The sequence below is a fragment of the Lynx canadensis genome, chromosome A3 (assembly GCF_007474595.2).
Source record: "Lynx canadensis isolate LIC74 chromosome A3, mLynCan4.pri.v2, whole genome shotgun sequence".
Classification (NCBI taxonomy): Eukaryota; Metazoa; Chordata; class Mammalia; order Carnivora; family Felidae; genus Lynx; species Lynx canadensis.
In genome coordinates this window covers 46,844-116,420 of record NC_044305.1, presented here as the reverse complement: position 1 = coordinate 116,420, position 69,577 = coordinate 46,844, and the positions used below count along the sequence as shown (strand labels likewise).

General features: G+C 54.2%; 1 protein-coding gene across 1 annotated transcript; it reads left to right on the top strand.

Annotated features, from left to right (window-relative positions):
* Positions 1-16,944: 16,944 nt before the first annotated feature.
* On the top strand, positions 16,945-66,274 carry MYT1 (myelin transcription factor 1). The gene is made up of 22 exons (XM_032592539.1): positions 16,945-17,037; positions 25,493-25,547; positions 26,537-26,567; positions 32,741-32,803; positions 33,491-33,738; positions 35,053-35,985; positions 37,710-37,844; positions 38,399-38,489; positions 39,524-39,637; positions 42,487-42,701; positions 44,088-44,275; positions 44,802-45,071; positions 47,968-48,122; positions 49,152-49,214; positions 49,326-49,394; positions 54,077-54,139; positions 54,506-54,589; positions 59,646-59,867; positions 60,921-61,012; positions 61,648-61,751; positions 63,853-63,996; positions 64,354-66,274. Exons 2-22 carry the CDS (start codon positions 25,493-25,495, stop codon positions 64,492-64,494), a joined length of 3,480 nt encoding a protein of 1,159 aa, XP_032448430.1. The 5' UTR covers positions 16,945-17,037; the 3' UTR covers positions 64,495-66,274.
* Positions 66,275-69,577: the final 3,303 nt, after the last annotated feature.

The following is a 69,577-nucleotide window of genomic DNA, read 5'->3' as shown; positions in this document are numbered from 1 at the left end:
GAGGCTGGTGGCTGAGCGAACAAAAGGCAGGAACAGTGGTGGGACAAACCTCGAGGAGGTGAGCCTCAGTCTTGGCGAGCGGCTATGCTCGGACTCTGACTCTTGAGATGCTGGCAGAGCCCGCCCTGCCCTCACTCCAGCCCCGTGTGTGTGTGGGGGGTGTCCTTGCCTGGGGCTGGGTGGAAGCCGGGGAGAGGCCCAGGATCCTCACCACCAGGGCTTCCTTCCCATTGGTCCTTGGCTGTGATTATCACCTCCTTCCATATGGCCCTGTTAATTAATGGTAAACAAAATAGTAGGAGAGCAGAGATTGGAGTTTTGTGGTGCCAGCAGGGAGGGTGTCACCAACAGGGCAGGACTCTGCCTGTCTCCCCAGAGTTGTTCACTGTGCAGAGGAGGCTGATCGGGGTTTAGAGAGCAGTTTGTTTGCAAAGACGAGGTGGCAGTTTCATGACCCGTTGTGTTCCTGGACCTGGAGACTGGAGGCCCCTATAAGTTCCCTCTCCACCCCCGGCACCACCTGATCTCACCGGATGTTTAAGGATCCAGGGACCTGAGCAGGGGCCGTGGAGAGCTTGACGTGTGTGAGAATTTGACGTGAAGGCCTTTCCATCCTGGAACCACCTGGGCTCTAACTTCCTTGGACCACAGGGCCCAGATGTGGGCCTGGGAGCTCTCCAGGGCAGGGGAGCTGCTTCTGTGTAAAGTGTAACCCAGGGGGCCTGTGTGACCCTCAGGCATTGTCCGCAGGTCTGGAGGCAGCCCCAAATATTCAGAGCCAATGCTCTGGGCGCTCCTGGAAGATTCTGGTAAAGGCAGCTGTCACCCATTGCCCTGAGTCCTCCTGGTGCCAGAGGGGGAGAATCTGTGGGCAGAGCCTTTGGTGCTACAAAGTTGCTCTGTCCTGGAGCTGGGGCAGGGGTCTCAGCAGCTTTTACTGGAAAGCCCCGTCAATGCCCAGAGGCATCAGGGAGAGGCTGGCAGAGAGTGTTGCCATGGGAGCCCTCACTGGGCACTCAGACGCGCCCCAGGCAGCTGACCTATCCCCTGGCCCTGGCTGTGGGGGGCAGTCTTCCTTGGTGCCGCCCAGAGCCCAGCCCCTCCTCTCTGGGCCCTCTTGTCCTCCTCTGGCCTGGGGTCACCAAATGCGTCCATGAGGACTTGGGTGGCTCTGAGTGAGCATGTGGGGTGGGGCAGGGAGGGTCTGTGCTAACTCTGGTTGGTGGAGTTGGGAGCGTGTGCGGCTCAGAGCTGGGCCGATAGCTGTCCTGGGGGCACCCACCCTTGGGCAAAAGTTTGTGCGGACCAGCACTGGGCAGAGACAGCAGGACAAGCTTCCTGCAGACTGAAAATGTACCAGACAAGTACCCCTGGGCCTCCCACAGCCACCCTGATGGCAGCGGGCAGGCTGGTGGGGCCGAGCTCCTCCCTGATGGACTCCACTCAAGAGGCGTGTCTTCTGGGTGAAGAGTGAGCAGGTCATGGTGCTGCTTAACCCTGCCTGGGCTGGGGATGGTGAGAGCAGAGTCGACCAGAACACCTTGGTCAGCTCTTGTCCTGGAGCAGACCGGGAGGCAGGAAGCTGGCCTGGCCGGCAGGACCGAGGTGTGTCTGTTGGGCAGGAGGGGACAGCCAGTAGTCACCTGATCCTGGGGCAGACAGGGCACTGGGCAGCCAGACTTGCACATTACTCAGGCATATTGGAAAGATAAACCCTGTGCCTGTCCTGGCCCTGGAAGACCCATTCCAGATCTCCCTTTTGTTGGCTTTCATCTTGTAGAGTACTGGACAGGAGAACCCAGAGGGGGCCTGGCTGGGGGTGCCCTCCCTCTACTCCCCTCAGCTTCTAGATTCTCCCCCTCTGCTCTTTCCTTGTAAACTCACTCAGGAATAAGCCAGAATTTAGTTGTCTACAGACGTAATTTTAATGGGAATTTTGTGGTGTGACTTTTACACAAAAATGGTCTTCGGGAGCCAGCAACATTTCGAGATTATCAGCCCCCAAAATGCTGTGTTTCCCAGAAGGAATGAGAACAGCTGCCACTGGTGGTGCCCCCAGGGTGGCTCTATGCTACTTGAAGACCACTCCCCTCCCCCAGGATGGCTCTGTGCTCCCTGAAGACCCCCCCACCCAGGATGGCTCTATGCTCCTTGAAGACCCACCCCCCCAGGATGGCTCTGTGCTCCCTGAATACCACCCCCCCAGGGTGGCTCTGTGCTCCCTGAAGACTGCCCCCCCTGCCCAGCTCTGTGCTCCCTCAAGACCCCAGGACCTGTTCTTTCTTAGAAGCCCCTCTATAGGGATAGCCTGCTACCCAGCCTAGAGTGCTTGCTGGAGTGGAATGTCTTGAGGTTCTCCACATATTTTCTGTCTTTTATGAACAGCTGAATTTCCCCAAATGTCGCCTAAAGAAAATCCTCAAAACAAAACAGGATAGACGTTTTTCACCTGACTTGAAATGCTTTTGCTCTCAGACTTCCATCAAGCTTGCTTCACAGAAGATAGATTACTGAATACTTACAATTGGTGTCCTCTCTATCTTCAGCATTACTGAAGCCGACCCCGTGTTGGTTTCGCACGTTTCCCCTTGCTTGGCTTATGCGGTTAGGAGCAAAGATGCTTTACTTATGAGAATAGGGGCTTTACCCATTGTTTCTTCCTTCCTGCCTTTTACAATGTGTACTTAAAAAACGCAATGTTATTTCAATCAAATGACGTGCAAGTAACTCAGAGGACAGTTCCAATGTGCCCCAGCCAAGCTGTGAATATACCTGCCTCTGTGGGGATTAGTCCAGCGGTTGGAGAGGTTGTCAAGCACTGACGAGCGTCCAGGGCCTTGTGGCCACCTTCCGGCCAGCCCTGGGGACCGGAAGGGGCGGTTTGCCCCGGGATCGCTCGGATTCGGTACACCAGGGGGTTGTGGCCTGCACGGAGGGTGCGTGTGGCAGGTCCTTGAAGGACGGGCTGGCTCGGTCTCCCTGCATTGCTCAGGGTGGTGGGCAAGGTGCGAGTGAGCGTGTGTGATTTGGATGTTGTGAGGAAAAGCGGACGCGCCATATGGTCTGAGTTGCTGACAGATTAGCCTGCCGGGCTTCCACCTCTCACCCTCACGCCTGGCTTCACACCTTGATCGTGCTCGACATCAGTCTGAGGGTGCCGGCAAAAGCCATCTGGGTCCTCTCCCTTTTCCCCACTTTGTTGCCTAAAAACGACACGTGAGAGGAGTAGCACAAGGGAGAGGGTCCCTGGAGCCCCAGGGCTGCTCTGCCTCTGCCCTGGAGGGAGAGGGTCTTAGGTTCTCTCTGCTGGGCAGGACCTTAGCGCCCACCAGGCTCTGGTGCCTGTTTTAGAAGGTCCTAGAGGGACTGTGGCGCTCCCAGACCTCAAACTGACAGCAGCAAATGCCTCGGGAGTGATGCCCTGGGTCGCAGTGCACCAGACCTGTAGTTCTGAGGGTCCCTGAGGCGCATCGCTGATTTCGAAGCCCTTCAGTCTTTACGGGACTTGTTGAATCCTGACATGAATCGGCATCAGCAGCCAACCTGTGTACATCCGAGTGGTTCCTAACTGGAAGGGCAGGCTGTTCTCCGAAAGGCCTTTCATAGACTCAGAGCTTCTCCTGGGATGTGAATAAGGAGCCTAGGGACAGGGGTCTTCTCAGTGCCGGTTTTTCTGGGGCAGTGACCGTCCTAGGGTCCCCTAGACTAGGTGGTTCAAAGCAGCCTGCTCAGTCACAGGACTGCTAACTGAACAATTAATTGGTTTGTTGATCACTGTTTTGCACGTGGAACTGTGCAAAGTCAGAGTCTGGCATCCAAAGTAGAGAGTGCCTCTTGTTAGCACTTTTTAATGGTCTGACTTTGTTTTGGAGAGATGGTTTAGATTTTTGTGTGATCTGTTTTATTTCCACAAAGCCGAGGCCCCAATCCCAGGAGCCCGATCCCAGCTGCGAGTGCTTCTTGAGGCCTCATTTTGCACCAAAGCAGATTAGCTGGGAGGGTTCTCCTCCCTGCAACACACACAAGCCAGCAGTTTCCACCATCTGTGAAGGGCCTAAAGCCTTCTCTCATCTAGTGGTTCTGATGCTTCCTAGAGAGGCCACTGAAGCAGTCAGAAAAGCCCACAGAGGCCCTGAAGTACTGAAGTTGGGGGTCTGAGTCCTCGGTGCATCAGCCCACAGGGAGAAGAAAGGTGGATTTGTTATTAGAACTTCATCCGGCGAAGCTTTGTAGCCCCCTGGAAGGCCGGAGCAGGTCATGAGGGATCAGCTGTCGGCTGCTGGGCCCTGGCTTTGCTTGTCTGGCTGCCAAACACACACGTTCGGCTTCTAAGTTCTGAACCTGTAGCTGGGTGTGGAGCTCCCTTCATGCCCCAGCATCTGGGCTCTCTGGCTCAGCTTGCGGGCTGCATCTCTGGCATCTAGAGGCCCAAATGGACTCTGGTAATGAGTTAGAGCCCATTCTTGGGATGCAGGATGCGCTCCTAGAGAGAGCACTCTGATGAGCACGTGTGTTAACACAGGGTGGGAGGTTCTCCCAGCCCTGTCCTGCTTTGCACCCTCCCAGTGAGGGCCCCCTTCCTGCCCAGAGTCACTCCCAGGCCAGTGGCTTATGGTCTGTGTGAAGTGTTTTTGTTTTCTCCAATTTCTATTGAGTGCTGGTTCTCTGGGTGCTGAGCACTGAACACTCAGATTGGGAAATTAGCATGTGCACTCCCCAATATTTCTAAGCCTAAAAGGCAGCCAGGTGGGCTGTTGCTGGGCAGTGCTAGGAGGATGACAGGTGGGTCCCCCCCCCGCCTGAAAATTGGGGGTGACTCTCAGCCCTGGAGCTGAGGCTACAATTAAACTCACCAGGGAAGAGCTGCATCATGTCAGCCGCCTGGGGGCTCACCCTTCTCTCCCGAAACAGGAATGCTTCCATGTCCTGCAGTTAGAGGGACCGGGGGTGGGAGAAGGAAAAGGGCACAGTTGTCGAAACTGCCTCCCCCACCCCCGGGGCTTTGAGGCCCCCCCCCCCCCCCCCCCCCAGCTGCCTGTGCCTGCCTACAGAATGCTCTTCCTGCCTGGATTTTCAGGTCAGCCGCCTGAGAGCCTTCTGACTGAGGGGGACACAAGCCAGGGTGCAGACAGACCCTAAAGGAAGCTTCAAGCAGCTTACTTTTACTGCTTGTACGAGAGAGAGAGAGAGAGAGAGAGAGAGAGCCCATTCTAGTCGGGTCACCTTCAAACCCTAAATAAAGTGTGTTTTCAATGAGGACGGAAGCGACCATCCTTCCTCTCCCTGGGCTGGACAGTTCTGATTAAGAAAGGCGTTTCTGGGACTCATGGACAGGAGGCACAGGAGCAGAATTCCAGAGAAGGCCTCTCCTGACCCCGGGAGGCCAGTGTGTGCTCTGAAGACCCCAGAGACCTACAGGAAGGGTGCCCAGAAACTAGCCCTCTTGGTTCTCAACCTGGTGGATGAGGCCAGAGCCGTCCTGTTCCCTTCTCACAGCCTTTGTTTCCCCGTGTGCTCTCTAGGATTGAGGCAGGTCACTCTAGAGGTAGCCGGTGTCTCTGATCTCGGCTCAGTGAGGCGGGCCCAGGTGTCAGCCTAGCCTTCCACACCCTCCTTTCTGAGCACCTGGCACGTCCCATGCTCTGGGCCTTGGAGAGCAGCAGCCACGGACACAGCAACGGGTGGTGGGGTCCTGGAGGCTGTGAGTGGGTGTCAGTGATAAAGTGGACCCCTTCCCTAGCTCCTCCTCTGGCTTGCAGCCAGGCTTGGTCAGTGGGGTTGGTCAGGAGGAGTGGGACGGAGGTCCCCACCCCAACGCCTTCGCAGACACACTAGCTGCATCCATTTCCCTTGGGCTCCTTCCTTGCTTCTCCTAGCCTCCTGTTCTCTGTTTTTCCTGTTGGCCTGGAGGGGTCTGGGATGTGGGAATGCAAGGGCTTTTGGAAGCCACCTGGCTCCTCATGTGGGGGCAGAGCGCATGTGAGTTTGCTGGCTGACTCACCAGCCCGGGTGGAGGTGGCGACTGGGGTCACCATTGAACCCCACTTGGGGTGGAGAGGTTCTTGAAATTCCTGTGGACCTGCATGGAGGACCCAGTTGTGCTGACTGGTCTGCTGCTGTTGCCGTCATTCCTGGCACCTGCCTGGGTGTTGGAGGCCTGGCCCAGGTGACTCTGAGGTAGAAGCAGGTCGCCACTGTTGCGCCCCTCCTGGGACACTTGGGCACCCTGGGGCTGAGCACTCTCCCCTCGATCCTGAGACCCTCCCTCCTCTGCTGGCGGGCTCACTGACAGGCCTCCTGGAGAGCTGTCCTGTGATTTCTTTTGGAAAGTCATTATTATGCCGAGCAGTTTAGCTGTTGTTTTTACAGCACTGGTAAGGTTAAAAGCAATAATAATAATAATATAGGAAAGACTCAGCCACAGTAACTGCCTGCAACATGCTATTTGCATTTTTAAGGAAACACTTCTTTGAGACAGCTTGGGTGAAAGGTCACTATTTGCATATAAATGGAAAAGAAAGTGTATGAAGCTGGAAGTTACATCTGTATTATTTTCCCAGCAGTGAGCTGCTGTTGGAGAGATTAAGGGACATGGCTTGGATTTGGCTTTTATAGAATAGAGAAAGTACCAGCGAGGCTGATTTAGAAGCAAAATAATGAGAGAAATGTGCAAAGCTATAGAACTGCCAACTCCCCTGCCCCCACCTCTCTCTTCCCTCATTTTCACCTAAACTCAGCAAAAGCAGGTCTGCTTTGCTCCACTCAGCAAGTCTCCATTTTACTTCTCTCTGAATTCCAGCTTAAAAAAAAAAAAAAAAAAAAAAAGAGCAAACCTTGCCCTCATTTTCCCCTTGGCCCTGATTGTGTTTCCTGCCAAAAGGTGGTCTAGTGGGTGGGATGCCAACACAGCCTCAAGACCTCCCAGACTCAGGACAGAGACCCCACTGCAGCAGAGCTGGCCCTTCCAGGGCCTGGAGCAGAGAAGGACCCCTGAGAAGTGGGGGCTGAGGACAGGTTGCTCAGGTCTGGGAGCTTCTGGGGGCTGCAGGAATATCTGGGGGGAGGGAATGAATGAGGGGTCTCGAGGGTGCCCCACCTTTCCTTCAGCCCCTACCTGAAATGTTCAGGGCACAAGGTGCCCCTTCCTTTAGGGTTTCCAGGGTTGTTAGACTCTCCCGAGGGCCTGCCCCGCCCTGCCCCACTGTCCCTGGGCTCTCTAGAGGGAAGTGGGCAGGCTGAGACAGTTGGAGCTGTTCTTGGCCCAGGACGTTTTGGCCATTGTAGGCTTTAAGGAGCAGTACTGGAGACCAGAAGGTGGAGACATGAAGCTAGAGGGGTCTGAGGGCCCCTGTCCCGAGCTCTGGCTTCAACCCCTCCTCAAAGAGGCCTCCCCTGACCACCTGTTGGTGAAATCACACCCCACACCCCACATTTTAAAAATATATTTTGAAACAAGCTCAAGCTCATGGAAACGTTTCAAATGCAGGACAAAACCCGTTTTTCCTGAGGCACTTGAGAGTATATTTGCCAAGTCTATGTCCATGACCCACTTGTTTGGGTGTTTCCAACAAAGAAGAATTTCTCCTGCAGAATCACGGTCACCTGTATGGGCATCTGGTCCTCAGACAGTGTCCAAACTCCTCCAGATGCCTCGAAGGATGGGCTGAGAATCATGCTATGTGTTCAGTCTTCGTCATGACTTTTACCCTTCGGAAGAATGCTTGTCAGTTTTTTGTAGAATGCCTCTCAATTTGGGTTTATTGGCTGCTCCCATGACTGGACTTGGCTCATGTGGAAACACCCAGGTGTGAGGCTCTTCTCCATGCACCTTGATGCTGCTACTTTGGTCACCGGGTTAGATGGCACCATTCCACCCTTTGCTGCTGCAATGACACTTTTTTCCCTTTACAATTCCTAGGTATTTGGGAAGGTACTTGGAAACTATGGAAATACCTCACTCATCATCAAACTACCAATTTACTTATTTTTATTGATCCCTGTATTGACTCATTACTTATTTTATCCAATGGGCTATAATTGTTATTTCGATGCTTCTCCTTGTGGGCCAGTGAGACCACCCAAAGTGGCTTCAAGTCCTGATGCTTCCCCATCGCTTTCTGAATGCATCTTTGCTCACCCCGGGCTTCTGCTGTGCTTTCCTGTCCACAGCTTGGAACCCACCCCACAGCACGTTTTCGGGGGAGGGCTTGGTGCTGGGTGTGCTCCCAGCCTTTCAGTGGACATGTGTGTGCACGTACACACAGTTACACACGTGCATACTTGCACCTACATCTGGACTTACTTCTCTATTTTCTCTATATGTCAAAAAGCACAAGTTCACACTGATGCCCTCCAGTATGAATTCCCCCACAGGGTATATTCTAGGTTTCTGCCTTTCTGTGTAACTTCTTGCCCCAACAGCAAGAAACCTGGTTTCCATTGTCCTTTTTTTTTAAATGAATATAATTTATTGTAAAATTGGCTTACATATAACACCCAGTGCTCATCCCAACGAGTGCCCTCCTCAATGCTCATCACCCACTTTCCCCTCTCCCCCACCCCATCAACCCTCAGGTTGTTCTCTGTATTTAAGAGTCTCTTGTGGTTTGCCTCCCTCCCTCTCTGTATCTACTTTCCCCACCCCCCCTTCCCTTCTCCCATGGTCTTCTGTTAAGTTTATCAAGTTCCACATATGAGTGAAAACATATGCTCTTTCCTTTTCTGACTGACTTATTTCACTCATCACAATATCCCCCAGTTCCATCCATGTTGCTGCAAATGGCAGGATTTCATTCTTTCTCACTGCCAAGTAGTATTCCATTGTATATACAAACCACATCTTCTTTATCCATTAGTCAGTTGATGGACATTTGGGACTTGGCTGTTTCCATTGTCCTGAATATATATACTTATTTGATCAACACCCCTTCCCTCCTCTCGGGTGCTGCCCACTATGCCAAAGCCCCCTCCTCATCCACAGTTCATGGGACAGCCCTGTACTCCACTTCAGGCCAGACCTTCTAGGGGATGCTTTCTCCTCCTGCTTGGAGTCTGACACTAGGGGGACTCAAGGGCCTAGTCTGCCCAGGACTGTGGGTTCATGGGCTGTGCTGCAGGAGAAACCCAGTGTAATGCATATATAGCTTCAGGGCTGGATTCTTCTGCTACCTTCCCTTCGAGCAACTTTCTTACATTGAGCAGCATCTTTTTTTTTTATCCATTTATTTTCACTGTTGGGCCAAGTAATATATACCAGGATTATTTCTCATACAAGTTTTTGTTTTTCTTTTTCTTGTAGATAATCATCCCCACCCCTCTCCCCCTGGCTTACTTAGTGTCCAGTGGGTGGCATGCTTTGGGGACTTATGTGTCTCTGGAAGTATTTTTATTCTACTATTTCCCTTGATTGATATATTGTCTGGGCATAGACAGCATATGGGTTGATTTTCAACCTTACAGTTTTGAAGTTCTTGCTTCCTCACTGAGAAACCTGATACCATTTTGACAATATCTTTCGTCTGTGACCTTTCCCCTGTGGAAGCTTGTAGGGCCCTCTCGGTACTCCTGGTAGTTCAGAATTTTACTGTGGCTCAGCTTGGTTGGAGCAGGTGTGTGTTCACTAACTGCTGGGTACTTAATGGGTCTTCCAATCTAAAAATATAATTTCCTTTAGTTCTGGGAAATTATTTTTTATTACTTAGTTCATACTTTTCTCTCCCATTTTTTTGGTTCTCTTTTTTCTGGACCTCTGGAGTCGGGTGGGAGGTCTCACCTAGTTTCCCTCCTTATTCCTGTCTCCTTATTTACTTTTCTAGTATACATCTTCACTTCTACCTGCTAGGTCTTGAAGTGGATTCTTCATGTTGGGTTTACATTTTATTTCCAAATTGGGAAAGACAGACATGGTGCTGGGGAGCCTTCCCAAATAACTCCCATACCAGTCTCCAGCTTCTGCCACTGGCTGGGCCAGGCCACGTCTACTCTGTCCAGCTGTCCTGGACTCTGTTCTAGTTCCTGCTCTGCTGTCCATGCTGTGGAGGAGGGAGCCTTCTAAGACATGGGCCTGTTCATCCAGCACAGGTTCCTAGATGCACTGCACCCACCAAGGTTCTGGCCCATAGATGTGGGAAAGGTCCTAGGAACAAGGGTCTGGGATTGGGGTCTTAATTTGAACTTGGAGAGGTGCTAGATTGCCTTTTGCAGCCACTGGGAGCTGTGTGACAGGGGCCTTTGTGCCCTTTAAGGGCCTTGCCTTCCTGCCTCCGGAGGCATGGTTTGGACCTCAGGGCTTTGGGTTCAGAGATTCTCTGGGTCTAGAGAGAGGAATTCTGGGCTGTGCTCCCCCCAAATGTCTACAGTGACATGTGGTCAGTTTTGTGTGGGCCTTAAGTTATTTCTACAATTTTATCCTCACCTTTTTCTCCCTGCCTTTCTGGGCTTTGCCTTGTGTCTGAGTGACAGGCAAGGAGGCCTTGGAGCTGAGGGGATGGATGAAGATTGAGATGAAAAACAGAAAAGAATGTTTAAATGGCAAGATTTGTTTACACTCAATTCCAGGGCCCAGGTTTTCAATGGATATATTCAGTTCATGTCTTTGAAGTGATGTGAGGTAGAGGGGAGGAGGAATGCACACTGCCAAAGTTTCACCCTGCATAAGAAGCCAGGAAGGCTGAGGGGGCCTGCCCTGTCCAGGGCAGCAGCACCCCAGGCAGGGGCAGCTGGAGCATGCCCAGCAAGCACAGGCACGGGCAGGACAGGGGTCCCTGTGTTTGTTTAGTTACAGGCTGGGGTGGGTGAGAGATTGGCTGAGCGATAAAGCTGCCGACACATTCTGATGGCAGAGGGGTGTCTGTGCTGCACTCATGCTGACCTGGCTCATGATGCCTCCTGGTTGTCAGTGTTCACTAAGCTGCTGGGGTGGGGTCTCTGATGCATCCCCCTGCTCTCCATGGTCTCCAAGATAGGGAGTGGGTGGGGGGAGTCCAGGCCAGACCAGAACATGGGCTCGCAGAACCCAGGCTGGGAGAACCAAAGGCAACTCCCTCAGACCCCTGCCCTTTGCAAGAGTCTCTAGAGGTGGCTCCAGTGACCAGCCATATGCCTCCCGGCCAGGGGTCACACATCATAGCGGGAGGCAATCTATCTCTTGTAAGGTAGCGCTTGTTGTCTTATTGTTGTGAACATCCACTTGGTGGTCCTCCTAAAGCTACGCGGAACACACTGAATCCTTTGTGGATGGCCCCTGATGTGTGAGGCAGCCCTCACTCACCCCGCACCCAGTTTCTTCTGTGACCTGGTGTTCTGCAGGAGGACTTGCTCTCCCTTGACGTCCTCAAGATTCACTCCCCTGGGCTAAGCAGGACATTGCAGAGGCCATCTGACATGTGCGGGCCTCTCCCCTCCTTAGAGCTGGTCGTTCTAGTCCCGCTGGTGAGCTCTGGTGAGTGAGAGCTCCAGTGTGTCACGAGATTCACACTTAGGCTCCTTCCTGTGTGTGTATGCCAGGAACTGTTAAAAAAACAGCACTCTTGCAATATAATTTACATGTCATATAATTCACTCATTAGAAGAATATGGTTCAGTGGTCTTAGCATAGTGATAGCCATGCCTCTGTCCACATTTAATTTCAGAACACTTTTGTCAGCCCAGAATGAAACCCTGTTCCCATTAACAGCCGCTCCCCATTTGTACCCTTGGAAAGGTACAATCTCCTAATCTCCTGACCTGCTTTCTGTCTCTGTGGACTTCCCATTACTGGGAATTCTGCAGATTTTGTTCCATAAATATGGGACTGCACAACATGTGGTCTTTGTGTCTGATTTTGAGGTTCACCACATTGTACCACAGAGGAACACCTTAACCCTTTTTGTTGCCAAATACTAATAAGGGGCATTCTGTTCAGCAGTTGATGGACACACTCGGGTTGTTTCCATTTTTGGGTTAGTATGAATAAAGCTGTGATCAATAGTTGTGTACAAAACTTTGTGTGGATGTATGTTTTCATTTCTCCTGGATCTGTTTCTTGGAGTGGAATTGTTAGGTCATATGGTAACTCCGGTTAATATTTTGAAGATTTGTCAGACTGTTTTCCAAAGTAATTGTGCCATTTTGTGTTTCCATTGGCAATGTATGAGGATTTCAGTTTCTCCATATTATCTCCAGTACTTGTTATGGTCTTTTTTTTTTTTTTTTAATTATAGCCATTTTAGTGGGTGTGAAGTGGTATCTCATTGTGGGTTTGATTAGCATTTCTCTAATGAGTAGCTACTGAGGATCTTTTCATGTGCATATTGGCCATTTATAAGTTGTTTTTGGAAAAATGTCTATTCAGATAATTTGCCCATTTTTAAAGTGTGTTATTTGTCTTATTATGAAAATTTAAGAGCTCTTTATGTATTCTGAATGAAGTCTCTTATCAGATATATGATTATAGAGTCTATGGGTTGTCTTCTCACCTTATTGATGGTATTGTTTGACATGCAAAAGTTTAAACTTTGATGAAGTATGACTTACCCATCTTTTCTTTTATTGCATGCTTTTGTGTTGCATCTGAGAAGCCACTGCCGAACCCAAAGTCAGGAAGATTTACTATAATGTTAGGCAAGAGTTTTAGCTTTTACATTTAGATCTAGATCTGTGACTCATTGTGTGTTAATTTTTGTGTATGGTGTGAGAGGGGTTCAATTTCATTGTTTTGGTTATTCTATGTTCCTTGAATTGCCATATGAATTTTCAATCAGTTTGTCAGTATTTGCCACCAAAACAAAACAGCTGGAGAGGTGAAAAATGGTCAGATTCTGGCAAGATTCAGTAAATAGCAGTGGCAGGATTTGGGACCCAGGATGATCCCCAGTGATTGTGCTCAAGGAGCTGATTACTGAGACTGGGGAAGGAAAAGCTTGAGTCCTGTGAGAAGGTGTTATGAGCAGGGATGGAGTTGGAAGAGGAGTCCATGGCATGGCAGATGGGCCAGTGAGTGGAGCAGCAAGAACCTTTACGGTGATGGAATAAAAGCTTGGGATATAGGGCGAAGTGGGGATCACTCATGGGTCAAGGAGGGAGGGATGTGCAGAACAATGGGGATGTGGCATAGACATTAGTGGTGACCCTCCACTTGCTGTAGGTGGAGGACAATTGGAGTGGAGAGTGGGGAATAAAGTCAGCAAATTTGAGTTCCTTAAGAAACGTGGTTGTGAAGGGGGTGGGGATGCAGAGGTAGTGGGGCTGGGGTGTGGAGTCCAGACAGATTATGTTCTTTAAACATGGATGCCTCAAGCTTCTGAAAGGTTGAAAAGGCCCAGGAAGGGTCCAGGTTAGAGGGAGTGATCAAATATTCAAGAGGAATATGGGACATGGTTGATACTCTAGGGACCCTTTAATCAGTAGTGGGAAGGAGAGGATATCAAGCCCAGATGGAGAGATTGGCTCAGCTGGGATGCAAGGCCTCCCTTCCTATGTTGGGGATGGAGAGGGGACAGAGAAGGGCTGTCGTGAGGGGCTGACATGTCCCACTAAACAGTGAGAATCTCTGATGAGTTTGTGTCCGTGGGGGTGGGGGGACATGGGAGAGGCCAGATGTGGGTTGTCTCCATGTGAAGACACTTCCCTCTTTACATGCTGGGTGAGGGGCAGGTAGGAACAGCTTCTGGCTCCAAAGGCTGCCTGTGGTTTACCAGACACAAAACCTAATGTGAACACTCTGAACACATCTAGGCTTTTTGCAATTACCACTTGACCCTTTGCTCAGGCTTCTTGTCATCTGTTCTTATTTTGGGGTGGGTGAGGGAGGGTTTGAACTGAGGAAGGTGTCAGGCTGTCAGTGGTTTGGCAGGGCTAGAGGGAGAGTAGTCCAGGAAGCCTCTAGGAGGACATATCCTCCCTCCAGGAGTCTGTGGGGTTGGAAGTGGGCACAGAACACCAGCGTCTGGAAGGCGAAGTGGATGCCATCTGTGGGTTCCTAGATGGGCCACCTGGGGGTGTCCCCAGCTGTGGGAAGGAGAATGTGCTCTGGCTCTAAGGTTTCCTGCTGCCTTTTCAGGGGCTTGGCTGGGTTGGCTGCAGGTCTACAGTGTTCTCAGTTGGGGTGAGTGGGTGTCGTTAGTAGAGGGATAGACCTGGCTGTCGCCTGGGTCATGGCTCTAGCCTAGTAGAAGGAGAGGACAACTGATGGGTCAAGAGATTTTCTTCCCTGAGGACCCAGATGTATCTGCTAACAGGCCGTGTTAGTTTCCTGAGCTTATCTGTCTGCCAGAGTCCCATAAAAGTGAGTTTGGGGACTCTGTAGAGATAGATGTTGGGGCAATACAGAGCGGGCAGGGAGCACAGTGCCAGGTCCCAAAGATGGGTCCTGGCCAGTGACACTGTCCTTGCCACCTGCTCCTAATCGGCTTGTTTGACATCTGTGTCTATGAGTAAGGTTTCAGAAGACCTCATTAGAGACCCAAGAACCCAAAGAAAGCACCCGTCTTGAGGAGAATGTCTTCCTCACTTGCAGTTCCTGGTAATAAAGGAGGTGATATTCTCATGCATTCACTACGTGCCAGATGCCGAGGGGCCACTTTCTGCATGTGCTCTAATTCCCCTAACGCTTCTTCCCTCTGCTTCATGTGCAGGTGAAGAAGGTGGCTTGCAGGTCAGGTGTGGAGCAGGTCCCCGTCCATCCCCGCTGCCTTCTGAGTGTCCACTGGCAGCATGACTTCTAGAAGGGGCATCCTGATGGGACCCCTGTGTCTCTGTGCAGGGCCTTCCTCTGGCTTGGAGACTCTGCAGTTGTCTCGTGTGGGGGTTCCATGTGCTGCTTCTGTGCAAGCTGGAGAGCTGGTTGTTCAGTGTGTCCAGACAGGAGGGGTCTTGTCTGTGGTAGGGCCCAACTACACACAGCCCCCAGCAGGGGGCAAAGGGGACAAAGAGGGCCTGTGGCCGTTGCCCAGCAAAGGAGAAGCACTGCCATACTTTACGGGGCTTCTAATAGTGACAATAGTTTGCTGCCAAAAATTCCCCAGGAAAAGGAAGGAATTGCGTCAAGGTAAAGGTGGGTCCTGGTAAATGAAGTTCTGACCTTGGGGTGTGTACGTCTTGCTTTACTTGGCTCTGTGTCCTGTGGGTGTGGGCTAAATGCATCACTAGGATGCTGTTTGGCTCTCTTGCCCAGAGGAGGCAGGAGTGGATGTTTAGAGGTGGTGATGCTGGAGCAGATGTTCTGAAGACCCCTAGTACTTTGCCTGAGCTGATGCGTGGCTGCAGAGAATTCCATGGGTCTCTACTTCCAGACCCCCAGGGGCAGTGAGAGTATCACAGAGAAAACTAGAGGCCCCTTCACAGAGACTTGCAGTTCATCTTGGCTGGGCTTCCCTGGGAAGCAGGAGAGACCTAGGGCAGAAAGAGCTTGGCCCTGCTCAGCTTCTCAGGTACCCTGCTGGGATATGGGGAGCAGAGAACAATCCTGCTTCTGCCAAGATCTTAGGATCTTATGTCCTTTCCTCCAGCTGTCAGTGAGACGTGCCCCAGTTACCTCATATTTTTACATATGTTATCGTGACAAGAAATGCCACTTGAGCCTTGCAGATCAGCCCTGTGTGCAGGGTTCTGCAGTGTCTTCTCTCCTGGGAGGTATGTGTATAAAGTGAACCCCACCTACTTTGCGACGTGGGGTCTTCCAGCTTCCACTGCCACCAGAGATGCAACTAAAGTGTGACAGGTGATTCTTGATTGCCTCCTAAATTTCCTCTCTTCCACCCCCTGGGGATGCTTCCTCCTCCACCCTCACCTGTTTGTTTGCGGCATCCTCTTTGTGAGTTCAGGGCAATCCCCCACACTCCCAGCATAGGTTTGGGAATGTGAATACCCCGCGGGTGGCCTGGCCCCACTTCAGAGTGTGCTCATGACTGCTGGGCACCCTCCTGGCCCCAGGAAGAGCCTTACTGCTCACACTTCCCTGGTCAAGGCCAGTCCTCGCAGGGTCCCCTGCAGGTGACCCAAAGCTTAGTGAGGGGCAGGCACACAGTAGGTGCACACAGTAGGGGTCAAATCCTGGTGGTTTTACTCATTCCTTTGAAGACCTTGCATTAGGCTGTCTCCTTGACAACCAATCTGCTTCCCTCTGTGTCTGTGCTCCTTGAGGTCACAGGAGGCCCTTTAATGGGATGGAGACATTTTCAGACAAGAGGATGCTCTGGCTGGAGCCACAGGGCTGTCTGGGGCAGGAGTGGTGGAATTTTAGAAAAACAGCATTTGGAGTGCGCTCGTGAGGGGAGAAAAGATAACGGGCATGACAGCACTGTGCTGACCTACCTTCAGCAGAATCCAAACTTACTTCTAGAGAGAAGCAGAGAGCAGAATGCAGAAATACTCATTTCCTGTTTTTATTGTTGGTTACTTAATGACCTTCCTTTGAAAAGCTGCAGTTGTAGAAAGCTAGTTGTCATGGAAACAGGGAGTGCCATGCAGGGAATAGGCATTTCTTTGTCATGTCCAGCTGATGCCTTCAGCCTCTGCTTAGACACATGAATTTATGTGAGAAATTAAATGTCGACTGGAGACATTGCCCTGGAGAGAGGCAGAAAGGAGAGGAAAGATGGCGAGGACCAGGGCAGAGGGAAGGCAAAGCAGGCAAAGTGTTGGACTTGCACCAGCCCCCTGGTTGGAGTGGCTGCTCATGGAAACCACACCCACTGGAGGCAGGTTCCAGGAAGATGGTGCAGGAATGTAGGGTGCTAGGAGCCTCTGAGCATCCCAATCATAGACCAGTTTTCTTCAGAGAGCTCCTGTCCCTTGTCCCTGGAACAGCCACGGGGCCGTGACATTGTGTGTCTTTCTGATGGATTCCAGAAAAGAAGGTTTACATTAATGCTTTGGAAAAGAGTAGTCCAGGTTTTCCCTTGTCTCCCCTTGAGCCGGCACAGCTGTCTTCATTAGGTTTTCTTTTTCTGACCCTCAGAAAATGAGTTCCGGGGTGAGCTGCTGAGTCAGAGGTGGACACAAGGAGACAAAGCCAGCAACTGCAAGAACTCGAGGCTCCTCCTGGGCAGACGCAGCAAGGTGAGACACCTGGAGGGCAGCCCCTGCCCTGCCACACCTCCCCCCCCCCCCACCCCCAGGTCTGGGCAGGGGTCCTTCTCATTTCCAGGCATGGGCATGGAAGTGACTTTCAGTCTGGTCACATCAGTCTAGAGAGAGGGTAAGTGGGGGCTAGGACCATCAGTGATCTTGTCACTGTAAAATTAAAGGAAGAAAAACGACTCTGAACAGAGTAAAACTAAAATATGACAACAGACTGTCACCTCTGGCCAGGTCCCTGCTCTGGATCTGGTCATACCTGGGCTGTGTCCATAGCTGTTGCCCAGGTAGGCTGAGAATACTTGGTAGACTTTCTCCTTGGTATGTTGATCATGTTTATTTCCATCTTCCCAAGTGGAGGTAGATGGTACATGCCCTTCTCATACCTGCCACCACTAGAACTCAGTGATGGAGGTGACTCAGGGTCCCTGCCTCCCCAGGGATGCTCCCAACCCAGGGTATCCCATATGCCTACAGCCACACCAAGCCTCCAATTCCAGAACTTCCCATGACATACTCTGGATGAAGCTGGATTTCCAAGATCTGGTGACCCTCAGAGATGGAAGTAAAAGTGACAACAGGCTTGTGGGCATTCCTTCCCAGGCCTCAGATTCTGGTCTCTCATTTTCCTGACATGGAGATGGTCCCCAACAAAGATCCAAGCCATGATGCAGGCCATGGCCACCCAGATGTGATGGCCCAGGGAGTAGTCTGGAAGGGCTACAAAGTTTTAGGTGGCTACTTCACTTGAGGGTGCTTGTAGTTTGCTCTTAAAACCCAACACTTTTCCTTTGAATGTGGTGACTAGAATATATGTTCTAATGGGTCTCTTGTAGCACCCTGTTAAGTACTTCCACTCCCACTATTATTCCTGTAGGGTTATCACTGCTATGCTGAGCCATGTTGGAGCCTGAGGCAAAAGGAAAAGTCAGTAAATGCTGATCCTATCTTTCTTTACATTTTTAGTATTTTGTACATCATGTATTTTGATGTTTTGATGTTTTGAAGTATCGCATTAAACTGTTATTTATCTTGTTTTTTTTTTTCCACCTTAAATTTGCCTTCTTCATTTGCCCCTTTCCAGCGCTGAGCATTCAAACAGAGATATTGTGACTGACAAAGTTATTTGATGTGAGGCCAGGGGCTCTGGATAACATGTATCTACAATTGTGGGATCTGTGTAAGGGACAGATAGGAAGGTTGCTGTCCCCCTGTGGCTCCAGCTGACAAGCGCAGAGGGTGTTAGGACCTGCTGTGAGCAGCCTGGTGGCCCCTGCTCAGGCTTTCCTGGCAACACTGGCTGTTTCACAACTGCCCCATTAGAGAGTCTTACTTCTAGTTTGGGCCTGAGTTACTGTTCTGAGCAGAGAAGCTAAGATGCCGGACAAGGAGGGAGGATGTTCCTTCGACAGAGCGGATTTCCAGAAGGACTGTAGGGTGGTATGTGCTGACTGAGGAGGCTGGGGAGGCCAAAGCATGGGAGCAGTGGAGGCCATGGGAGAGCAGAGTGCCACACAGCAAGTGGGGACTGGCTTTACATGGCTTTACATGGTGGGGGTGGGGTGGTGGAGCCTCAGTTCCTGGAGGGTGGTGGGAGCAGAGGAGTCCCGTGTGAGTGGGTGGGTACTCATGGCTTGGTTTGCTGTGTGCCTCTGGCTTCAGCACCAGGCATGTGGACAGCTCAGAGATGGGCTGTGAAGGGGCTGTTAGAAAAGATTAGGTGGTTGTGGGTTTGGGGAAGGTGCTGGGCGTTGAGCTCTTTATTTTTATTTTTTAACTTAAGGAGAAAAAGAATAGGTGTTGATGGTAGGTACTTAAACTTCCTCCTGACCTTCAAGAATGAAACATTTGGGCCCCAATCACATAATATTGAATGGAGGACTCCAGGTATGAATCCAGGAGAAGGTTGATTGCATGGACGCTTAGCAGCCCTTCCTCCTGACAAGGGAGGGAGGTGCCACTGGGCATGGCCTTTCTGGCCTGCTTCACTGGATGTTACTAGATTCCTACACTTGGGTAGGTAGATATTCCATTTATGTTGGAGCTTTTTCTTTTTTTTAATGTTTACTTATTTATATTTGAGAGAGAGAAAGAGCAAGAGAGCACAAGCAGGGGTGGGGCAAAGAGAGGGAGACAGAGAATCCAAAGCAGGCTCCGAGCTCTGAGCTGTCAGCACAGACTCCAACACAGGGCTCGAACCCACAAACTGTGAGATCACGACCTGAGCAGAAATTGGACGCTTAACCAGCTGAGCCACCTAGAGGCCCCTATGTTGGAGTTTTAAACAGATGGACCCAGACATGGCTGCTTTATCAGAGTGTCTACTATATAACTATAATTTTCTAAAAATTTATTTATTTAGTTATTTTTAATTTCCAGTACAGTTAACATACAGTGTTATATTTAAGGTGTACAATGCAGTGATTCAACAATTCTATGTGGTACTCAGTGCTCATCACGATAAGTGTGCTTTTAATCTTCTTCACCTATTTCACCCATTCTCCCCCCTCCCCCCAATGCACCTCCCCTTTGGTAACTAGCAGTTTGTTCTCCATAGTTAAGAGTCTATTTTCTGTTTCTTTGTCTGCATATAATTAAAAAATTTTTAAATGCTTATTTATTTTTGAGAGACAGAGAGAGACAGAGTACAAGTGGGGGAGGGGCAGAGAGAGAGGAGGACTCAGAATCTGAAGCAGGGTTCAGGCTCCGAGCTGTCAGCACAGATCCCGACAAGGGGCTTGAACTCATGAACCATGAGATCATGACCTGAGTTGAAGTAGGATGCTTAACCAAGTGAACCACTCAGGCACCCCTGTTTGCATACAATTTTTAATTTGGGGTTGGAGTGAGCCACAATTCCCTGCCCAGAGATGTTAGGAGAACCCCTCCCAAGACATGTGCTAGATAATGCTCCATGGGTTATCCTTTCTACAAACCAAGGCAAAGTCTGCTCTATTCAGCTGCCAGTAGGTCGAACAATGGGTGGGTGTCAGGAGAATTTCAGACATGCATTTGGACACCCCCAAAGAGGCGACAGAACTATAATTTCAAGGAACCAAGGGTGCTGTGGTAGCCATGGTGGGGAGCAGGGGTGTGGGCATGTGATTTAGCCTCACATATCAGAGAATGGAAAGCAGAATGTGTGCAGAGGGTTCCTGAGGTAGTAGAACCTGTACACATTTGAAGAAGAAAGCTGCTCTTTGGGCTGACTCTTGATCTGTCATACAGGTATGTGCTCGAAAGAACAGGAAGCCAGGAAGATTGTGCAGGTAGGCAGCAGCATATGGGACTGGCACTGGGGGTTCTGGAGGATTCTATTGGAAAGCTTGATGGGGAGAAGGAACAAAGAAGACACTTTAATGCTGCTCCCAAATCCTTCAGTGAAGCTTCATCTCAGTGTTAGGTACATGGATCTGCTGGAAGGGCTTCACAGTGGTGATGTGTGAGTTGGGTTGGCATTGCCCTTGGCTGTGCACAATTGAGAGAATAAAACAGCCCATATTGCCCCCCCTTCCTTCCCCTGGAGAAAGGGGACACTGGCAGATGCTGTTGGAGCCAATATGGTAGGTGACAGCCAGTTCCCTGCCACACCCCTGTTATGTCCCTCCGCCCTCCGCATCCCATGTCACCCCTTCCTTCCAGGCAGGTTTGCCTGTGGTCTCCTGGGAGTCAGTGAGTGCTCCCCTCTCTTTGTCTAGGTCTTCCAGCAGGGAAAACACCAAAATCCTCCCACAGAGACGCTATAATCCATATAATCTTGTGGATTTAAAAAATTGTCCCAAGTCCAGTCTAATTTTCCAGCTTTGCTAGCTGTTGGAACACATTCTAAACAAAATGAACACTAACCTGTCTCTCCCTCCAGGCCAGGGGTGGGATGAATGTCCCCAGTGGTCTCAGGGGGTCTGGACCCCACCCAGCTTCAGGGTCTGGTCCCTATTCAGCCCCTTCCAACTGCTCCTGGCCACATTTTGCAGTTCCGGGATCTCAGACATGTTTCCAACTATTGTCATTCATCTTTTCACCTGTCTGTCTGTCCTTACATAATATGTGCTGAACAGTGAATGAAGCCATGGTACCTGGCTCTGTATAGGAGAGGCAATGGCCTTGAAAGCATGAATGAATGAGCTTATTTCAGACTGAAGTGAGGGCCATGAGGGAAATGACAAGGCACGGAATGGAGAGTGAGGGGGAAAGGGTGGGAAAATGGAGGTGCAGGCCTGACTGTTGAGAGGCCACCCAGGGATGTTTCCTGTTTCCCAAGACTGGAGTACCTCCCACCCTGAAGCTATCATCCCTAAGACCCTCAGGTCTTCACTGATTCATTGAGCCTCCTCACTCCCACCCAGGCTCCCAAGTCTAAGCAGTTCCCTCCCTCTTGAGCTCTACCCTGCCACCTGGGTGCTGAGGCTGGCTCTCCTCCTACAGGGGCTGGGGGGGGGGCGGTGCGGCAGGAAAGCTTCAGCATGAATTCTGTTCTTTGGCCCTTAGCCATCCATGCAGAAGGGCAGGGATACGGCATAGGGTGGAGAGGAAGGAAGCTGGAGTTGTGAATGCCTGGGAAGAGCCAAGAAGAACTGAGAGAGAGAGAAAGAGAAGAAGAGAGGGAGAGGAAGGATGTAAGAGAGAGAAGAGGGAGGGGCACCCCTTCAAGACCACCACGGATGCTCCTGAATGTGGGGGTGAGGGTAGGGCAGACCTGATCTCTGAGGGTAAAGGAGAAGATTGGCACGAAGTCTGTTAAGCATCATTGCACACCTCATGAACAATCTATGACTGGATGTTCTCGGACATTGAGAGTCTGCTCTCTCTGCTTTGTGACTGGCTGTGTGTCTGGGTTCTGAGTGCATTTCTGACAACCACAGCCTAAGAATCCAGACAAACCCATGGGTTTCAAGGCTGCATAATTACTGCATTTGCTTTTTTGGTTCCCAAGTTTATAAATGTCCAACTTAAGGAACTCAGTTTTGGCAAGGGTGCTATGCAGATAGGTCTTAAAAGGGGCTGGTCTTTGTAGCATGGTGTTGTGAGAACCGTTGGTATTTAAAAAGAGCATACCTGATTAATCTTGACTTTACAAAAAAATACATTACAGAACAAAATAGTAACACCTTCTTGAATGAGACCCATTATATGGTACTAACAAAGCAAGTTAAAAGGAAGGGTGAAGAGACAATTCTCTTTGGTTAATGGATGTGGCAAAACAGGATGTATTTGCATTTGTAAATTATTCTCCTCCCATAGTTTTCCTATTGAAGATGGAACTACTGAAATATTTATTAGAGTGGAGTGATGGTTTAAGGGGCACAGGGAAGCTGTTAGACATGCTCCTGGTGGCAGAATGAAGTTGGCTTATGGAAACAGCGCAGACAATGTTCTTGAGAGAGATCACTGCCCCACAGTGAGAGTGGGGGTTGAGGTTGGCTTGGCTGTGACAAGGGGACCTTCTCACCCTCCAGGTGAGAGGCCATTCAGTTATTTCTGGGCTGTACAAAAATAGGGACTTGATTGGCTTGTGCTTGGAACAAATGGTTTTTAAAAATAAATCAGTGAACCACTGGGAGTGTCTCATTGTCTTTGCACCAGTGAGTGGCCTGTCTTTGTGTGACGAGGGACAGAGGGCCCTGGGGGGCTGCCAGTAAGCCAAGCAGCACAAGCCTCGGCGGTGCTGGGCTGTATGGGCATCAGTTCTCCGTCTACAACACAGGGCGTGAGGCCAGAGGAGAACCCACCTCTGAAGTGCTTTCAGTTCTCCAGGAAGGAAAACAACGTAAATCGTAAATCAAGTGGAGCTGGTTTTATCACAGCTTTGCCCAGATGCTTCCGAGGCAGCCACCACTGCTAGTTTCAAACGGCTCAGAAATCAAAGTCTCCCTGCTTCGTTGTTGATGTCCCACGTCATCGGGTCTCACAGATTCATCCTCATATTAAAGAGCTAACCCATTTTTCTTCCTGTGGTTGAGTTTTTTTCCCCCTTTTAAAATCAAAGCTACATGCACCGAAGAGAACTTCTCACTTATTGACCGTTTGATGCAGATAAATTGCAAATGGAAAGGTGCTCAGCAAAATGAATGCCACAGCTGTTAGCTTCATCAATGGGAGCTCGCAGTTTGCAAGCAGCGCCCATTACGCATCCCTGCAACTCTCTCTATTCTCTGCTCTTTGAATAATTTATCTGCAGGAAATCCAAATTGCCAAGGCACGCTTTAACCTAGCAGAATGATTGCCAATTTCCTTGGGAAAACTGACAAAAAAAAAAAAAAAAAAAAAAAAAGAGCTGTAGATTGCATTTCAGCTGAAAGCAGGCGCCCGGCAATCAGACGCATTAGCTCCATTGTGCGGCCTACATCGGAAGGCATTGCGCTCGGGCTCAGTGCAGATGACATTTGAAGGCTCATAAATGTAATGAAGTCCCTTTGACACCTGCTCCTCTCTTCACTTTAAATATGAGTCATTGGTCCACGGGGAACCTCTGCTTTAAAAATAGAGATTATAGTAATTGTCTTCCAAGCTTTTGGAAGGCTGTAATAAACGCAGAGCTCATGGCACCGTGGCTCTGCAGCCTGGGGTCGACAGGTTGCATAAATTACCCCAGGTTTTGATTTTTCTTCCTTAACAAATCACATAAATCACTGCATGTTAGTGCCACCGGGGGGGGGGGAGGTTCACTTTGCGAATTTTGTCGTACCTCTTGGGGGGATTCCTTCTCTTTCTTGGAGGGTGGTACCTCAGCACTTGTCTCTTGCAGGTCTTGAGGCCCCACAGCCCCACTTTTGTAGCCCTTCCTTGCTTTCTCCTGCTTCTCTTCCCACTGTCTGGCTTTCCCTTTGACGACCTCGGCTACAGCCTGGGACAGATGGTGAGCCCTGTGGGCCCTGGCTCTCCTGGAGCCTCCTGGGGCTCCTGGGGTGCCTGGGGTTCATCCTGCCAGGCAGAGGTTCCTCCCCACCGGGACTCTCTCCCTTGGAGACAAGGAATGTTTCAGGGGTCCACCCATCTCCTACCTCTTCATTACATATCTGCCCAGATTTGTCTGGGTGACATAGGTCCAAGATCCTAGGTGATGACCTGTAGCCCCTGGGGGCATCCCCCACCTCAAGCCTCTCTGTGACCTTTGTCCCCAGGCTTCACCCTCCTGCAGGCTCTCCCTCGACTCCCTCATGGGACTACACAGGCAGTGTTCCCCTTGGAAGTTAGCAGGGGGCAGGGAATGTGGGGTATACTGATGGGCTCGGGTGGGGTGGCCAGAGGATATGAGGGGTTCTCCACTGTGTGGGGTGCCCCATCCCCCTTGGGAAGCTCTACTCACCCTCTCCTGGGAGAAAGGACATCCCTGGGAGGGTGGACTGTGGGTCCTGTCCAGATGGCCCCTTGGCCTGCATTCCTGTTTTTAACCGGCTTTCACCTGAGACTGCTTCCCACCTCTAAAGCTGGGCTATATGGTACAGTGGCCACGGGCACTTAACATGTGGCCGGTGACACTGAGATGTGCTGTGAATCCAGGAGACATGCTGGATTTCTCAGAGTTAGCACAAAACAGAATCCAATTCATAATTTTTTATACTGATTACTGTTGAAATGATGTTTTGGATAGGTTAGGCTAAGTAAAGTTTACTATTAAAATCTGCTTCATGTTTCCTTTTACATTTATAACATGACTATTAGAACATTTACAGTGGTGTCATAACTTGCATTTCGTTTCCCCAGGGTGGTGGTGCCTTGGCGGCCCCTGTACCTCTCAGAGCACACGCTCATGGAGTGTAGGAGCACACACTCATCGAGCATAGGAGCACACACTCATTGAGCGTCCCGTCTCACGTTAGGGAAGGTCTGCTCAGGCCGCCTGTCCTTGGGCTCTCCCTGGGACGGCACAGTAAAAATTGAAGTCATTCATTTCTGGACACTTTGTGGAGGCCTGTTCTAGTCCCAGCCACCCGTTTCTAAGAGGATGATCCCAGTGTGGTAAGGCACTCACTCCTGTGGGAAGCCGGGCTCTGGGGCCCAGTGGGTGACCTGCCATGGTGCCTTAGCACCTGCCACCCCCAGTGAGTGCTGGGTGGAACCCTCAGCCTTGCCAGGAGGCCATATTCTATGAGACCCTAACATTTATGAAGAGCTGGTGGGTGGGGTAGGGCTCCTGCCTGAGGTTCCTGCTCTGGTGTGTGTGGGGCAGTGGAAGGGCTGGGAGCAGGAGGCAAGGGACGCCCCCCCCCCCACCCCCCCTTGACTGGTGGTCTCTGTCCTGAAGCACCTCCCCTGTACCTGTTGCTCCTGGTCTCAAGCCTCCCCCTCCTCGGAGCCCACTCCTTGTCTTTCTGTGTCACAGATTCACCTTCACCAGTAAAACTTGAGCCAGAAAATGGCTGGAGGTCCAGTGTGGCCCTCGAGGGGTGGTTCTGTGCTGGGTTTCGGCTAACATCACAGTTGTTTTTGCTTGCAGATGAGCTTAGAACATGAGGATAAGCGGGCTCGTACGCGATCCAAGGCCCTCCGAGGTGAGTGCCGTCCCCTCCCAGCTGGGTCTGGCTGTGAGTCCCAGGCCCTAAAGCAGTAAATGTCACTTTCCTCAGGAAAACAGAACCCCACAGTGATGACCAGGCCCTGGGATGCTCCTCCCCTTACGCTGGGCAGTTGGGGTCCATGGTGTCTGGCGGCTTCAGGCCTCTTCAGCTTCAAGGTGCCTAGGAGGGCTGCTGTGGGGTCCAGACAAAGCTGCCTGGGGTGGAGGTGAGGAGGCAGGCAGTCCCACAGAGTGGGGAAAGCAGAGCTCGCCCAGCAGACCTTTCTGTTTGGAACTGAGACGCTGCCAGGCTCCCGTCACCAGCCTCCTTGCCTCCCAGGACGTCAGTCTTGGTGCTGGATGGCCATGGGCAGTTGTCAGATTTAACTGGCAGTGGGGTGGGGAGACAGGGAGCCAAGGCCCTGCTGAACCCTTGGCCAGCCTCACCTCCCTGACTCCATGAGCACACACGGGCCAGGGCTGCGTGTCCCCGTGCGTGGGTGGCCTTCACGGAGGGGCTAGAACACTGAGCTTCTCAGGTGAGCTGCCCAGTTGGACCCCGGTGCATGTTGCCCCCGGTGGCCTACATCACTGAGGGACCAGCCACTCGGCCCATCTGTTCTCTCTGTCCAGCTTTATCTGCTGGGTCAAGTTTCCTGCTGGAAGCTGACTTCTAGCTGCAATTAGAGAAAGGGAAACCATCCTGGCCCCGAGGGCCCGGAGAGCCTGTATTAGGTGGGGCGTCTGACCCAGTCTGCAAAACTACCAGCCTCTCGTGGGGAGAGTCTGGCACAGCGTCAGGTTAGAGGTGGCAGCTCGCTCCACTGGACCCTGCAGGACATACCAGGAGGTCAGGAAAGGACGGGGTTCCATTCTCACTGGGATTGCCTCCGCTTTTGATTCCATTTGTGCCATGAGGGCGATGTGCCTTTTCAATTCGGACTCCCACATGTGTTTCCCTGTTTCTCTCTTTCTCTCACCCAGTGCCCCCAGAGCCCACAGGTGCCGACCTCAGGTAAGAAAGGCTTTCTGCTAGCTCCCAGCATTGCGCATGCCTGTGACCCCGAACACCCAAAATGTCCCACACTGGGCACTTTGGACTGACCAAGCACACCCCCGAACCCCTTTCCTCCTCGCCATGAGTCCAGCTATCTTCACCTTTCTCGGCCCTCCCTCCACCTCTGTCCTGGCCCTACCGTGCAGCCAGCCTCGACACAGGGGCACAGATACGCTCGCATCTGGTCACCACCAGGCCCTGGTAGTCCCCACGGTCCCCAGCCAGCAACAAGGTGCTGTGTTAGTGGGCTCTCACAAATGCTTCTGTGTCTGGTGGTTTGGCCAGAGTTGAGGAAGCTGGCTGTCCAGGTCCCAAGTTTTCCGCTGACTCTAGATGCAGACAGTGTTTTTGTGTGTTGGTGATCTGGTAATGGCTTAGCCCTGTGACTTTCCAGATTCTAGGTCACGTCTCACAAGGCATGAGCACCCTGAGGAGGAAGGGAGGACAGCCTACTGCGGAGATTTGCTGGGTCAGGGCAGAGAGGCCAGGCTCTCCTCCCCAGAGGTCGACTTGCCCTCACCTGCTTGCTTCTGTCCTGGGCTCAGCTCCTGGGGCTGTGGGGGGTGGGGGTGGGGGAGGCCAGAGAGAAAGCCACCCAGTGCTTGTGCGTAAGGACTGCTCCCCCAGCACCACCCACACATCCTTTGGACTCGCGACTCTGTGGGCCTGGGCTCTTCTGGTGCCAGCCCTCAGTGCTGTTTTGCTCAGACAGCGCTGATGACGTCCTGCCACCAACCAAGAAAATCAGCCCCTAGTTCTCCCCACCTTTTCTGAGGAGGGGTAGTGCCAATGTGTTCTGGCTCAAACACGAGAGAAGAAAGGGAAGTGATGTTGTCGAGGGTCCCAGTGTGTCAGGTGGGCACCAGGGGCCCCATTTAATTTTCACAAATTTCCTGTGAGACGAAGCCAGACTTGGTCGCCTGCCAGAGGCTCATCCTTGGAGGAAGGAAGGGCTCCAAGGCCACCCTCTTTCCAATGGCAGCTCTGGTGCTGAGCACACCACAGAGCCCCCAGTGCCCCCCGCACCCTGAACAGTGGGCAAGGACTGTATCGGCTTGGTGCTCTGTCCATGCTCAAGGGCCACGGGTGACAACCACACCCCAGGGGGGGTTTCTGTGATCTTCCAGACCCCCAGCTGGGGACAAGCAGAACAGTCTAGTTTCTGAGGGTCAGTGATGTTCCTTCCCTGCTCTCTCTGCCACCAGCCTGGAACGGTTCTTCCTACGTAACTGCATCAATCCAGGGCATCAGCGCTTCTCAGTTCTTAGGGGGAAAGATTCTCACTAAACTGAACAAGCCTGGGGCCAGGACTGTCATCGTCGTCTTCTTCTTCTATTTCTTCTTCTAAATTTATTTTTATTAAAAAATTTTTTTTCAATGCTTATTTATTTTTGAGAGACGGAGAGACAGAGCATGAGCAGGGGAGGGGAGGAGACAGAGGGAGACACAGAATCTGAAGCAGGCTCCAGGCTCCGAGCTGTCGGCACAGATCCCGACTGGGGGGCTCGAATGAACTCACCAACTGTGAGATCGTGATCTGAGCCGAAGTCAGACACTTAACCGACTGAGCCACCTAGGTGCCCCGTCTTCTCCTCCTCTTCCTCCTCCTCCTTCTTCTTCTTAATGTTTATTTATTTTTGAGAGAGAGACAGACAGAGCGTGAGAGGCAGAGGGGCAGAGAGAGAAGGAGACACAGAATCCGAAGCAGGCTCCAGGCTCCGGGCTGTCAGCACAGAGCCCAACGTGGGGCTCAAACTCATGGACTGTGAGATCATGACCTGAGCCAAAGTCAGACGCTCAACTTACTGAGCCACCCAGGCACCCCAGGACTGTCTTATTCTTCACCAGACCTGTTGATGAGTGGCTTTTGCCAGCCAGGGAAAGGAGAGGACCCCAGAGTGTCCCAGCATCCCTCTAACTGTTGAGGCTATAAGTTGGTAACAGAAAGGAAGGGGCACAAAGGGAGGCCACATACTCAGAGCCCAGGTGTGTGGCGATCTCTGCTATAGCTGCACAGCATAGTGTTGCTCTTAGGACACGGTTCCCAGGGCTATTATTGTCCTGTTTGTGAAGTGGGGAAACTGAGGCTCAGAGGGCTAAAGTTTGTCCAACCACAAGCGCTGAATCACACACTCCACTGCTCAAAGCCCTAGCCTCGGTCACAGGGTGGGAGGGTGAGGGTGGAAAGGCAGCCAGACCAGGCCGATGGAAGCTGCACAGAATGCGCTTTCCCTGAGCACAGGGTTAGCTCGCTGGAGGGGAGGTGCCCTCTCCGATGGGTGGGCCAGTGGATGGATGCTCAAAGAGGCAGGGGCACAGGGCGAGAGCTGGTTTCCAGGAGGAGGTACCACTTCCCCTGGGCCGTGTGACGTTCAGTGGGGACATCTTCAGGACAGTGAAGGGGAGGAGGCTGGGCATAGCACCAGAGGAAGCTCTGGGGTTTGGTAATAGCCGTTAATTTGGGCAAGAGATGAAGTCACGGCGGCAGTTGGAAAGGCAGATCCAAAGGGCTAGGTATTCTCTCATAATTCTGCAATAGCAGAACCAAAAATGACTCTGAGAATAGATTTGTTCTGAAATATTCTCAGAGAGGACCCAGCCAGTGCATGGGAGAGGGTTGCGTGAGCACCTTCATTTTTTATGTGGTCTCAACCTATTTACTTGGTGATAGTGAGACCCTTATATTTTTTAGTGGGGAAACTAGGGACAAACGCATTCATGTCTGCTAGCAGCAAGGTCTTCGGCAATTCTTCTGGTTTTGGGGAATGGCTGCTTGGAGTGAAATGGAGAGGTCTATGCCAAAAAACTGCCCATGTCCTGCCGGGAAGGTGCCAGTCACTCCTGTGTTCACAACCGTGCACCGGCCGTGAGCTACACGTGGGGTTGTGATCTGTGGTGCCCTCGCGGCTCTCACCCCTTTATTTGCACGTCAGCCGCCCTAGGCACCTTTGCGCCACAAGAATGGGCAAATGCTGCAAGCCAGGACTTCTTCCCCCTCTGGCACGGCAGCGGCTGTGCCGCACAAGCAGAAGAGACCCCCGTCCTGGTGAGGTGTACACGAAAGACGCCAGCACAGGGAGAGAACTCGCTGGGACCTGGAAGAGAAACGTTGTGATGTTAGACGAAGTCATGCAGCATCACTGGAAGGGGGGCTGCGTTAGGGTGAAGCTCCACTTGGGGGCTCGCCACCCGGATGAGGGAATGATGCCTCCCAGAACTTGCTGCCATCCCCTGCTCCGGTCTGTCTTCCCCAGCTCACGCAGAGCTCCCAGGAAGCTGCTTGTTCTCGGGGCAGTGGCATGGCGGCTGTTGTGATGAGAGCAGAGCAGAAGGTTGGCCAGGAGTGGGTGAGGCTCTCATCGCCTTCTCCTGCCTCTGGAGCCCACTTTGCTGTTCCGTGCCCTGAAATTAATACCGAGCGCCCAAGAGAGAGCAAATGGATCTGGTGTTTTTCCCCTTCACGTTAGTAAAGAACCAATAGACACTTCATTTGTGTCTTGGTCTGGGCCCATCTGCCGTCACACAACCTCAGAGTGACTCTGCTAGAGGCGACGGCTAGTGTGAAGTTGGGGCACCCAACTCCTTTGCAGACGGAAGCGGTTGGACCCCTTCTGGAGCCGCCTCCAGGTTCCAGGAGAGTTGCCCATCTGTCATCACTGCACCCTGGTTCCCGCCCAGCCCACCTGACCTCAGCTGAGGGCCTCCTGTTAGCCAGTGGTCAGCTCCTGCCTATGGGACAGATGGGAGTGGGGGCGGAGCTCTCCACCTGTCTCCAGGGGGCTGGAGGGAGGCCAATCCCTTGGAGGAACGGGAGCTGAGTGTGGGGCTCCAGCTGGGATCTGGCTCCTCCTGGCCTCGGCCTCGGCCTCGACTTCCCTTGACACCTGTTGTCTATGTTCAGACACCTCAGAGCGGTGGCCCGGACCCTGCTCAGTGCTGACTGTGAGTAGGCAGTCTGTGAGCCTTCCTGACCATCTCTCCGTCTCTGCCACACTCAGGGAGCCTGGGGGGTTCAGGGACAGGGTTTGGCTGGGTCTTCCTCATCCCACATGCTGGGAAGAGGCTCCAGATGCCTGGAGCTGGTGCTGCTTCCACACTCTGGCCCTGAGCACCCTCTGGGCCTCAGCGACGCCACGCTGGGGAAGCTTGTAGGGGAAGCTGTGTGAACTGGGAGGCATAGGCTGCTGGCATCGCAGCCCCTGGGCTTTGGTCAGGTCTCACGTTGCCCTTGTTGGACGTTCCCTTGGCTGCTGCGTGGAGGGCAGGAGCGTGGGGGTTCCAGCCTCTCCTCCCAGAGTGGCCCTCACCTGCTCCACACACGTGGGCTCCCAGCCTATCCTGCTCCGTTTAGGCTGGAGGCCAGGACTCTTCTGAACTGGCGGGTGGAGGTGTGGCTTGGAGCTGGTGACGTGTTTGGGGGCAGTGCCAGTGGCCTGCAGGCCTCCACGGCAGCTGTCACATAATTGCCTGATTAACTCAGTGATTAATCGGCTAATTGGGACCTCAGCTTCAAATCCCCAATAACAAGGACCTTTTGTGAAAAGTCTCAAAGCTAGCTCTTGAGAGAGTGAAAGCAAGCATGGGGCATAGATTTTAGAATAGACAGGCTGGGGGCAGCGCTAAGTCCTGTCTGTCTGGAAAGGAAACCCACAACGAAATGTGGCACGTCTTCCCTCCCTGTCTCCCATTCTCTCCCCAATTCCTCCCTTTCCTCCTTTCCCCTTCTTCCCTTTCTCCTTTCCTTTCTAACTTTTAAACGCATGAAAACCAGCACTGAGATCAGCCATGGTGGCCATGGGCTGCAGGGAGGGCCTCAGGGACACTGTTGCTTCCCCTTGCTACCCCGAGGGCTGTTGGTGAGCTCAGGGTGGGTGGGGCTCTGTCTCCACAGACTGTTCTGTTTCTCCCCGACCGGTTGATAAGTGTGGCCTGCGTGGCTACTTGGGCCCACAGTGCTCTGCAGTCAGGTCCGTGATCAATCAAATTAGAAACTATCAGGTGTGCCTAGACAGAAGTCTAGGGCCATGCCCCTTCTGGGGCCCACCCCGTCCTTCCCTCGCAGGATCTGGGAAAGCCTGATCTGCGGTGGGGAGCTCTGACCCCGTGATGCCAATCCTAGATCTAAAACCTAAAAACAAGGTCTTCCTGTCTTGGGCACCTGGGGACGGCCCCCCCTCCCAGGAGGAGCTCAGGTGCCCCTCCTCTGGGTGATCTCCCATGCTGTCTCTGTTTCTCCGGGCATCAATCTGCCATTCCGGACAATGAGGTGATGGCAGCTTCTTGCAGTCTGTGGCTTGTGGATGTGCTCAGCAGCCCACAGGACCGTGGCCTCGCATGGAGCTGACTCTAGAAGAGGGCTGGGTGGCGTACCCTGTGCCCACGATCAGAAGTTTCCAGAGCTTTCTGTGGTTTGGTTCAGTGGGGAGACAGATGACAGTGGAGAGTGGGGAACTCCTGGGGGCCGCACCTTTAACCGCATTACCTGGCCCCCGGGGGGGAAGCACGAGGCCCAGCGGCACCCCCACCCACATCTTATGGCTGGGTCATCAGCCTTCCTGGACTCACCTTCCTGCACCAGGCTGCAGGTTCTGGAGGAGGGTGGCAGCTGGGGGCCTGTAGCTTGGGCCAGGCCTGGATATTTACACAGAGCCGTTCCTGCCTGGAGGTACTTGCTTACTTTGCCAGGCCAAGGGCATGCCTGGCAGGGGCTGCAGGCCTCACAGCACCAGCGATGGCCATGGAGAAGCCCAGTGTTTCTGCTCTGCCCTTGGGCCAGCCTCAGGTGCTGGTTCTGGGGGCTCCACAGAGGGTCCTGTGTCCCAGCTGCTTGGAAGCCTGCAGTTCGCCTGCAGTGGGAAAGACTTATCCACAGAAAAAAGAAGCCATCTAGGAGGCGCCGATGTTGGAAGTCTTGGTCTCGTACATACAGATCTTTAATTAAACACGCTCATAAAATTGCAATGAACCATTCGTTTATTTAAATGGGGTGAGTTATTTCATTAATTTTTAGCAAACTGCAAGCAGCCATTCTGAGACACACTGTTTGGAGACAATCTTCTGCTCCTCAGGGTGAGGGCCTGGGGTGGGCGGGTCCTTCCCCTGAGTGACCAGTCCTGCTTGTCTCCCCCCAGCTGCCCCACCCCAGGGTGCACCGGCTCAGGACACATCCGGGGCAAGTACTCCAGGCACCGCAGGTAAGGTAAGGGGGTTCCTGGGAGAGATGTTGGGCTGCTGGGGAGCTGGAACCCCACTCCTGGCCCTTTGTAGATCTAGAACCTTCCATTTCCACCTGCGGCTGCTGAGGCCGGTGTGGTCGTGGCACGTCATACCGCAGTCTCTCTGTTGGGGGCTGTAAGGCTGGATGAGTCCATGGGGGAGAGCTCAGAGCAGACCTCGTACACACTGATGACCCAAATGACCTGGTTGTCGCTGTTGTCGTCCTGGGGTGTCAGCTTGACTTCAGTGGGTGAGGGTGTGCAGGGTCTGGAGGTGGAGAAGGAAGGGCGCCGGGGACCCTGCTGACCTGCTTGGTGGGAGGAATCGGGCTGTGTCCTGCAGAGGATGTGAAGCAGAGCGGCCTGGGGCCAGTCCCCTCCCCCTCCCAACAGGGGGTGCCGTTGGGATGGGACTGCTGAGGTTAGGTCTCATGAGAGAAGCAGGAAATAATCTAAGTTTTTAATGTGGACAATTAATGTAAAATTTTAAACACATCAGCCTGCCAGTCTTGAATGTGGGGCTTCTGGCTTGGGTTGGTGATGAGACGCAAAGACAAACTTTCACAACAGGGAAAGGGGCTGCGGAGGGTGAGGGGAGGAGCCGGAGGGAGGACCCCCCAGGGGGTGTTGACAAGGTGGCCCCTGGCCTGGTCTCCTTCCTCCCAGTTTGCAGAGCTGCCCTCTGGCCAAGAAGAGGAAGCTGGAGGGTGCCCAGCCAGAGCACCTGGTGTCCAAGCGGAAGTCCCACCCCCTGAAGCTGGCTCTGGACGAGGGCTACAGTGTGGACACCGACGGCAGTGAGGATGCTGAGGTGAAGGACGCCTCTGTTTCGGATGAATCGGAAGGAACTCTGGAGGAGGACGAGGCTGAAATGTCAGGACAGGAGGAGATTCATCGTCCTGAACCAGCTGAAGGTGCTTTGTGGCTCTTTCTCCCCTGAAATAAAGGGCGCTTAGTGTGGCCCTGGAGAATCACAGCCTGTGAGTGGGGAGGGGGCCCACTCTGAGTTAGTGAAAGGGCTGCCGAGGAAGCCATTCCTGAGAACAAGCGAGGTCTTGTCCTGACATTTGTTGGGGCTTCCTGGAGAGGGGCTGGTACAGGGTGCTTGGGGGGTCTGTGGGCGCATCTCTGTGCGAACACTGTGTGCATGACCGTGGATGTGTGCCTATGTGCATATGAGAGATGGATGGACAGATGGACATGGGCTGTGCGTCTCTGCTTGGGGGAGGGTCTCATGTACAGCAGAGGGGGATAGACCCCACTCCACTTGGCGCTGGGAAAGAATAGCCTGGGGGTGGGAGTGAGGGGTCTGCTTGGCATCAGATGAGACTCGGTGGGGGTGCCCAGGGAAGCCTGGAGTGGCAGGGGGAAATGAAGGGATTCCTTGTTTCACTTTCTTCCCTGTGGGGCTCAGCAGCACCAGCCTCGTTGGGGCACCCAGACTTTGGCAAATGCTGGTGTAAAAGTGTCCATGTCCCCCGAGAACGCCGGCAGACTACAGAACCCTGGGGGTGGGACTGAGACCTGAGGTCCAAATCCCCCAGCACCCCCCACCCCAAAGCTGCCGGTGTCTTCTGAACCTGCAGGGTCTGAGATGGAGCTTTATTTTGTTTTGGAGCCAATTCAGGGAGAGTCCTTACACCCACCTCCCTCCCGAGTCTTCGGTTGTGTCTCAAGCGGTATGTGGCCCCAAGGGCTCTAGGTAGAAAGGACTAGCTTGCCTGCTCTCTTACTGAGGAGTGAGTTTGGCGTCTGGGCACCGGCCCTGGCTGGGCTCCTCTGGGAATGGCCAGACGGCAGGGCTGTCTCCTGCACCCTGGACACTCCTGCCGACTGTCCTCCAGGGCCTGTGTGTGGCGAACACCTGCTACGTCATAGCCATGGCAGTTAAGAGGTTCAACTTTGAGTCTTTTGAAAACATAAATTCATTTAGTACTTGTTAATTATGGAGCAATTAAAAAAACCCGATGGTGCTTTAAGCTCCATCTTATGAGATGCAGGTTTACTTGATTTGAGAAAGTAAACATCGAGGGGAGGACCATTAGTAAAACATATTGGAGTACTCCTCAGCTTCAAAGACAGCAGTGACTACTCCATCTAGGACTGAAAATAAGTTCACCGTGTCTCCAGGTCCAGGCAGAGGGGCTGGCAGAAATGACCACAGCCCCAGGCTGTGCTGGGACAGCCCGCCTCTTGTGCTCTTCACACTTGTTTCCGATTTTGTGCAGGAAGGAGCCCTGTCAAGCCCCACTTCGGATCCAACCCCATCAGCAGCCCCACGGGCCCCACCAAGGGCAGCTACAGCAGTTATCAGGAGATCATCGCCACTTCTCTCCTAAATTTGGGCCAGATTGCTGTAGAGACGCTAGTTGGGGAGGATTTGGGTCAGGTGGCCAAGCCGGGCCCCGGTGTTGTGCACCTGGTGCAGGAGGAGGCCGAAGAAGGGGCCACCAGTGATGAGGGGGAGAAGGACGTGTTCATCCGGCCAGAGGATACAGAGGAAGTCATGGAAGTCACCAGGGAACGCTCCCAGGAGCTGGGTCCCCAGTCTGGGGAGGGCATGGTCAGCGAGGAGTCAAGCAAGATGAAAGTCAACCTGGGTAATGAGGAGGAGGAGGAGGAGGAAGAGGAGGAGGAGGAGGAAGAGGAGGAGGAGGAAGAGGAGGAGGAGGAAGAGGAGGAGGAGGAAGAGGAGGAGGAGGAAGAAGAGGAGGAGGAGGAAGAGGAGGAGGAGGAGGAAGAGGAGGAGGAGGAAGAGGAGGAGGAGGAGGAAGAGGAGGAAGAAGTAGCCGCTCCCGATGTGATCTGTCAGGAGGATGCCCCCCATGCCCCCACCCAGAAGGCCCCGGAACCCCGGCACCCAGCGTCTCCCAGCCCCAAGCCCGAGTACTCTGTCATCGTGGAGGTGCGCTCTGATGATGGCAAGGACGAAGACTCGCGCTCCCAGAAGTCTGCGGTCACTGATGAGTCAGAGATGTATGACATGATGACACGTGGGAACCTGGGCCTCCTGGAGCAGGCCATTGCCTTGAAGGCTGAGCAGGTGCAAACCGTCTGCGAGCCAGGCTGCCCACCCACCGAGCAGGGCCAGCCGGGCCCCGGTGAACCGGGCAAGGTGGTGAGGCCTCTGGATGCCGCACGGAAGAACTACTGCAGCAAAGGTAGGGCCGGAGGCCCGGGCCCGCACACCCATCCTTAATGCCTGCGTCCAGGGTTGTCCCCAGCAGGCCTGGATGCGGGCTGAGTGAGAGGCATGCTCACACTTCTCACAGAGGGCGATCCAGAGACAGACACAGGGCTCCAGGTGGGAGGAGGAGCGTGGGAGGGACAGTGAGCTGGCCCCAGCACCTCAGGCACAGCCCGGGGGGCCCAGCTGGGTCATGGAGAGACACAGGCAGACCCTGGGGGGACACACCTGGGTCATGAAGAGACTCGAGTGAGCCCTGGGGAGCCCCAGCTGGAAGACAGGTGGGGACACAGGGCCCAGATTTTCTGGGAATCCTCACGTGAGACAGGCCTGGGGCAGATACTGAGGGACACAGCTCTCAAGGGGACACCCTTCAGAGTGGCACAGGTGTGGGGGACAGCTGCTTGGGAGCCCAGATTCAGGCCAGCACAAGTCTTGAGGGAACACAGACACAAGGAGACCTAGGTAAATGTGATACACATTTAGGGACAGGGTGTTGAGGCCTGTGTAGGGTATCAGCCTGAGGGTGGTGGGCTTGGGGACCACAGATCAGGGCGGATATTGGTGGGACACTATTGGGGAGTGGCACGGCTGGGGGACACAGGCAGAGTGACAGCCCGGGTGCAGGTGTTTGGGTGACGCAGGCCTGTGGGACATTGGGGGGACCCAGACGCAGGGTGCCTTGCCTTCAGGGGTAGAGTTGAGGGCGCGGGCCCGGGGGACAGAGCCTCAGGGTGAGGCAAACAGCGGCGCTGGAAGCACCTGGCAGTGGGCGAGATGCGACTGATGTCGAGGCACCGCCACAGCGCGAGCCCGGCTACAGCCCGTGTGGCAGCGGTAGCAGCTCAGGAGGCAGGCTCCGGGGATCATTTGTGATGACCCTGCCTGCTAGGTTGGTGAAGGTCCAGCTTCCTGCCTGTTTGAATGTGAAGAGGAGGAGCCAGGGGTCCTGTACTTTAGGACCCGCTCGGGTTTCTGCCTCAGCCGGGGTGGGCATTCTGCGCGTGGTTGTGTGAGTTCTGTGTTCTCCCCAGGGGAACCGCTCCGTCTAGGCACTTCTCTGGGACACTGGCCGTGCTCTGGGGATCATCTGTGTCCTGGCAGGTGTTCCCTTCTGGCCCCCACACTCAACAGTGACCTCTCTGGGCCTGCAGAGCCTAGGTGAGGTCAGCAACTGAGCTTTGAGTTTAAGTTTCTGCCCAGGCATTTATATTAGTCCTGTGGCTTTGGGCAAGTTAACTTCTTTGTCCTCGTCACTTTGTCAAATCCAAAGGACATATCCTGGCAGGGACCTCATCACCTCTTTCACCTCTCTGTGCAGAGGCTGGACCTCAAGGCATGGGGGCTCTTGGAGGCACGGCCCCACCCTGAGTGGGACTCACACAAGTCAGGAGGAGCAGGGAAAGAGGGCACCAGCTGCTACCTGGGTTGTCCTCTTTAAAATGCTGCACAACTTACTACATGTTTGGGCAGTTTACAAACTTACAGTTTGGGCAGCTTCTGGGCTTTTCCATGAGGACAGTTGATGTGGACCAGTTTCTTCAGAACTAGCTAGCCATCCCCTGGTCCCTCTCAGGCTCTCGGGCAGTCTGGCCACTCTCCTCTCTGGACAGCCGGAATGAAGAGTCATGGCTGTTCCGTCCTCCTCCCCACTTGGCTTTCTGGCTACCCTCTAACCGATGCCTCTTGTGTGTTTAGATCCCTCCAGAGCTGAGAAGCGCGAGATCAAGTGTCCAACACCAGGCTGTGATGGCACTGGCCATGTGACAGGGCTGTACCCTCACCACCGCAGCCTATCTGGTTGCCCCCACAAGGACAGGATTCCCCCGGAGAGTGAGTAGCTATGCACAGCTCAAGCCATCTCTGGTGTTTGGATGATGTAGCCCCCCACCCCCACCCCCACCCCAGGGCCCTGTCCCTTTGGATTGGCACTGTCCAGGTGCCCAAACTTGAGTCCTACATGGCCGGGGATGTGGAGTGTGCCCATTTACCTACCTTGAGACGGCAGCCAGGGTCAGGGCCCCCAGGAGGGCCTGCCACAAACGCAGGTACTCGGGAGGGAGGAGGAGCCAGCAAGCCAGGGAAGAGCCAGCCATCTGTGCTCTGAGGGCCACGAGGAGAAAGCCTAAGCTTTTTCACTCCTAAGCTAGAGGCAGTAATTGTGAGCATTCATTTCAAAGGGTGACTCACAGAACAACCAGGGGGTTTGAAGGCGAGGGAAGCAGGGGCCACAGCGGGAGGGAGTGTGCCTCGACTGGGCTGAGGCTTGGGAGCCACTCTGGGTTGCTGCTCTAAGTTGCCGCCCTGCAGAGTTGGAGACTTCAGATGGGGCTCCTCCATGTTCCTTGGTGGGGCTCACCATCTCCCTCTCCCTGGTTCTCTTCCAGTCTTGGCTATGCACGAGAATGTGCTCAAGTGCCCCACTCCTGGTTGTACAGGTCAAGGCCACGTGAACAGTAACCGCAACACGCACAGAAGGTACTCGGGCTGCGCTGGGAGTGGTGAGGGCTGTGTGGTGGGGTGGGCGGGGCCGTGGGCTGAGCCCTGGCCTGGGACGGGTGCAAGGTTGGAGCAGGCCCCTTGGCGGGGAGTCAGCGTGGCACCCAGAGGCATGGTCGCTGTGGTGGGGTCCTGAGAGACCAGAGGGCGGCTGCAGGGATGGGTATGTGCTCTTCAGAGAGGCCTGCTGCCTGTCGGGAAAGCCAGGTGGAGGCCGTGAGACGTTTGGGAAGCTTCTGCACTCTAGCTTTTGCTCGTGGTGGGCCTTGGCTGGCCAGGACCGAGCTCTGGGCTACACTGTGGCTTCTGAGACCCAGGTAGAAGCGAGACTCCCATGATGCACTCAGGGTTTAGCCATCTGCTGTTTTCCACAGTGAGAGGTGACCACACCCCCCACCCTTGCCTGGAGCGCCCTGGGCAGCAGGGCTGTGATGGGACGTGCTCTCACAAAGGAGGCCAGAGCTTTTGAGGTCACTTCATTGAGAAGAGGCTAAATTCCTGAGCCCTTTTGTGACTAGTCACCTCTCCAGCAGCCATGGTCAGCTCTGTCCTGACAGATGAAGTTGCTTCCCTGATGTCCCAGGTTGGGTGCTTCCCTAGGAAGGGCTGGGGCCTCTTGCTGTGGCCCTGGTACAGTCTGTAACCTCTAGGGTTAGCACCCAGGTTGTGTGGCCCATGGGGCCCTGGGCTTCCCTGAGTTGAGCCAGAGACGTGTTGGCATATCGGGGGAGAGCAGGGAGGTGAGAGGCAGGCCCATTGCCCAGACCTGCCTAGAGGAGGTGCCTTTGCCCAGAGCCCTGAAGGCTTTTAGGATGTACTTTGTCTGTGTGCATCATTGCTTAGAATTTCCCAAAGCAGAAAGTGACTGTGCAGCTGCTACCTTGAGGGCTTGAGGACAGGCCTGGAGAGACAGGAGCCTTCTCTGGGCTCCTGCTGGTGTCTGTGGGCTTCTGGGCTTGGACAGGCAGGATCTGAAGGAGAATGCTCAGCTGCCCTCCTTGCCTTTTCTCTAGTTTGTCCGGATGCCCCATTGCTGCTGCTGAAAAATTAGCCAAATCTCATGAGAAGCAACAGCCGCAAGGGGGAGATCCTTCCAAGAATAGCTCCAATTCAGATCGGATCCTCAGGTGAGTGAATTGAGCCACACAACTGAAGGGGCTGCCTCCCAAAATGGTTAGAGGAGGCTTCCCACATGTGCATGTGTGTGTATGTGTGCGTGTGTGAGTGTTTATGCTTGCATGTGTGTGCATGTGCATGTGCATGTGCGTGCTGATGCCCTCAGCTGCCCTTGGGGCCTCCCAGAGGACAGTTTCTGGGCACACACAGGACAGCATCTGACATCTGCCCCCCTCACCGGTGCTTCGGCTGTGGCACAAACACCCATGAGGCTGCCCCTGCCTTGCTCTCCCCAAAGGCGTCTGATCTCACCGCTTGAGATTACTCAGGGATTTGTTTGTGGAGACGCTGGTCCTGTCTCCAGAGGGCAGACCACACCAGCCGAGGGTCACTGCTGTCCAGAAGCACCGGAACTGCTCCTTCTGGCTGTCTCACTCCAAGGAAGGACCATAAACCAAGGGAGAGGAGTGGGTGCATGTGGTACCCTTCAGAGCATTGGCCCCAGAGGTTCTGAGGCAGCAGTGCGCCTGTGTGTGTGTGCGTATGCATGTGTTCACGTGTGCACACGTGTGTGCGTGCATGTAGACACGTGTCAGCAATAAGGGGGCTCCTGAAAGAGCACTCAGAATGCATTTGCTTAGCATTCCTGCCATCCATGTGACCCTGTGAAGCGGGTACCACAAGTAAGGCCAGAGTCTCGGGAACTTGCCCAAGGTAACACCTACTGGCTGGGGGAGTTGGCACTGGCCCCCGGCCAGCTTGGCTTCAGGGTCTTGCTCTTCAACATAGTTCTCTACCCGTTGGGTGATTCCCTTACCCCACCCCTCACTGTCCTCCCTCAGCGGACACGCTGCTTCCTGTTTCTCTGAGGGACTAGGATTCATACATTCTTCCCCTTCCTCAGTTTTCCAGACCACAGTTCCATGTCTGCCTCCCAAAGGAGAATGTGGGAGATGAGGGCCACTGTACCCTGAAAAGGCCTAACACCTGGAAGTCACAGACATGGGCAATAGCATGAACCCTGGTCTGGAGAGGGGCCCGCCTCCTTTCAGGGCCCGTCCAACCCTGGTGTGTGCCTGGCAAATTCTCAACCAGAGGAACTTGGCTGCCCGCCTTGACCTGCTCTGTGGGTCCCATGTGTGGAGTCTCTGGGCGGGCCCAGGGCCGGGGTCGGGGCCTCACCTTCCTGTGCTTCCGTCTATGCGTGTCTTTGGCCCTGCACATCCGGTTGGCTTCCGTCCACCTGTTGGCTCTTAGGATGGTTGGAAGCGGCTTCTTACCTTCATCCTGTAACTGCTCTTTCCAGCTTCCTGCCACTTACTATCTCGATTCTTTTCCTGCCTCAATCTAAGTCACTGGTAACATGCCAAACCAGCAGGCAGGTGAGGCCCAGTGAGCCCAGGGTGGGGGGCAAGGAGGCTCCAGACATGGCGGCTGTGCCCCCAGGAAGTCTGACCTCCATTTGTTTGCCTGTAAAAGTGGGCAACAATGTTTTCTTGTGGGCTTCGAAAGTATCTCATGAGGCTTGAACACGATAGTGATGTTTTGCTTCCCCGGGCCGTGGTGAGGAACCTCTCCAATGGTCGTGATGGTGACCAGGATGCAGAAGCCTTCTGTTCAGGTTCTGTTCATTCTGCGTGGCCATGTTTCTGGGTGTCACGCCCTGGGGTGTGGGGAGAGCCTTTGCAAATCTCTGCTAGTGTCACAGACACTTTGTCTTTGCTGTGGGATGGAGCCTTGGCCCAGGAAGCCATGGTACCAATGTTAAATTTAGGATTCTCTTTTCTCCTGGGAGGTGCCTGAGCACACTCCAGTAACTTCTTCAGATGCTACCAGGCCCTTCCACCCTCCTTGGGGAAGGAGAACGTGCCCATGCTTGGGGGTATCTGCTTTTCCAAGGTCCAGACTCAGAGCTGGTCTCTTCATGGCTGCAGGTCTTTCTGTCACCAGGCTCCTGTTTTGGGGCCACATGCAAGTTCTTGTAGTACTCAGCCCCTTGAAGACCTCACCATTGACCCCTTCTTAATTCTTGTGATCCACTCTTTTCAGACTGAAGTCATTTCTTGGTGCAGACTCAGGAGCAAAGAGAGAGTGGGTGTGCAGATGGGTCTCCCAGGCCTCCCTTCCTCTTTTCCTTCTCTCTGAGCTGGTAGCGCAGAAGCCTGTTCACACCTTGTGCGGTGGCCAGTCTCCACCTGGCTGCTCTTCCTGCCCTGGATCCTGTGCTGTCTGGGCTGGTGCCTTCATGCTAGCTCTTGTGCATTCAAAACTCTGAGCTCTTCCAAGGGCTTCAGAGATGATGAACTGAATGCCTGCCGTGGCCCTTTCGTTCCTGTCCTTAACTCTTTCAGCCCCACCAGGGCTCTTCTCAACTGCCTTCGAGCAAAGGGTAGTGAGGGCTAAAGCTGAGTTGGGCCCTCCCTGAGCCTGATTCTCAGAAACACACCCCGTCCCCTCTAGATGCCCTGACTCCCTCCTCACTGGGGAGTTCTGTTATTCCACCAGGAGAATTCTGTCTAGGTGTGGCTAGCCACCGTCCTAGGGATGCCCCTGTAGGGTTGCCTGCCAAGGACTCATACCTCTTGTAGCAGAGCAGTTTGAAACCTGCTCACCTAAGTTCTGGGGCAAAGTCTAGGGCCCTCCCTCTCTGGCTAATGCCATCTGCAAGGGCACATGGCATTGTTTCTCCAAGGTTCCAGTTCTTCATATAGATCAGGTCCCAGGCACCGTTTAGTAGAGGGACATGGCGGAGGGTCTCTGTGCACAGAGGGTTCTGAAGGGTTCCTGCCCAGGCTGTGGGATGGGGCATGGGGTCCCTGAGCCCTGTCCTCATGGTTCTGCACCTCTATCCGCACCTCAGGCCCATGTGCTTCGTGAAGCAGCTTGAAGTCCCTCCGTATGGAAGCTATCGGCCCAGTGTGGCCCCTGCTACACCCAGGGCCAACCTGGCCAAGGAGCTGGAGAAGTTCTCCAAGGTCACCTTTGACTACGCAAGTTTTGACGCTCAGGTTTTTGGCAAACGCATGCTTGCCCCAAAGATTCAGACCAGCGAAACCTCACCTAAAGCCTTTAAATGTAAGTAGGGGAGATCTGCTCCTGGGAGACGCAGGGTTTGAGAGATGGGGGAGGAGGGACCCCCTTCGCCAGGAGCATGCAGGAAATCTCTCCCCTAGGGGACCCTAGCTGTCCCAGTGTCCACTGAGGTGGCTTTCCCAGGGTCTATATTTCCCCCATGTTTCTGCCACCATGTTCCCCATCAAGCTTGATGTATCTCTTCACTATTTGTGAAAAAAACAAACAACTTCCCCCCCCAAATAAAAAACAAAAAACAAAAAACAAAAAACAAAACAACCCAAGTCCTTTATGGTGTGCATGTCCAAAGGCTTGAGAGTAACTTCCCTGATACGGTCCACTCTGCAGGGGCTCAGACAACTCAGCCAGACTGTGCTGAGCCTGGGTGCCTGACAGAAGCTATTCGCTTTCCTGCACGTGGACCATCTTGCTGGATACAGTGTGTTGTGTTAGCCACAAGTGTTCTGGATACTTGTAACTAACAAAATGCATTCCTACAAACTTTTGAGAAAAATCCTGCCTTACTGTTTTGGTTACTCAGTGTACTAATCTGTGGGTTGCAAGCCCCTTAGCCCTGGAAACACACATGAAATGGAAGTGTGCCCACGAGACTGGAACTGGCATCTCGGAGTGGGTATTTGGCCCTGAAATGCAGCAGTGAGGAGTTTCTGTCATGTTAATAATGAAAATCCTAACTGATGCAGCTGCCAGCTACAGTGTGGACACCTCTTCCCCTTGTTAGGGCCAGGGGTTTCCTGCCACCACGTACAGGCACCAACAAACACTCACAAGGAGCTTTTCGTATATCTGGAAACTTACTGGTGATATTATGATATCAGAAATGTCATGCTTGAGAGTCACTTTATGACTACCGTACAATTTCTGGAAGAGATAACATTTTATGTCCTCATTTGTCACGTTTGTTTGAACAGTAATGTTACTTTATTGAAGTGGTATCATGGGGACACCAAAATCAGCCTTTTGAGATGTTGTGACAAAAATTTTTCTACTTGAGCGATAGTCCCATACACTCCTCCTCTTATAGAATTCTTTCCTGTCTCAGGAAGCATTCACCAATAGACGACTTGTATTTGTTTGAAATAAGAGGGATGCTGGAATGTCTTTGGAAGGTTTTGTTCTTTCTGCCCAAATTTTAGATGAGCCAGAAATAGCGTCCTCAGTACCCTATGGGAGGACGAGTAGGAGTGTGTTGTGGGCACATGTGACTGGGACAAAGACCCTGCCCCAAGCCCCTCCACGTAGCTGTACCCTGTGCTCCCCCAGCCATCCCGAAGACGCCCTCCCCCCAGCCCTCCCGCCCCACCCGTGTCTGTGTGGCCACCATGCATTCAAGTTCTATATCAGCCTGGTGTTGTTCCCTTTTTGCAGCCAGACCTTTCCCAAAGGCCTCCTCCCCCAGGCACAGCCCCAGCACTTCATCCTCTTCTGCAGGCTTCGACTACACGCATGATGCTGAGGCTGCACACATGGCCGCCACAGCCATCCTGAACCTCTCCACGCGCTGCTGGGAAATGCCTGAGAATCTCAGCACGAAGCCACAGGACTTGCCCGGCAAGGTTGGTGTGTCCCCTACAAGGAGCTCTGTCTGAGACAGCGGTGGGCCGGTGGGATTCACAGTCAGGACCATGAGCCTACACACAAAAGGTGCTCAGGGACACCCGGTGTCCACCTGAGAAATTGTCTTCCTCCCGGTGGTGGCTCCTGATGACCAGAGGGGGTTAGATGGGTTCCCTCTGGGAGCTCTGGGTGCCGTGCCTGAGGAGGACCAAAGGGCTCTGCACACGCATGTTTCCTCGCGTTGCCCCCGCGCCTGGATGTCGAGCGCCTGCCCGTGTGTGATCATGCTCACCGTGTCTCAGGCGTCTGGGTTTGTGGTGTTAGCAAGACCTGAGAGGCAGTGGAGGCTCCTCCGGGTGAGGTGCAGGGAGGGGCAAGTCAAGATTCTTGCTTCCCAGAGGTTCTTCTGTTCTTGCGTGGCTCTGCTTCCTTCCGAGGGAAACCCTGTGCCGGGCATTCTGTAACGCTGACTTAAAGTGCCAGAAGGCACACGTGGGAAGCACAGACCCACCTTCACAATTGCAGGCTGCGGACATCGAGGTGGATGAAAACGGAACCCTGGACCTGAGCATGCGCAAACACCGCAAGCGGGACAGCGCCTTCCCCAGCAGCGGCAGCAGCGGCAGCAGCCCTGGCGTGAAGTCCCCTGATGCTTCCCAGCGCCACGGCGGCACCAGTGCCCCAAGCGGCTCCATGACCTCGCCCCCGTCCAGCCAGGCTTCCCGCCAGGACGAGTGGGATCGACCTCTGGACTATACCAAGCCCAGCCGCCAGCGAGAGGAGGAGCCTGAGGAGGTGGGTGTGGGACCCGAGGGCTGACGTAAAGCAGTGCCCGCTTCTCCAGGAGGAGCTTCCGAGCCCTGTCCACACCGCGCCTCGCCGCCTCTAGGAAGCTAGGACTCGGCCCGCCCTTCTGGGGAATTTTTCACCCTTGGGCTGTGGTGTATCTTGTCCCATCCAAGAGAGAAGTGGTCTTCTCACTTCCGTGGACACGGTGATCAGCACCGTTGTGGGCTCGGGGGAAGCATGGGGAGGAGAAGGGCCTGTTTCATATCTCATCGGAGACATTTGGGAGTGGCCCCAAATTCCTTGGTTCTGTGGCCTCCCCCCAACCTGCTGTCCCGATAGGGACACCCTGAATTCCGGCAGCAGTCCTTCCTCACCATCCACAGGACACTCTGGCCACCTGGCTCCTTGGACAGAGGCAGGAGAAATCTCCTGGCCCTGGGAGCCCCTGTGGTGGTCAGTGGCCCGAGTCCCAAGACCAGCACCACCTGGTAAAGAGCAAGAAGCCAGGCGTCTGTGTTGGAGCTGCGGTCTGGGGACAGTGAAACATCCTTTTCCAATCATTCTACCCTCCGAGAGTGGGGCCATTTGAAGGCTCTTCCTCAAAGAGGTGTGCATCCTGAGTAGCAAAGCCCAGCCATGAGGATGGTGCAGACTTCAGGCAGCCTCCGCACGGTATGGGCAGGCCTGCAGGTCCCCTCCGTTCTCCCTCCCCATCTCTGCCAGCTCCCCACCAACCCTAGAAGGGCAGGGGGGCAGGTCCCTGCGGAGGAGGAGGTGGGGTGACTAGGATTCCTCTCCGGGAACCCACCACCCTTGCAGTTCAGTCTCCCCAGTGAGCCAGGCTCCCTCTACACACTTCACGTGTACCCCTACTTTGCAGAGTAGACTGGGCCCCAGGCTGAGGTCACTTGGCTCAGTCATGTGGCTACAACTTGGTGTCAGGCTGCGGAAGAGCGGTACCTCTCAGACTGAGCCCTGAGTGGAGGGGGCTGAACTGTGTGGGTGGTCTTCTCTGTGGTGGTTGGGAGCCCAGTATGAGGCCAGATGGGGCCCTCCTATTCAGAGACCACCAGGAGAGCCTGCTCTTATCTTGTTCCAGTCTTGCCCCCAGGTCTAAGCTTCTCCCTGCCCTTCCTGGTGACTACAGTCCCTCCCTTGACCCCTCCCTGCACCTGTCTGTGATCCCCAGCTCAGGCTACATCCTTGGCTGCTTTGCCCCTCCCCTCCTCCCTTCACACACCCTCTGAGCACCCCAGGATTCATGTCATCAGTCTCAGGGGTCCTGAGGTCCCCGCCCAGTCAAGTCGGTCCCCACACTCCACCCCACAGTCACTCTCTGTCCTAGAGCCTCGGCTCACTCCCAGGCCCTTCCTCTCCTCCTGGGCACAGGAGGGTCATCCCCAGAAAGGCCTTCTGTATCAGGCCTTCCTAGTCCCTTTGTCATGGCCCTGGGCTCCCGACTCAGACTCTCCTTCCAGCTCTGCCCAAGGTTCCTTGATCCGTCCTATGTGAGGCTGCATCTCTACTCTCAGTCTCACTTCCCACTCCAGGTGGAGGTGACCCACACTCCTGAAGCCATGGGAAGGAGCCCACTGCACTGGGCAGCAGCCAGGACAGTATCCACGGGCCTCTGGGATGCTCTCCCTGCTCTGGGACAACCTCCTCCCTGGGGCTTCCGGGAAGTTGCCATTTTTTCTGAAGACCCACCTTAAGTCGAACTTGCTCAAGGGAATGAGCCACTTGGTCTGCACCTTGTCCAATAATAGTATTTGTGGCAGTAATAGCAACACCCGCCACATTGACAAGATTCACTGTCAGTGACTCAGAGCCTTCGCTACGTTGGGCTCCACTCCCCAGAAATCCCGTGAGGGGCTGCTGTTCTCTCAAGTTTAAAAGTGTAGCCTCTAGGAGCGCCTGGGTGGCTCGGTCGGTTGGGCAACTGACTCTTGGTCTTGGCTCAGGTCGTGGCCTCGCGTTTTATGGGTTTGAGCCCCGTGTCGGGCTCTGTGCTGATGCCTGCTTGGGGTTCTGTCTCTCCTCTCTGCCCCTCACCTGCTTGTACTTTCTCTCTCTCTCTCTTTTTTCTCTAAAAATAAATACGAAAACTTAAAAAAAAAAATTAAAGTGTAGCATCTGGGCCCCAAGAGGTTGAACAACTTGCCTGGGACACACAAGTGCCAGCACTGGGATGTGGACCACGAACTGTCACACTGGTTAACTGCCTCTGATGTAGACCCACTTGCCGGGCGTTGAGCTTTCCCACTCTTGTGGACAGGGACTGTCCTTGTCCACCCCTGTGTCCATAGTACCCTGCCCTCTGGTGGTTGCTGAACAACTGCAGACATAGAACTCGAGCTTATGAACTGCCTGTTGTGGTCAGGGTGTCGTGCTGGGTGGGGAGGCATAGGGCCACGGGGTCACAAGGTCACTGAGTATTTTTATCACATTTTTATGTTATTGTTCTCCTTGTGCCATCTCATCATTACAGCATTTCAACAAGCACTTGTTGAGTGCCTACTGTCTACTGAGCACTGAAAGAGCTGCACTTTGCATAGGTTCTTGTGTCTAGAAGGTGACCCAGTGGCAGTTAGGTGGAGGTGACCCACAGGCCTGAGGCCACGGGAAGGTGTCAGAGCCCACCAGCTCCGGGCAGTAGGCAGGGCTCCTCGTTCCTGGGGCGGCTCAGGAGCTCTTGCTGGGGGGGGGGGGGACACTCTAGCCCCTCAGGGGTGCTGTCTCCTGTGTTCTTGCGGGCAAGTCTTCCTCCCCCATCCAGAAGGCAGGAGAAACCGGAAAATGTCTCTGTGAACACTGTTCTGAAGGCCCCTCTCCCTCAGCCCCCGGCTCGGGCACCCGGCCCCCCGCCAGCCGGTTAAAACGTCTCCCTGCTGGTTTTTTGCAGTCAGAGCCAGCAGCCCATTCTTTTGCTTCTTCTGAAGCAGATGACCAGGAAGTGTCGGAAGAGAGTTTTGAGGAGCGCAAGTACCCTGGGGAAGTCACCCTGGCCAACTTTAAGATGAAGTTTCTCTCCAAGGACATAAAGAAGGAGCTGCTCACGTAAGTCCCCACCTGGGCCAAGAGGGCTCCTTGAGGACCTGCCTGGTCCGGAAAAAAGCATGTCTTAGTCTGAGCCCTGAATGACCAGGTCTGCTCAGTCCTGGACCTGTCCCTGCCCTGGCCTAGCTCTGACCGCCCTCCTGGCCGGACCATCTTGCTGGGCAGAGGTTGGGCGTCCTGCACTGCAACGCTCTTGAGCCGGGCGATGGGTGACAGCTTTCCTGTCATCTCGGCACCGCGCTGGAATCTCACACAGCCCTCTGAAGTGATTCAGAGCAAGGAAGGGCCTCTGTTCTGGCCCACAGAGAGGGAGGGCTGAGGGAAGCCAACCCTCTCCCGAGCCCCAGCTCTCGGCCCTGGCTTACGGAGCCCAGGCCTGACTTGTACTCTGCTCTGAGGCACGGTGCCCTCAGCTGTGGCAGCCCAGCCAGCGGCCCCTTTGAGTTTGTCCCTGCAGGGTTCAAGCAGACATCGTTACAGAATGGGGCCGCTGCTGGTAGATACGAGTCATCCCCTGGTCAGATGCCACCCCGCAGCCTTCCGGTCAGCCCCACTGAGGACTGCTTCTCCTTAGAGGACTGTGGGGGGTGGGACCTGGCACCTGCACCACAGGTGGAACCTCACCCGTGCTCAGTTTGTTTCTGGGGTTCCTGTTCTCCTTGCGAGGAACCCAACCAGCTTCCTCCTACCCTGCTGCTGGCTGTCCCCAGGCTCTGCTCTCTGGCCTTGTCCTCAGGGAAGGAACTCCCTGCCTACGCGTTCACGGGTGCACACGTGTGCACGTGCAGAGCGCATGTGTTCCAGGGACACCCTGGCTTCGAGCTGAGCTTTCATTTGGTTCCTCTTTCCTCCTCGAGTTAAGTTGTGTGGGAGAAAGTCGCAGTCTGAGCGGTGAGGGCTGTGCTCTGAGGACTGAGGGGGTGAGTGGAGAGCAAGTGTCAGCTGCTCTGCTGAGTAGGCTCCGCCCGGGGGGCTGGCCCGGCAGGTGTGCCTTGCTCTCTGTTCTGACGCTCTGTTTCCTTTGTTCAGCTGCCCCACCCCTGGCTGTGACGGCAGCGGCCACATCACCGGGAACTATGCCTCTCACCGCAGGTTTGTCCCTGCTCGGGTCCAGCCTGGCCTGGGTGCTGCGTGGTGGGTCTTCCCCTCTCCTCCTCTGCTCCCCCTCTGGCTCACCCCGATGTCCCATCTCTTCTCTTTCAGCCTCTCTGGTTGCCCTCTTGCTGACAAGAGCCTCAGAAACCTCATGGCTGCCCATTCTGCTGACCTCAAGTATGTCTGCCCTCCTGGCCACCCATCTCTTGGGCGGCTCCCTTGCTCTGCTCTCTCCTTCCGTGAGACTCCAGCCAAAGTCGGCCTTCTCCAGGGCTCCAGCCCCAGGGGAGCCCCTCCCGGCGGGATGGGGCAGAGAGAGAGGCCATGGAGGGGCCGACTTGCTTGCCTGGGGCTCCTGCTGCTGCTGCTGCTGCCGCTGCTGCCTGTGTCTCTTCGCTCTGAGTGCTGCTATCCGCCTGTCCCTTGCCGCAGGCTCCTGTGCTGCCCTCGGGTCTGCTAGCTGCTCTGAGGACCGAGGGCTGGAGGGCCTTGAGGGGAGCAGGACCCGCCTCTGGCTGCTGGTGGCCCAGCCCGTCTCTCCCTCTCCCGAGGACCCTGTACGGGGTTGTCTGGGCCTGCTTTTCTCACCGCCCTTGAGATTTGGGAGAAGCCCAGAGCTGGCCTTGGCTTCTAAGTCTTGCTGTGGCTCAGCGGGCTTTAGGCTGTGCAGCTCTTACTGAAGGAACTGGGTGCTGACGATGAAAGAGAAAACTCTTTGCCCTTCCTTCTCCTACTGCCCCTGCAGCTGCTTCTGTCTTGGCCCCTGGTGATCCTCCCACGCTCATCCCTTCTTTTTGCTGAGCTCCCCTCCTCTCTGCTTCTCCTCCCTGCCCCTAACACACGGGCACCATCTAGCCTGCCTGATAGCCCCGCTCAAATGCGATGCAAGCACCCAGAGGTTTCCCAGGTATCAGTGTCCTTCCTCTTGGGGCTGGAGTTGGGGACTGTCACTGCCTTTGATTTTTATGCATTTGGTTGAGCTGCGACATTGCAGCCGCTGTGACCCTGAGCCCTGCCGTGCTGACCCTGGGCTCTCAGGCTGAGCAAAGGCTCAGGAAGGAGGCCCTACTCTTTTCCTCGAGGGTCACTCCCTCTTCCAGGGTGTTCATCCTCTCCATATGGAGGGGCCCTGAATCTAGGCTCATCCTGTTCTGGGACCAGACAGGAGCCAGGGCCCTAGAGACTGTAAGATGAGGAGCTGTTATTGCCAAAGGCGTCCAAGGGGCTTGAGCTGATTTAGAAACAGGGCAGAAAGCTGTAGATCTCTGGAAGCTCCCCATCCTGCCAGTCTCCTCTTTGTCACTCTGGGGAGGCCTATCTGGTCCCGGCAGCCATGGCGTGTCATTGCTCATCGTTACCCATGGGGCTTTCTGCTCTGAGCAGGGTTCACCACCAGAACTGTCCTTCTAAGTGTTGACAGCTTTAATGTAAACATTTTCTGAGGCTCAGCTCATCATGGCTGATTTGCATAGTTACTCATCCATTCACCAGGTCCAGCCCCAGAAGTCTGTCAGTCCTGCAGGCTCAGGACCCTCTTCCCCCAGCTCCCCTCCTCCTTTCCTCCCTGTCTTCTCTTACCGTCTTTCCCACGTTCCCTTTTTCCTGTTTCCTTTTCCAATTCGACTTGCTTTTTAACTATGATTAGTTTTCGTGGTTTTCCAGTTTGAGGGTCTGAATGATTTTAGAGCTCTAGGTGTGAACACATGTGTGCGCGGTGGACCTTTCTCCCTGCAGAGCAGGTGCTCGGGGCTGCTGGAAGGACAACGTGGGCCTGGTCTGGGCCTGGAAACGTGGCCGTCTGGGAGGGTTAGCACTCTTCTGAGACTAAGAGCCTGTGGGGAACTTTAACCTGAACTTGTTTAGAAATAGCAACAGGAAGTCTTCCCCATGTGAAAACAAGTCCTGCATCAGTCTCAGCAAGGGTCAGCAAGGTCTGGGAAGGTGGCCGAGGTACCCGACTCCTCCCAAGCTCTTCTCTGGCCCCAGAGGTCTCTGTGTGGGAGTCCACTCTTTGCCCTCTCAGGCCACAGCGTGGGCTTTGGGTGGACGTGGCGGGGCTCCACGGTGTTCCCGGTGTGCTGGTGCTTCTGCTCCCTCCTCCCTTCTCTTGTCCCGTGGGCATCTCGGAGAGGCTGCTCCTGACCAGCCTTGTGGCAGTGGTGCGTGATGGTGACCTGACCCCAGAGGGGCACAGACGTCTACATCACTGCCTTGCAAGCAAGGCCTCCTTGTCAGTAACTGGGTGCAGCGACAGTCTCGGGTGATGTGTTTTCCGTGTTTTAATCCAGTCTCAGGGGCTTCTACTCTTCTTTCTCATGTGCCCAGTGTGGTCGGGGGCAGGGCACACAGCTGCCCTGGGCCCCTCAGCCCACTCTGTGTGCGGGGAGTTGGGGTGCAGCCACATACCCTGTAAGGTGTGTGACCAGGTGGGGGACAGCCCCCCCCACCCCCCCGCCACTGTGGGTCAGGGAGGGGGCTCAGAGGCGAGACCTGGTGTGCGTCGCCAAGCTGTAGTGAGTCCCAGAGACGCAGGACTCTTCCTCTTACCCAGACGATGCACCCAGAAGCAAATGTTTGGGAGGGTTCCTGCCACTGACCCTGTGGGTCCTCAGGGGCGCAAGAGTGGCTGACACTGCCAGCGCCCAGCATGGGTATCTGCTTCTCCAGGCACATGAACCTCATCCTCTGCTGGATACAGCTGTGGGGAAAAGCCATTGAGTCAGGCCTCAGCAAGGAGAGCCGGTGCCCCACCTGTCTGCAGACAGCGTGCCTCAGTGGGACCCCCGGGGACGCCAGGCCCACGTGTGCTGGGGCCTGGCAGGGTCCACCCCCACGCGCATGCTCTCCCCTGCCAGCCTCACTCACAGGTGCCACTGGGGGTCGCACCACAGTATGGGCCTGTACTTCTGGGCATCGGGGCCCCGGGCTGCTGCGGGGCCATGCTGCCCTGGCCGCCACCCGTAGCACTGAGCCTGAGTTCTGCCACGTTTCCCTGAGGCCGAGAAGAAGCAGAGCCCAGGCAGCCACCTGAGCTGCTACAGACTCAGGAGAAGCACCACCCGCACTCTCTGCACTTGGCCTTCCAGAGGGCAGGAGAAGGGCTCTAGCTTCGGCAGGCCAGGAGAGTGCTCAGCAGGGCGCTCTGAGCTGAGGAGGGGGCAGCAGGGCATCAGCGGGGCCTCGGCCTCAGCAGAGAGTCACGTGAGGCATACCCCGACATGCCTGAAGGACTTGGTGCCCACAGCCGGGGGCCGACCCCGGCAGCTTGCACCCCGGGACCTCGGATGATGCAGAGACACAAAGCATCCCAGCAGGAGTGGTGCACCCGTTCGGGGTTTGTTTGGGAGGACGAAGCCCACCTAGATGGAGGTGGTGTGTGATTTCTATGAAAATGCAAAAGCCTCCTGGCCCTAGATGTGTGTGTGTTGGTATGTGACCACACATGCCTGGAGCAGGAGCCATCATAACCTCAAGGGGTTTGAGTTACCCCTAAACCCGACAAAATGGTGATTTGACCGGTTGGCCTGCCAGCAGGCCAGGGAGGCATCTCATGTGTGGCTCATAGGGCAGGGATGAGGAGGGTGCCTTGAGAAAGTCCAGGGGACTGGAGAAGGAGCAGGTCAGATGGGCACTGAACTCCTCCACGTTGCCATGCCAGCTTTGAGCGTCCTCTGATGCGGAACAGGCAGTGTTGGCCTGCTGAGGTCTGGGAGGCAGCCCGAAGCTGTGCGGGAGCCCTTTGGCTGTGCTGGCTTCCTCCGTCTCACTCCGAATGTCAGATGCTGCACTTGCCCGTGGAAGAGGGTGCCGACAAAGCCTTGGGCACAGCACAGGGGCCTGAGTGCCTCAGAGAACTCTGCTGATTGAGAGGCAGAGACCTATGTCCTGTTCCAGCTGATGCAAGTCTCCAGAACCCTTTTGGGGCCACTTGTATATTGAGAAAGAGCCTCGGCACCCATGGTTTTTTCTGCGTGCGAGGCTGAAACCAGAAACGGTAGACAAGTGTCCTGTGAATAACAGGCTTTCCAGATGCAAGCCCTCAGATCCTGCCAAGTCCCACGGGGTCAGAGCTGCACCCTCACACGGACCCAGGTGCAGAGCGGAAGACCTGCTCCTGCTCCAGAGGGTTCTGGTGGACTCCCCTGCAGAGTCAGGCACGCCTCCCCACTCTGACATTCTGCCTCCACGGACATTCAGGGAAAAACAATTTGAGAAAACCCATACTTGTACATTAAAGCGGAATTTTTACTTTCTATGTGGTATGTTTGTCAAACATTTTGGATGCATACAGTTGGGCTTTTGTGTCTTGTGCCCCCCCCCCCCCACCTCCTTACCCTTGGCCAGTGCCTGCCACCCCTGAAAAGCCTCTGGTTGTGCAAATTCTGTACTCACTGAGAATCACACCTCTAGGTGACCAGCGCTGTGGATGGTGGGTCATGGGTGCTCAGTAAACATCTATTCCTTTGCTCAGATGGTGGTAATCCTCCCCGAGAACAACCCTTCTTCCTCCTAGCCGCGTCAAGGAGGATGAACCTGTCTTAAGTGTTAGGTTTGCCTTCCTGAACACCGTTCAAAGGCCCATGTGTGTCCTGGAACCTTTTAGCCCAGCCTAGAACCCTGCAGAAAGCCGAAACGGGAGCCTGTCATTCCTGCAGTGGAGATGTGCTCTCATCTTGGCCTCCCTGGAACCCTTGGGAAATGGGGTGGCAAAGTTCTGAAGGCCGGACGTCTCGGCAGCAGGCTAGCCAGGACGCACACAGTTTGTGAGACCAGTGCTAGGGAGGCAGGTGGGCCCGCATCGGGGCTGAGCACGGAGGGGGTCCTTGTGTCTCTGGTTCCAGCTCCGCTGTCCTCCACAGGTGCCCCACACCCGGCTGTGACGGCTCTGGCCACATAACGGGGAACTACGCATCACACCGGAGGTGAGGCTGCCGTGGCCTGGGTGCCGGGCTGGATGGGGTGGGGTGGGTCTCCTCCTCAGGTGCAGTTGCGGTGCCCCAGATAAGGCATTAATGTTGCGGCAACCACAGCCTGTTTCCTCGCTGTCGTCTGAATTGCTTTGTCGATCCAAAGCCTGATCGTGTTGCTATTAGCAGCCAGCACGAGAGGGCTCGTGGTGCCACTTCCTGTCGTAGCCCTACTGTCCAGTAGAGTGCTCGATGACAGAAGTTTCCTTGGGATCCTCTGGGGCTGCTGATCACAGAGCTGGAGGGGTGGGGAGGGGCAGATGGGCGTGAGAAGCTGCTGTTCTGGAATGACCACGGCTTATGTTCCTCTTTCAAAACTAGCTTGTCAGGCTGCCCTCGTGCCAAGAAAAGTGGAGCCAGGGTGACGCCCACAAAGGATGACAAGGAAGATCCCGAGCTGATGAAGTAAGTTGGGATCTTGCTGATGCCCTTGGTTGCTTTGCAGAATTGGGGTTTTCCTGTGTGTTATGATCCTGAAAAGCTGCTTCTAGGCTCCTTTTTCAATTAATACAGCTGGGCAATGACAATGCCCATTTTTACAGAAGTCCTCCTACTGTGCATGTGGACACCTACGAGGCTGTGAGCCACGTGTGTTGTATTGAGGGCACACACAGTGCCCTCCTGTGTGGGCTTTTCAGTTCTGGGGGTGTTTGATGGGGCCAGGAGAGGCAGAGGGCCCTGCTGCCCATGCACCGTGGTGGGGGGGGGGCACCCGGGTGTAGGCTCAGGGCATGGGGCAGCCCCACAGGGCGCTCGTGGGTATTGCAACCTGCACAAATGTGGTCTGATGGGAAAGGTCAGGTGCAGGAGGAGGAGAGGAGGGTGAGGAAGATGACCAGTCTTCAAATCGTGTGTGTCTGCACACTCACATGCCTTTGCAGGGAGCTGGTGTGGAAAGAGGGAGCCCAGGAGGGTCGCCCCGAACTGGGACCTCGACACTGCTGTGGGGGAGGAAAGGGGACATCCTGGGCCTTACGTGACTGAAGTCCCTGAAACCCTCTCCAGACTGTCCCACTGGGGGTACCTAACGTGTCATCAGGGGGATTGCGTGTGAACTCTGAACCTGTGAGTGCCCCGCTTGGTAGGGGCCTGTATCGTTGCAAGCTTATCTTTCCAGAAAGAAACTTGCCCCCAAACCCCCCACTTGCAGGCATGGCTAACAGACTGACCCACCATTCGATTTGCCCAGGACTTTCAGAGCCAAAACTGGACGAAGCAGGCAGTGGGTCCCCTTGCCAGTTGAGGAGTGGAAGGGAATGGTTCTGGCTGTGTTGTGGCACAGCGCCTTGGAGCCGGCTTGGTCAGGGCATAGCCAGGCAGGTCCACAGAAAGCGGGTCTGTCCTGATTGCGTGTTACCTTTGGGCCGAGAACAACTGGATGCTTGCCCCTACAGAGGGAAGCAACCTGGACAGGTTGCTCCTCCTTGGAGCTTCAGCTCGTAGCTCACCCCAGCTGCGCCCAAACATCCGCTTGGCCACAGGAGGAGAGGTCTGATTGACCAGCGTCACATCCTTCAGAGGGGCCAGCTCCACCAGCTGTTCGGTGGTAAAAGGCTGTGGCTGGTTTATTTCATTTATTTTTTACAATGAAACTAGAATGGGTGCTAAGTCAAAAACACAAAATTTGTGGATATTGGTGTCCTGAATGCAGCCTACTGAATGCCAGGCTGGATAAAGAGTATTTATCTTTCTGAGAAGCCAGGAATTTGCCTGCGATCATATAAATGCAAGCTGCTATGGATTTAGCAAGGATCCTGCTGTAAGGATATGATAAGTGAATTGTGCTGCATTTGCAAATGATTAAAATCAAGATCAGCATTTTTCAAATTAACTGGGAAAAATGGTTTTCCTCCTCCTAATGTGCTGTCAACTTTGCTTTTTAAAAAACAAGATTTTTTCAGCCCAGTGGAGAATATGACTTAGGAGCAGGTCAGCATTTACAGGATGGCTGAAGTTCCTAATGGCTTCATGGCAAGGCGGTGGGGGGGAGGGGCGCCTATTCAGCACCTCCATTTTCTAGGGCCTCCTCCCCAGCCATAAACTTTAACTGTATTTATAATTGACTATCATCTTTAAACAAATGCAGACTGCAGCAGAAACTTTAACCGGGGCATCAGGTCCTGCTGCGTGACGGGATTTCGTGAGCGCGTGCTAGATGGGATTATGGAGGCTGCTGGAGGAAGAGTTCCCTTTATGACATCTTGTGTCTGCACCGTTTGCGATTAAGTCATGTCAGCACATTCTGCTAAATCCCTTTGCCAAAACTAAATAACTGGCCGTAAAGGTCTGTGGGTGTTCCAGTGTAGGGTTAGGAGCTCAACGCCTATCGCCTGTGGAGAGCCCTCCCCGCCCCTGCCGTGCCCCCTCCCCCACCCCACCCCCGCACTATCCCCAGCCACACTGACACCTGACAAAAGAGATGTGCCTCTGACCCTGGGACCCTGGTGGCACAGAGCTCCTGTGCCCTACCACCGGCCTACCTGGCAAGTACAGAAGCTGCCTGACTTGGCACTCCACACACACCTTAATGTGAGGTCACCCGACAGCTCCGAAGATTTGGACACTGGTTGTGGAGGGACAGAGAAGTGGTGTTACCACCTACATGTCCGAAATACTCACTACGAATAAATTCCCGGGGGTCATTCGTGATGAGGAGGGTTAGAGTTTCGCAAACAAAGTTGGAAAAAGGAATTTAGATTCAACTGTGTGTTGTAACTGTGAAGGGCTGCCTCTCATTTGGCCTTTGATCTTGTGATGGCAGGTGCTCACAGGCACTTTCAGAGCAACTGGCCCCGTGTCCCTGGGACCCCACAGCAGAGAGGTGTCCAGGTGCGAGGGGCAGACATAGAATGGAACGTCCCCGGGGTCCTTCCAAGGCCCTTGGCAGTGTCTCCACTCTGGACTGATGGCTGAGATGACCTTGGACCGGATCAGTGGCCATTCCACATGTCTGAGGCCCACGTGGCTGGGATGAGGAAGAGAGGGATGGGCACCAGGAGAGGAGACAAGTGGGGCTGGATCCAGGCAAAGGAGGCTGGGAAAATGTCTGCAGTGGCCACCTTGGAAGTAACGCCCGAGTATGGGGACAACTTCTGGGCAACGAGGCCCCGTCCCCTCACCTGCTGGAGCAGGAGCCCCGAAACGACCCTTGCCCTCCTGAAGGCTTTGTGCCTCTGACTTCCCCACCCCAAGGAACCCCATCTCTGTAAACTGGGGCCGTGTGTCCCCTTTCAGGGCCCTGTGTGTTTGCCACGTCTGTGGCTTATAAAAAGTGGGTAACAAATGGGAAATTACGTGAGTCTCATTTGTTGCGGGGGAGAAAACCGAACTTCTAGGTGGAGGATGTTGTCCCCAGTCAGTTGTTGGTTCCTAGGTGGTCCTGAGCTCAGATACCATGATTCTGAAATGTCGGTGCTCAGAAGGCATTGCAGGGAGCTCCTGGCCCAGGTCCCACCTGGATCCCATGAGAGTGGATGGCCAGGGCCCCCTGCTCCAGCCAGTTTTCTGTGGTGCACTCATTCCAATGGCAGCATGAGGGGGATTTGCTCTGAACCTTTTCTCAAGTTACTTCAACCATTCCTGGGGCATTTGCTATTTCCCAAGAGGATTCTCACCCTGTTCTGCAACAGCTTGGCAGGAGTCATTATGGAATGTCTGAACTGAGTCTTTCTTGAATGAGCACTGTGGCCTGTGTTCTTCCTTCCAGAACACACATTTCGGATGTGGGGACATCCATGGACATCATGGCATGACAGTCTCATTCTGGGATGCTGTGGGGTGATGGAGCCCCTGCTGTCCCCGCGCTGCCTGGTTCAGGGCACTCTTGGGACTTCTGTGACCGCCCAGGCCCCCAGGCTCTGTGCTTGGTGCAATCTCCCAGGGAGTGGCCTCTGGATGGTTTCATCTGACACCTTCACTTCACTACACATGGCTGGGGTGATATAGAAGTGATTTGGCAGCAAGAGGTCTAGGTGTGGACCCAGAGGCCCCTGAGAGACATCCCAGGGCACGGGGGCATCATGGCTCCTTCCAGAGAAGGTAGCTGCTTCCAGAGAAGGTAGCTGCTTCCAGAGAAGGTAGCTGCTTCCAGAGAAGGTAGCTTCTCCTTCCAGAGAAGGTAGCTGCTTCCAGAGAAGGTAGCTTCTCTTTCCAGAGAAGGTAGCTGCTTCCAGAGAAGGTAGGGTTTCCTTTCAGAGAAGGTAGCTTCTCCTTCCAGAGAAGGTAGCTGTTTCCAGAGAAGGTAGCTTCTCCTTCCAGAGAAGGTAGCTGCTTCCAGAGAAGGTAGCTTCTCCTTCCAGAGAAGGTAGCTTCTCCTTCCAGAGAAGGTAGCTTCTCCTTCCAGAGAAGGTAGCTGTTTCCAGAGAAGGTAGCTTCTCCTTCCAGAGAAGGTAGCTGCTTCCAGAGAAGGTAGCTTCTCCTTCCAGAGAAGGTAGCTTCTCTTTTCAGAGAAGGTAGCTGCTTCCAGAGAAGGTAGCTTCTCCTTCCAGAAAAGGTAGCTGCTTCCAGAGAAGGTAGCTTCTGCTTCCAGAGAAGGTAGCTTCTTCCAGAGAAGGTAGCTTCTCCTTTCAGGGAAGGTAGCTTCTCCTTCCAGAGAAGGTAGCTGTTTCCAGAGAAGGTAGCTTCTCCTTCCAGAGAAGGTAGCTGCTTCCAGAGAAGGTAGCTGCTTCCAGAGAAGGTAGCTTCTCCTTCCAGAGAAGGTAGCTGCTTCCAGAGAAAGTAGCTTCTCCTTTCAGAGAAGGTAGCTTCTTCCAGAGAAGGTAGCTGCTTCCAGAGAAGGTAGCTTCTCCTTCCAGAGAAGGTAGCTGCTTCCAGAGAAGGTAGCTTCTTCCAGAGAAGGTAGATTCTCCTTTCAGAGAAGGTAACTTCTCCTTCCAGAGAAGGTAGCGTCTCCTTCCAGAGAAGGTAGCTGCTTCCAGAGAAGGTAGCTTCTCCTTTCAGAGAAGGTAGCTTCTTCCAGAGAAGGTAGGTTCTCCTTTCAGAGAAGGTAACTTCTCCTTCCAGAGAAGGTAGCGTCTCCTTCCAGAGAAGGTAGCTTCTCCTTCCAGAGAAGGTAGCTTCTCCTTCCAGAGAAGGTAGCTGCTTCCAGAGAAGGTAGCTTCTCCTTCCAGAGAAGGTAGCTTCTTCCAGAGAAGGTAGCTTCTCCTTTCAGGGAAGGTAGCTTCTCCTTCCAGAGAAGGTAGCTGTTTCCAGAGAAGGTAGCTTCTCTTTTCAGAGAAGGTAGCTGCTGACCTTCCAACTATGCAGGAGGCGTGAGGGTGAGGCTGGAGAGGGAACGTGATCCCTGTTGCCTTCACATCTGGTTGGGAAGGCCCAGGTTCTGACTTGTGGCTTCAGGAATCACTCCAAACGTGGTAGTTCATCCAGGAGCCCCCAGCAGTCTCAGTGTCTGGCATGGGAGAGTCTCTGGGCTTCACCTCCCCCATCTAGTGCTCAGTGCTCACCTCTGACCTCTTTGTGCCAGGTGCCCTGTGCCAGGCTGTGTGGGGCTCGGTCACATCAGCGGCAAATATGCTTCACACAGAAGTGCATCTGGCTGCCCGCTGGCCGCTCGGAGGCAGAAAGAGGGTTCTCTTAATGGCTCACCGTTCTCCTGGAAGTCACTGAAGAACGAAGGGCCCACCTGCCCCACTCCAGGCTGTGATGGCTCCGGTCATGCCAACGGTAGCTTCCTCACCCACCGGAGGTAACTGCCCTGCACGGCTCGCATTTCATAGGGACCCTGGCCTTGGGCATGTGGGCAAGGTTCTTTAGGAAGGACCAGACTCAGGAAGGGCTCAGTTGTGGCCTATAGTTTCTCCAGGGAAAAGCAAGGCCCGGATTGGTAGCCGACTGGAGGAAGCCACAGAAAATCTGTTAGTATCAGATCATGGTGTTCGTGACATGTGGCACCCCATGTGGCTGCTCCACGTGGAGCACGTGGAGTCCCTCCAGCAAGAGTGAGTGGAGCCCTGAGTCTCGTGTGTGCATTCTCGACACAGGCTGCCAGCTTCTCATGAAAAGCTGGCCCCTCCTGCTGGGGTCTCTTCTTTGAACTTTGGGCCCACGTCTGCCTGCTGTGGAAGGGACATGGCGACAAGACCCCTCCTTGCCTGGGCTCTCATTTGCCCCCAACACCTGTCCCAGGCCTGGGGACGGCTTGCCTCCCCCATTCTATTCCTCTGTGTGCCAGGCAGCTGAGGTATTGGCCAAGGTGCAGGGGTCACTACACTGTTCATCAGCAACCTTCTCTTTCTTTTGTTTCGTCCCTGTCTCTCCACCTAAAGATTAATGAACTCATTCGTTCCACAAGCTTTGACTTAGAGTCCACCAAATACCAGGCTCAGGAGAGCAGAGAACAAGAGTTGATTTGGGCCAAGTGAGGGACAGACTATAACCAAACAAATGAGTAAGATATTGCAGTGTGGCCGAGAGGATAGATGCTGTGGGAGAGGACAGTGGCAGGGAGGAGGGAGGGAGGCCTCTCTGAGAAGGGGGTGAGGAGCTTGGCCCAGGCAATCTGGGGATAAGCCTTTAGGGCCTAAGCGGGGAAAGGCCTGGGCTACTGAGTAAGGGGTGTGGAAGCTTGGCGGCCGGAGCCGGGGAGCAGGTGGCAAGAGGAGACGAATGAGAAAGTTCCAACCAGGGTCCTACCAGGCTGCCAGCCAATGAGGACTTGGCTTTCATTGTGATGTGTCATCACAGACTGGCCCTTGGTATGTGACCTTGGACTGGTTTTTGGTGTGACCTTTGCTTCCAGCTTATCTGGCTGTCCCAGAGCAACCTTTGCTGGAAAGAAGGGAAAAGTCTCAGGGGATGAGGTTCTCAGCACGAAGTTCAAGACGAGTGATGGTAAGGTGTCCCTCCTGCAGTTCCTCCGAGCGATGTCTGTGACATGGGTGAGTGAGCAGGTACTGGCGGGAGGGGGTAGGGAGACAAGGCCCCTCCTAGAGTGAGTCATGGTGGAGACAGACTGCTTACTTGAGTTGACGGGTCTCCCAACCTAGCTCTGGACCCCTGGTCGCCTCAAGTCTGGGATCCTGGCTCTCAAGTGGCCATGCTTGCTCTAACCTGGGTATTGACAAGTGGTGGCATCAGAGAACCCTGATGGCGGCATCAGAAGCCACGCTCTCAGGGTTTGTGGATTCGTGAACTCAGTTAGTGTCAACGAAGGGGGAAGCTGAGGAAATTCGGCACCACCTGGAAAACTTCCGTCTTTATCTTGGCAATTAACACTTGCCAAAGATTTATACTCTCCTATCCATGCCCCAGGGTCAGGGGGAAAAATGTAGACACACGGCTGCTAGTCTCCAAGATCGACTTTTCCAGCACAAAAGTGGGATACGAGCTGCCCACCGAGCCAGGCAGGTTGCCTCTGCTTGGACGGGCCCCCTAGTCCCCCCTAGAAAACAGGCCTCCACTGCACTCCCACCTGCTGGCCTGGGTGCAAAGCTGAGGGCCACAACCAAGGTTTCTCTCTGGGGCAGTTCTGGAGAACGATGAAGAGATCAAGCAGCTGAACCAGGAGATTCGCGACCTGAACGAGTCCAACTCGGAGATGGAGGCTGCCATGGTACAGCTGCAGTCCCAGGTGGGTGGTGCTGCCCACCTGCACGTACGCCCTCTCCCTCCCCACCGGAGAGGTCCTGGTCCTCAGCCTGCACTTCAGTGAGGCAGGAAAACTGAGCCCCTTATCAAACTTGCTGCCAAGCTGAGCTGATGGGCGGAGCGCTCAGCGAGACTCAGAACATGCCACACCTGCCCGCACTGGCTGTTCTTCCAGCGGTAAGGGGTCTTCAGGTGGCCCTGCCGGGGGTCCCATCAGGGTTACTGGCGCCATCAGAGTTGGCTGCCAGCCCTGTAGGAGTAGCACCACAGTACTACACAGTAGGAGTAGCACCACCAGGTGGGTTCTGGGGGTCTGGCTGGAGCCTGCCTCTACCACAGTACTGCCATACGCCAGCCGAGTGACCTGGAAAACCCGTTGACAATCTGCATCTCGACGTCCTTGCTGGTGAAGAGAAAAATGGGAGTCAACTCTGTGAGGTTGTTGTGAGGTAAAGACATTTGTATGAGGAGGAGCCTGACCCAGAAAGAGCCACTGTTGCCATGTGATAGAGTTACACATTTCTTTAAGGGTATTTGTCATCTCTCTGATTTCCCCAAAATGAACATTTGTCGTCAGGAAAAAATGCAGCGAAAGCCTTATTCCGAAAAGAAGACAGTGCCCTGTCCTTAGCTGTTGAGTAGGGGGCTGGAGCAGAACCTGGAACACAGAAGGAGTGGCCACACATAGCTGTGTCCCCTATGGCTTGAGGGGCAGAGGGACAAGGAGGTACTGGGCCCTGCAGGATCTGAGGGCAGGAAGGACAGATGGGAAGATGGTGAGGCTCCTTCCCAGAGGCTGCAGTGTGACACATTGGAGCTCTACATGTCTTGTTCCTCTGTTCCTTCCTCCACTGGAAAACAGGCTTTCACGCTGACCTCCTGTGTAAACAGAGCATCAGCCCATGGAGATTAGGAAGGATTTTCATTCTGCAGCACTTTCCCCAGGTTCCCAGGCAGTAGAAGCAGAGGAGTGTTGGGGCGTCTCTGGGTGCCGAGACGTATCACTGTGTGACTGCCACCCTCTGTCCCTCACTGCTCCCTCCCTTCTCAGAGTGTACCCTTGGGGCAGCACCTCTGATTTCTCCCTTTTTGCTGATTTCCACCTTTTTACTTATCGGCATCCATTTGGAAGGACCGAGAGCCCCCTTTCCTCTAGAGGGAGTTTTGAGTCATGTGCTCTGCCGAAGGCTCAGGCAGAGAGAAGGCAGGCCCCTAACTCCTACTCCCAAGTGTTTTAAGCCAAAGATTTGTCACCAGGTGACGAAGCATGGTGTTTCCCAGCCACGTGGTTGGAGGAAAGCACTCTACCTGATCCATAGCTTTCTAAAAGGCAGCTTACCTGTCTCTATCTGGGGACAGCTTAATGTGTCACACATGTCATGTGAACTTGCCTCTGCCCTGAGGCCTCCTTAAGATGCGGTCAGGTTGGGGGCTGCCCTCCCAAGCAAGTCTTCTCCAGATCGGGCCCCAGGGAAGGTTTCCCACCTTCCCCATGCTGGCTGTGAATGTCTGCATAGGGTTATGCAGACCCTGAGACTCACCTGATTGCTTGAGCTGCTCCGGGTAGGCCGGACTGCCCATGACCCGTAGCCCTGCTGTCACTGTCACTCTCAGGGTGTGCTGGAGGAGTCACTGACTGGCTCCACTCAGCTAGGAGTGGCTGTCTTCCACAGCTTTATTAAGGCACTTTGTTGGCCTCTCTGGTTGGGAGAAAACCCAAAGGCAGCCAGACACCCCACAAAGTGCGTGCAGTATTCCCATTACAGACAAGGAAGAAGAAACATGGCGAGGTTAACTGCACGGCTAGTGGTGGGCTGGGATTTGAGCCCAGGGTGCTCAGAGTCTGTGTTCCTCTCTGCCCCCGTAGGACAGGTGTGGCATAGAAACCCATGGTCCCACACCACTCCTGGCTGAGTCACTGTGTCCCCTCCTCCATCCAGGGACCAGAGTCCCTACGTCTTTGCCTTCTCCCAGAAAGACAGCAGATGTGGCACAGTTAACATGCTGGGTGTGTCCCAGGAGGACATGATATGGTTCATGGGGCCCCCATGACAGGAGGCATTTCCCACCTTGGTCTGGTGCAGATCTCCTCCATGGAGAAGAGCCTGAAGAATATCGAAGAGGAGAACAAGCTCATTGAGGAGCAGAACGAAGCCCTGTTTCTGGAGCTGTCGGGCCTGAGCCAGGCCCTCATCCAAAGTCTCGCCAACATCCGCCTTCCGCACATGGTAAGCAGTACGTGGCCCTGTAGGCACTCCAGTGAGCTTGTGGCTGACTGTCCCCCCACCCCCCGCCAGGACTCTGGGGAGGGCAAGGAGGGCGGGGCACACCTCCACCTCTGGGGTCCTGCCAGAAGGGCAGGTGCTCTGCCCGACAGGCTGCTGGCCACAGTGGTCCCAGCTGTCCCGAAGAGCTTATGAATCCACAACAGGATGCTCATGGTTGTTTCAGCCCACGGGTGCCAGTGGTGGCCCTAGTAGGTGTGAGGAGATGGGTTTGATGTCCTGCCACAGACTTCTGTGGCTTCTGAAAATCACGGGACACCCCGTGTGGATGGAGCTTGCTAACCTGGTTCTGTTCTCCAGGAGCCAATATGTGAGCAGAATTTCGATGCCTACGTGAGCACCCTCACTGACATGTACTCCAACCAGGAGTGCTACCAGAACCCCGAGAACAAGGACCTCCTGGAGAGCATCAAACGGGCTGTGAGGGGCATCCAGGTCTAGACCCCATCACTCCAGAGCCACCCCGCCAATCGGGACATCCGGGGCAGCCCAACTTGGCTCCCGCGCTTACCTCCCTTGCCCTGCCCCCGCAGTGGGGAGTCCCAACTCACAGTGACTTCCAGTTGGCAGCCCAGGGAGGCCTCAGTCGGGCTTATCCACAGGGGTGCCTGGAAATCAGTGTCTTTCTCGTTGCACTTGCCAGGCTGGAGGCCTTGACCTCCCCACACGAATGCAGGGCAGGGCATGAAGTATTACAAAGTGATTTATTTTTGTTTTTTGAAAGAAATCTGAAGAGCAGCTCAAAGTCTCCAGTGAAAGCTCATGGACAAGGTTCTCAGGGAAGTTTTGGAGTTTGCAACCACAGTATTCCTTTGTCTGTCGAGGCTGGGAGGGTAGCCGTGGGCACGGGGCGGGTGGTGCGTGTGACAGTGTCAGCCTGGAGCATGTGCCCCTGGGCACACGTCTGCTCAGTGAGGTCAATGTGGCAAGTGTGTTTTCTGTTTTCATTTAACTCAGTTTTGTCTTAAGGATGGAATAAAGCACTGTTCCAGAGGGTTAGAAACAGCCCTGCAGCCCATGGCCAACTTGAGGACTCTAACCTGGGAACCCCTGGAAGTTCCACATTAAAGCACCTCACTTCCAGGGGCAGCTGGCACCCCAAGCCCGCACAGACACGTGCAGGCTTGGGGTCACGCTCCCCCTCGGGGCTGCCGCCTTCAGACCCAGGTCTGGGTCAGGGCCAGGGTCTCTGGCTGTCTGTGTGTCCACTCATGCCTGTGACCCGTCACTGCCGCTTTACCTGGGTCGTGGCCGAGCTTGACTGGGGTGGAGGTGGCATCAGCAAGGTCAGGGGATAAATCCCTAATTAGGAGACCACCAAGGTTTCACTTCTTTTTAGATCCATTCAAGACGCGAAAAAAAATTTTAATATAATGTGTTAAACACAATGTTCCTAACGTGTAAATAGAGTCCAAATCGGTTGTGACTGCAATTCCAAGTTAGTATTTAAAAGTAGAGAAATTGCACTTCCTGGAAGAAAAAAAAAGTAGTTAGTTTAATTATTCTGTACATTATTTAATTTTGTCAAGATGTAAGTATTTATATTCACAACCTCTTGTGTTAACATTTGCTATTTATTTAACATTTTTATTTATTAATTTTGTACTGTTTCAACTAGACCCCACACCAGGACACCATGAGAGGGAAACAGATGAAATCAAAGCAAAATTGACTATTTGACAAGAGATAGGCCACAAAAAAATCTTGCTATAGCTTCTATATATAGAAGTCTTCTTATAATTTTGATGCAACCAAGTTATTTTTTATATATTTTGTTATTTATTCTTTTAATAATGGAATTTTTTAAAGAGTATTTTGTAACTGAGGAATTTTGATAATTTGGGGATGTTTCCCCCCTGGTCCAATGGAAAGAAAGACTTTTTGGTTTTCTTCATCCCTTCGGTTCCTTTTGTTTCAGGCACGGACGACAGCAAGTGGAATTCTGTATTTATCATTTATTTAAGTGTAGCGCAGATGCGTGTGCTCTGGCGTGTTTCTTGTGTTGCGTCTGTGTGCTGGTTCGTGATGGCTGAGTCATATGCTGCTGTGAAGGAGTGCTGGCCACAGGCAGCACCGAGCAGTCCCCGCTCACAGGCTCCCTGCTCCTCCGACAGCTCCGAAACTGTGACCCCCTTCCTCAGGAAATGCGTGGAACCCACAGCACAGCACTTCTCGGTGTGTTTGCAGGGTGATTTCCTAATAAAAGTCCACTCTGACTGTGTGGGAGCGGTCTGTACTGTGCCGGCGGTCTGTGTCCCTGAGAGCCCTAATGAGTCACCTTCCTGGGGAGTGGCTGGGTGGGTGGGTGGGTGGCCTCTTCCACCTGTGGTCTCTTCTTGGGACCTTAATGTGGAACCAACATCCTTCCCCCAAGGGGCGGTTCTAGGAGGTCTAAGTCACTGTGCTCTGCCTCTTCCCACATGACTGGGTATGTGCAGAGCAGAACTTTCTCCTGGGCTTGGACAGAAGTCTTCCTGTTGGGGTTGTCAGGGTGGGGTGGCAGGGGTGGTGGGGTTGAGGGGTGGAATAGGGGTTGCCACAGACCACCTCTCCTGGCCACGAGGAGGAAGCCAGCTGCAGTAGGAGAGAGTCTGGACATTCTGGAGGGAGATAGAGTCGAGAAATGGAAAGAGAAAGGTGGAGGTGGAAGGGAGGGGATGAGAGAACTCTCTAATCTTTTCAGAGCTCCTGGTCCAGCCATACCTGAAGGTTGCCCATCCTCGCATTTCCCAGTTATGCAGGGAACGAACTCTTCTCCTTCTCTTTCCTCCTCCTTCCTCCCCTCATTCCTCCTCCTCTTTCTCCTTCTCTTCTCTTTTCCTTCTTCTCCCTCCTCCTCCTCTTCCTCCTTCTTCTTTGCTTAAGCTCTTGCGCTTGGCTTTTTGGCCTTGCAGTGGCGCCTCACCATTTTCACACTTTGATGTCAGGTGGAGCTCTAGCTCTCACAGGGTGAGACTTAGGTTTGGAGTTTCAGCCTGAACTGTCCACACCTTTTGACCTCCTTGGGAATCTGGCCTTGAAGGCCAACCTGGAGCTCCCACCTGACATGATGAAGGAAAATTCTTAGAAATTCTGAGCCTCATTTCCAACCACTGTCTGAATCAGACAGGGTCCAGGACACCTGGGGGCATTTGGTGTGTTTGGAGGGCAGCTGCGCTTGGGCCTTCGCTGTACCCCCAACCCCCCTTCCCACCCCACTCCACACTGTCCTTGTCTTTCTCTCTTTCCTTTCAGTGTCTACAGCGTGCAGGCCTCTGAGGCCTGGCCTCTTTTCTTTGGGCAACGTCTATGGCTCCCTCCTCCCGTCCTCCACTGGTCCCTCTTCTCATCTGCCTTTGGCCACGGGGCCTCTCCCCTAGCCTATTCTTGGTTTCTGCCCCACCCTGCATCTGCTGTGTGCTGTCCTCCTGTGTGCTCCACAGAGGCTGCCCCAGTCCGCATCCTGGCCTTTCTCCTTCCCCGAATCAACATCCCTACCGCTCATGTCTGCCATGTGCAGACTACTCCCACACTGCTTTCCAAGCCTGCTTTTCCCAGTTCTAGAACCTTCTGGATCTCCACTTGGATGTTCCACAGGCCACAGGACATGTACCCAAGTGACCACAACAGCCCATCTGCTGCTCCTAGCCTGACCCTCCCCGGGCCCAGCAAGATGCCAATCCTCATTAGCTGCCTGTCCTGATTCATCCAGCTGAAGAGATCGTGGCCACGTGGAAGCTACCAAGAGGGGCCACAGTGTCTGTGGTGCCACATGGATGTGGATGTTACCATGGAGCACCAGTCGGGTCGTGTGTGCCCCCCAGACGGGGCCACCCAGGGGTGCTTCCCTAATGAGGCCAACGTATGACTTGATGAAGAACAGGCGAGTATTAGGGCTACATCCAGCTGTGCAGGGATGCATGTACGGTGGCATCAGCCATGCCCTGCCCACCACAGGGGACGGGGTGGACTCAGTGACTACTGAACTCCAAGGGAGGTCCTCCCACTGAGGTATCTATTTGGGCTGGTTCTGGCTCTGAGGGTTGCTCACACCCCCGGCAGCTTCTTGAGCCAGTAGAGGTCTTAGGGGCACGCCTGGAGCCCCAAAGAATCAGAGGAGCTGGTGCAGTCTCAGCCCTGTGGGGCCATCCCCAAGCCTCCCGCTTCCGGGATGAGGGGCCGAGGGGGAGGGGCAGGGGAGCCCACAGAGCAACCCTGCTTCTCACACAGGATCCTGGAAGTGGATGCGGAGGACACAGGGGCAGCTCCCTCCCCAGCACCATGCCAATGGACCCCCTCGTTGGACCCCCCCATCTCTGCTCACTGGGTACCTTCTGCCAAGTCGGACACATTTCTGCCCGTGTCTTTCACACACCGTCAAAAATGTTTTCCTCGTGTTTAATTCTGTCATGGCTCTCTCTGTGGCAGTTGTCAAAACAGCAGAGGAGAAACCTGGTGCTGTTTGTGACTAAAGATGGTAAGGAGTCCACCCAAGGCTCACCTGCTGCATTGTGAACAAGCAGAAGAGCTTGTAAGTCCTCCAACTCGCCTCCCAGGGCCACTGCTTGCATCCCCACGCAGAGCTCGATAATCCAAGACACCATGAGGCACCAAACATAGAAGGGCTCAGTCGCAGCTGAGTCACCCCACATAAAACCCTACCTGGATCAGCCCTGAGCAGGTACAGGAGAGAAGTACTGACAAACCCACCTCTTTCAACGTTTTTATTTATTTTTGGGGCAGAGAGAGACAGAGCGTGAACGGGGGAGGGGCAGAGAGAGAGGGAGACACAGAATCGAAACAGGCTCCAGGCTCCGAGCCGTCCGCCCAGAGCCCGACGCGGGGCTCGAACTCACGGACCGCGAGATCGTGACCCGGCTGAAGTCGGACGCTCAACCGACTGCGCCACCCAGGCGCCCCCAAACCCACCTCTTGTCAACGACTGTGGTGCAGGCACTAGGATTGTCCCTGTCATATACACCAGAAGGCTGAGGCCCACGAAGCTGCTCAGGGTCACACAGAGGACTGGCTATGTTGCCAGGATTTACACCAGCCCTCTGGTCCCTGGGGTCTGTCCTCTTCAAGAAGAGGAAGGGGTGCCAGCTCAGCTGAACCCCATGTAGCAGTCAGACCCAGTGGGCACAGAGGAGCCACAGGAGAAGGAGCTACTATGATCCCCAGGCCAGTGGACAGAGAAGGAGCCACCAGGAAGAATCTGTCCAGGCACAGCATGGACAGATAGGTCCCCCAGTCTCAGGAGAGTCGTACTGGCAGATACCATTGCCTCCCAGGATGCTCTGACCATTCCCTAAGGTAGCTGGGACTGGACAGAGACTCTGAAGCCCTCCTTGAGGTGGAGGGGGTTCTCCAGCACTCCTATGGCTCCTCCTGCCTATGGGGCTGAGCAAGGTATACCCTGTCCCCAAGGGGACATCTCCTTGCCCCCATCGGCCTGGGCTGGCCTGCCTGGATGATTCACTGTCACTGTGCCAGCCAGTGCTTTCCCACAGGGCAGTTAGGCTTATCCAAGATCTGTTTCCTACAC

Bases quoted from the DNA above. Each gene is read 5' to 3' on its own strand.
- MYT1 (XM_032592539.1), top strand. From the start codon at position 25,493: ATGAGCTTAGAACATGAGGATAAGCGGGCTCGTACGCGATCCAAGGCC. The intron at 25,548-26,536 runs GTGAGTGCCGTC...TCTCTCACCCAG, and splicing joins GCGATCCAAGGCCCTCCGAG to TGCCCCCAGAGCCCACAGGT. The intron at 63,997-64,353 runs GTAAGCAGTACG...TCTGTTCTCCAG, and splicing joins ACATCCGCCTTCCGCACATG to GAGCCAATATGTGAGCAGAA.